The 72,089-nt window shown below is 46.7% G+C and overlaps 1 protein-coding gene across 2 annotated transcripts; it reads right to left on the bottom strand.

The window, feature by feature from the left end:
* Window positions 1-16,652: 16,652 nt before the first annotated feature.
* On the bottom strand, window positions 16,653-59,250 carry LOC138453128 (uncharacterized). 2 transcript variants are annotated; one of them, XM_069605686.1, is made up of 2 exons: window positions 53,334-59,250; window positions 16,653-19,911 (listed from the first exon to the last, which is right to left on the bottom strand). In XM_069605686.1, exon 2 carries the CDS (start codon window positions 19,733-19,735, stop codon window positions 17,882-17,884), a length of 1,854 nt encoding a protein of 617 aa, XP_069461787.1. In that variant the 5' UTR covers window positions 19,736-19,911; window positions 53,334-59,250; the 3' UTR covers window positions 16,653-17,881. The 2 variants fall into 2 exon arrangements, 1 of the variants encoding a protein (XP_069461787.1); XR_011260365.1 differs by lacking the exon at window positions 16,653-19,911 and adding an exon at window positions 42,032-42,864.
* Between the last annotated feature and the right edge of the window lie 12,839 nt (window positions 59,251-72,089).

The following is a 72,089-nucleotide window of genomic DNA, read 5'->3' as shown; positions in this document are numbered from 1 at the left end:
GGAGGATAGGACGTCAGGCGGCAGGGAACCCGTGCTTGTACCGGCAGTTCAAGCCCACGTTCCGAGGCCATCTGATTGGCTGACTCACCCTCGCCAGGGTGCTAATAATATTAACAGCAGTTTTGGAGCTGATGTCTTATACATTATTGAATTAATGTGACCCAGGAATACAAGACCTTAAATGCACTTCATGATGAAATTAAAGTCTGATTGCCCTCACTCTTGTGTAGTGTGATTAGCAGTTGCCAGCTTTAATATACACCCTGGAAAATATGTGTGCATTCAAACTCAACTGTCCACTGCAAAATACTGTTTTCAGCTGATAGCTCCCCCAAAATAAAAAAAATTGGGTAAAAGAGCAGAGGTTGATCGAAAGGTGTTGCACATTTTGGCTAATGATACCTCCTTTCGACAGTACGAGTCCCATACCAGCATCAAACATCTAGGAGGGATCAACTAGCAACACATATTAAAATGTTGAATTCCACCTAATGACATTTGTGAATCAACCGGTTCCCCTCAGCTAACCATGAACTGGTTGAATGTGCCCACCAGGTTTTAAGTACATACTGGCTAGTATTTGCTTATTGATGTGATGTTGGCTTCATGCAGCCAGAACCAGGTAGAAACAGAATAAAAATACAAATTAAAATATCTACTGTGAATATACAGAAGTGTATATAATCAGCAAAAATGTGAAGAATCAAAGACACTGCTAGAGAATTGCAGCTGAGGCTTCTGACCTCTCGTTCATCAACACTCTGGTAATGATTTATGCACAAATACTTATGTGCCTTAGACACTCATGATAGGGTCATTGCTGCCTCTATTCATCATGGCTTTTGCTGAGGCTGTTTAGGCTGTTGATCAACCCCCACTCCCCCCACTTGAAAAGTGCAAGCAACACAGTGTGGTGGAGGTGCCAGGTAGGAGTTTGGAGAGTTAATATATTCAAGTTACTTGCAGACATTGATTTGAACCATAACAAAGTCACCATCTGCTGTAGAAGTCTGTCTGGAAAAAGAGAAAGAACATTCTGAATGCCCTGAAGAACTAGGCTGAATCATTAACAATTAATGGTCAGTGTAAGAGTGTCGAAGAAGAAAGCTGACACAAAGGTGTCATGGTGGTTGGCAAAGATTTGTATTTACTAAGAAAAATAAACCCTCAATATCCCTGCCTCAAAGTAATACTAAAATGGGCCGTCAGAATGTCCATCAAAATCAAACTCCACCTTTCTATGTCAGAACTTACTTCTATCCCTTACACTACAACTAAAGAATACGTCAACAGAAAAGTTCCTTCTCCAGGAGAAAGACTCGCTTCTCCTGGTAGGTGGGCGGTATTCCCAGAAATGTTCTTTGTCAAAACAGATGCCAGGGCAAATTAATGCCTTCCCCTGAATGGTGGTTCCAACAAACCTATACATCAGTCAACTTTCAGAACCAGGTGCATGACTCCCTGCCCCTGGGATCTCAGGATCAAAAGGACTTTCACTTTTCTTCAACTTTCACAACCAGGGGAATGACTCCCTTCTCCTGGTATTGGAAAAGTCCCAAGTCCTTCTCAGGACCTCAGTAGACTCTTTCCATGTCACTGCCAGGGTGTTTTCCTCAGATACGTAATATATTGATGTTGGGGTTCTAGACACTTCTCTGATGATCAGTGGACTTGTTGCTGCTACTGTGATGAGAAAGTTCTCCTCTGATGCGGTGTTGGGGTCCACAACCCTTCTCATGTATTCAGTGGGCTTATTGCTGCATTGTGATGAGGTTCTCCTCTGATGCTTGATGTGCTTGTGTTGTGGGTCCCAGGCCCTTCTCTGGTGGTCAGTGGGCTTATTGTTGCCACTGTGACAAGGAAGTTCTCTTTGGATGCTCAGTAAAAGTAAAATCGCTGCTCCAAGGCTTACAGATGCTTCAAAATTCAGCAGCCCGCCTTGCCCTGAACGGCTCTAGACTGGCTCACTCCCAGGACCGTCTTTGCCAACTCTACTGCTCCCTGTGAAACCTGCATTAAGTGTAAAGCTCTCTGCCTCGTTTATTAATCTATCCACAATGCTGGGGCTGAGTTCCTGCAATCCAGACTTGGACCTTATGGACCAAGCAGAGTTCTCCCCTCTGCTAACCAATATCTGCTTAGAATTCCTTGATTCCAACGGACCCGAGCCGGAGAAAGGTCCTTCTCTGTGCTCGCCCCTACATTATGGAATGCCCTCCTTTCTGAGATTCGTAATATCCCTGAATTTCTCTCTTTCCGCAAACGTCTTAGAACTCTTCTGCTCTAATTTCTCTGGTTGCCTCTTCTCCTCTCCTCTCTTTAATGCCTTGATACCTACTGGTCTTGTTTGCGCTTTATTGGCAATGACCACGGTCTTTGTGATAGTTTAATTACATCTGCGGCTAGCAGTTCCTAGAACTCCTGGAGGACCACTGCCTTCCGTGACTCTTGAATTTGGTAAGGCCTCAGGTGAATCACTTTACTTGCTGGTGTGCAAATATAGTGTTTTATCCCTTTCACTCACCCTGGTTCACTATTGAAGACATTTGTGAATTGATCTATTAGATTTTGGATGGCCTGCTGTTGTTGCTCGGATAGATCAGAGGGGACCAAACTATGTTCAGACTCCTCTTTGGCTAGTATGGTGGCCATTAGGACAGAATAGGACTCCACTGGGTCTTCCTTCCACTCCTTTAAAAGGTTAATATCATATATTTGGGTTTAGCATCTTCTGTCAGGCTAGGCAGCGTTATTGGGACCTGTCCTCTCCAAGATCTCATAATTTCCATACCATTGTGAAAGCATTTTGTGCTCTGAGGTGGGTAAGAGGACTAATACTTCATGTCTAATGGAAAAGGACTGAGGTACTGCCTTTTTGTCATAGTGGGTGGTTTAGCTTTTTTGGGCCTGCCCTAGATGTTTCTAGACTAGGACTCGCATGATAGCCATGTGTTCTTTAAGCTGTTGGACTGGTTGAGACATGGGTAACACTTCCACTTCCCTTTCTTCCCAGTTCTCCTGGAGCATGTCCAATCCGTCTCAGGGGTGGCGTCCATAAAGGACCTCAAAAGGGGAATCCCTTATGAAAGACTGGGGGAATTTTTTGATGGCAAAAAGGGCCTAAGGGATCAGTGTGTCCCATTTGTGTCCATCTGCTTGCACTAGTTTTTAAGAACGTTCTTTAAGGTTTTATTAAAACTTTCAATTGAGCCCCGTCTGTCTGTCCTGCAATCCAGACTTGTACCTTAAAGACCAAGCAGAGTTTTCTGCTCAGCTAACCAATCTCTGCTTAGTATTCCTCGATTCCAACAGAGCCGAGCCGGAGGAAAGTCCTTCTCTGTGCTCGCCCCTATACTATGGAATGCCCTCCCTTCTGAGATTCGTAATATCTCTGATTTCCTCTCTTTCCACACACATCTTAAAACTCTTCTGTTCCAATTTCTGTAGATGCTGCCTTTCCTCTCTTCTCTTTAGCGCCTTGATACCTTCTGGTCTTGTTCATGCTCTATAAGTTTCAGTACAATACAATACATACAATATGCTTGCATTTGGGTCCCAGACGCTTCTCTGGTGGTCAGTGGGCTTATTGCTGCCACTGCAACGAGGACGTTCTCCTCTGATGCTCAATATGTTTGTGTTCAGGTCCCAGACCCTTCACTTGTGGTCAGTGGTCTTATTGCTGCCACTGCGATGAGGAATTTCTCCTTGGATGCTCGATGTGCCCTTCCCAGTAGCTTGACTGTTACTTCTGGGCCAGCAGAGAGACTCTCAAGCTTGCCTCTCTTCCACCCCTGTGTCCCCTCCGGGTCTCTCGTACCTCCTGCTACCTTTTTTGGGACTTTGGTACTCCACTGTGGCTTCTTGGGACTTGGGGAACGTCTCTCTGGCTCTTTGGGCTTCTCTCCTCTGCAGCAGCACAGTGGATCTCAAAACTCCTGGACTGCTCGGATTCCTCTTCCTGCTTCATTTATGGTCCAGCTGGACCCACAGAGAACTTCCTCAGCACCTCACCGTGTTTCTCTGCTATTCGGCTTCTCTGGTCAGCTGACAGGATTTGAAATTCCTCCTCCCACCTGCTGCCTCTCCCAGTTGGGCTTGACAAAGTCTTCAGTCCTTCTTCTCTTCTTCTACAATGTTGCCAGTCCCACCCTGGCAGATTGTCAAAGTCCTTTGTTGTTTTTGATGGACTGATCTTCATACATCCTCTTTGACAGCTTGTACCAGTACTAGCACAGTTGGTTGTCCTATGTGCTCTTCGTCCTGGTATTTTCTGTTGTGATTGTTTCTCCTACACTACAGATATACATGTATCTACTTTCAAGGAAGTTTCTTGCCATGGAGGGGGGGCTAGGGAATGTTGGGGTGTGGTGCTGACCAATGGGCTATACTGTAGGTGATCATCCTAATCCCCAGAGGGGGATTCACTCTCCATGAGGCCTCCCGCATTATACCACCCTTACGGAGACTTTAGGGTAGCAGCCGCACTGCCCTAGCCTCATGGGAAAGGGCTCCCCCCTGGGCAGTAGAGACGATACATTGTGAATCATCACACACCCTTCCCCTAATGCTGCTGGCTCCCCCATCTCCCTCTAAGGGAAATCGGGAAAGGAAATCGACATTTCCCTGTTCTTTGCCTTTTCTGTGTTCTACACTAAAACAGAAAGCTGGATATGAAGGAACCAATGCATTATTCTTGAGTTCGTATCGCTCCATAAACTGAGCCAGGTGAGAGGAGAGTGGGCAGTTACTAACTTAAATCTTCTCCCCGTTAGATAGTATTTCAAGTAACCAACCGCCCATTTCATAGCCAGGGCCTCAAGCTTGATGGATGCATGATTTTTCTCCCATGCAAAGAGCTTCTGACTGATGCATAAAACCAGATGCTCTATCCTATCATATTCCCACCTTAGAAGCATCTATATGAAGGATGAATTCTTTATTAAAATCGGCACCTTTAGAATGGACTCACTGCACAAGATCTGTTTAAGCATATTAATGCTGGCTTCCTTTTGCCAGCAAAGTGTTTGTGGCACAGTATTTTTCAATTTGTCAGTGAGCCAAATGTTATGACTGAACAATTAGAAATGAACCTCTGGTAATACCCGGTAAGCCCCAAAAAAGCCCTCAGGTCTCTCTTGGTCTTTGGGGGAGGTATTCCTTGCACAGCCCTGACTTTTTCCAATAGGAGTTGGACTAATCTTTTTCCCACCAAAGAAAATAGATATTGGACCGTCGACTATGATAGCTGACACTTTTTGGGATTAGTGCTAAGGCCGGTTAGTCTCAGAGCGCGAGTAATTTAATGTAAATGAAACAGGTGCTCCTCCCAGGTGTTTCTGTGGATCAAATTGTCATCCAGATATGTGCTGCAGAAGTGGGAAAGGGGTGTGAGTATCTGTCCATCAGCCGGTGAAAGGTTCCTGGGGCACCACGAAGTCCGAAGACAAGGGCTTTGAAGTGCAATAGTCCTCTGGGGTGGAGAAAGCCATCCTCTCTTTATCAGAGGGGTTCAGTGACACCTGCCAATAGCCATTTGTTAGACCAATCATGGAGATATAGACAGTCGATGCCAGTCTGTCGATGAGGTTGTCAATTCGAGGCATCGAATAGTTGTCAGACTGGGATATGGCACTGAACTTCCGGAAGTCTATACAAAACCTCCACGGCTGATCTTGCTTGGCCACTTGGGCTATTGGCAATGACCATGTACTCTGTGATGGTTCAATTACATCTGCGGCTACCATTTTCTAGAACTCCTAGAGAACCACCACCTTCCTTGCCTCTGGCATTCGGTAAGGCCTCAGGTGAATCACTTCACTTGGTGGTGTGCGAATGTAGTGTTTAATCCCTTTCACACACCCTGGTTCACTATTGAAGATATTCGAGAATTGATCTATTAGATCTTGGATGTCCTGCTGTTGTTGCTCGGGTAGATCAGAGGGGACCAAACTAAGTTGAGACTCCTCTTTGGCTAGTAAGGTAGCCATTAGGACAGAAGAGTACTCCACTGGGTCTTCCTTCCACTCCTTTAAATGGTTAATATGATATATTTCGGTTCAGCATCTTCTGTCAGGCTGGGCAGCTCTATAGGGACCTGTCCTCTCTAAGATTTCATAATTTCATAATTTCCACACCATTGTGAAAGCATTTTCTGCTGTGGGGTGGGTAAGAGGACTAATACTTTTTGTCTGATGGAAAAGGACTGAGGTACTGCCTTTTTGTTATAGTGGGTGTGTTTGGCTTTTTTGGGCCTGCCCTAGATGTTTCTAGACTAGATCATGCATGATAGCCATGTTTTCTTTAAGCCATTGGACTGTTTGAGAAAGGGGTAACACTGCCACTTCCCTTTCTTCCCAGTTCTCCCGAAGCATGTCCCATACGTCTCAGGGGTTGCGTCCATAAAGGAACTCAAAAAGGGAACCCCCTATGAAAGCCTGGGGGGGGGATTTTCTGATGGCAGAAAAGGGCCTAAGGGATAAATGTGTCCCAGTTGTGTCCAGCTGCTTCCACTAGTTTTTTAGAACATTCCTTAAGGTTTTATTAAAACTTTCAGTTAAGCCGTCTGTCTGAGGGTGGTAAATAGATGTGCATATGGTTTTGATCTGTACGATCTGTTTCACCTGTGCCATTAATTTTGACATAAAGGTACTTCCTTGATCAGTCAATAATTTTCTCAGAAAGCCCACCCATTATAGAAAAGGTATTAGGCATTTAAGAATATGTTGTGAGGTATTATTGCATAATCTAGAATTACTAGAATATACATATCCCCTAGTTTGGATGGTTCAAATGGTCCCACAATGTCCATACCAATTTTAGAGATGGGTACCTCTATTATAGGGAGAGGTTGTAATGGGGCTGTTGGAGGGGAGTGTGGAGCTGTTTTATAGCACAGGGGGCACATGGCTACAAGGTTCCTGATGTCAGCGCAAACCCCTAGCCAATAAAACCTATTGATAATCCCCTGTGTTCTTGCTGTTTTAAGTGTTCCAGAGTCAAATGGGAATGAGCTAGCTTCAGGACCACCCTCCTATGGCTCCTAGGAATGATAATCTGGGTCCTAGTTACCCCTTCTGGTCTGAGATCTCCCTGATAGAGGAGGCCTTGTTTAAAAAAAATGACACATCTTTAGACCTCCCCTCCTTTTCGGTTACTACCTTTAAGAAGGCTTCCGACAGAATAGGGTCATTTCGCAGAGTGAGAGTGAGCTGGTTGTTCCTCAGACAGCCCTTTAAGATGAGTAGCAATACCCTGCAGATGGATGGGGATGCAGATTTTATTCATACATCAACAATCAAGACGACACAGATAGCTTGGCAAAGTTTGTTTGTTTTAATATCAAGTATCTAAAACAGGCAGTACAACAAACATCAGCAATCGCTCGATACTCTGACTCTACTTACTTCATTAAAAAACTGGGCTCTTATACCCAAAAGTGGTCATCACTGACGTTTTGACCTACGTCATTATCAATGTCATCCTACGTGGTAAACTACACAAAACTAACGGGAGGTGGGATTGGTTCTAAGTGAATAACTAAGCATAGGTTCCATATCTGTATAGGGTAACGGAAAAAGGTAACTGGATAGTTAATATCAGGTGGGGCAACTAAGCCCTCCCTTCAAAATGGCCACTATGAACGTTACTAAGGGTTTGATGTTCCATTGGCTACACAAGCTATAGCACCCCCAACTACGTGGTCCCCTACAATTGGTCAGCTTCTAACCCCGTCAGTACTTTTCCACCTACTGTTACACCTTTCCGACATTGGTCTCTTTGGCAAAACAGACGGTTGTGTGGATCGGTACGACGGGAATCGTCCAAGATGGCCGCCAACTTTTTGTGCTATACGGGCAGCAGCAGTCTAGTTATTTCACGTTCTCAACGGACACTATCATCTGGTCACATGACTTCATTTAGGAACAGAAGGAACTCTCTTCGATGCGTCGCTTCTGCGTTATGTGGCGCTCCGTAAGTTAATTTCTAGGTTATTACCTATGCTCACTGTTGTGTGCTCATTTCCTCTTGTAACCCTTCTCATTTGACTATTACCATGACTAGAATTCCACAACAGCGCCTTCTTTCCGTCGTGCTCCCTGATGACTTTCTTTTCCTGCTTACATTCTACCCAGCAATTCGAAACCACCTTCCAAGCGAACAGCAACTAGTAGTGCTCCTACATTCTTCAAGAAAGTGAGTTTTCCTCTCTGCTATTGGAACCAGTGGAGACCCTTCTCCTCTCTCTCCCAGATATTAATCCTCTCTCTTTCCATAGGGATTCCTTGTGCCCCGCTTTCCAAAACATAGGTGCCTTGGCTTTCTACGAGTTGACTCCGCACGCATACTTACAATCAAACCTGTTTAGAATCTTCCGTAAATTGAAACTCGCTTTCCTTTCCTAATCCTTTGTCTTAACTTTTTTACTGCAGCATACTTACTTGTCCTGTCTTTCTTATGTAGAATACTCACCACTGCCATTCCTCGGTCCAATGCCCGAAAGATTAAGATAACGCTCAAGACCCATTTCTGAAGATTTCCATCGGCATCCACATAGGGTTTTTTCCCCCAGAGGGTTTCCCTGGGGGTTGTGCTCTCTCCCTCGCTGGTCATTCTGTCCTGGTGAGGGGAGGCAGGATCCTCCGGGAGATCTTTATCTTCTGCATTTGCTGTTTCACTAATTTGCTGTTTGACAAGGTTAGTGTTTGCAATTTGGTATGTAATGTCAATATTTTGTAGACTTCTTAAACTACAAAATACAGCTTAATATAGATAGCTTTAACACCTACGTTAGCAGTACGCAGACTAAACAACCAGGTGCGGGTGAGCTCGTCTTAGCACCAGCTTCCCACCAATTAGCATATCATCCATCATCACCTCAATGGTCCAGTGTCAATCAGTGCTTTGAAGTTGGCCTTGAGTTTGTACTGTTCTCTGAGAATTTTTAAGGAGTATTGGCACCAGCCGGCCTCCGTGTGTTGGTGTGATCATCTCGTTCGTCCAACTTCCTTCTGTCACGTGACTGGACACCATGAAATTGAGCCTTTTCGTGTATTTGATTTTATTCTTCAATAGTCCTCTGACGTCTTTTGTTTTTGCTTGACCTCTCTCACCAGGAGCTTCTGTTGTTGCACGTTAATTGTAGCCAATGTCATCCAATCCCAGTTTGATAAGACCTTGGCTTTCTTGACTCAGTCAACTCCTTAGCTGAGCTTTTATTCTGTTTAATTCAATTGCTTTTCTTAACTGCGACACTGAAATGAGGCCTCCTTGCTTTGTTCAGTACTGCTTATGTGCGTAGTGGAAACATCCATCCTTTACTTGTCCATATGTTTCTATATATATATATATATATTGGCGCTTGCTGTGGTCTAATCTAGTCAAAAGCATGTGGCTAGCATCATGGTTGCTTTGCTGCTTGCGATTCATTGCAGCTGTACATGTTTACACTAACTAAGTATCTTCACCAAGTTTGTGGCATAAGCCTCTTCATCTTGATCCCAAGATGTCACTTATCCTTGGTACTTCTTTGCTTTTGTAAATCGCCTGCCTCTCTGGTCTGATTATTTTTCTATATGGCTGTCGATTCAACTTTGTATGACGTCACCATTCATCTTTGCTATTTAGTTTCTCTACTTCATCAGGAATCTTGCTCAAATGGCCATTATATTGTCTTGTATGCAGGTATGGTTTCCTCAATGGGTACTTTACCTCCCATATTCTCTTAGGTATTGTCATACCGCCGAGCTTCTGGCGTCTATGGAGCCGCTGGCGACGCGGAACTTAACTCCGTTCGCTTCGGCCACGCCCCCTGTTTCCTGGTTTCCCTTCCTCTGATTCTTATTGGTTGGACGCTCCGCGGCTCGGTGTTTTAACCGGCCACTTCCGGTACACAGATGCGTCGCAACGCTTCCCGTTTCGTCCGTTGGCTGAGTTGCTTGTTGCTTGCTGCCTGTGACTTTCTTCCGAGTCTCTTGCTTGTCTGCTGGTCCGGTCCTCGTACCCTGTCCGGCCCCTTCTGTTCCTCGTTCCTCCTTCCGCTAGTCCTATCTTCCTTTCTCTCTCTCTCTTGGTTTTACTTTCTTTCACCCGTCTCCCTTGCCCTCCTTCCAACTTGCTTACCCTCCCTCCTTCCCATCTTCACTTACCGTCTTTTTCTCCTCTTGTCTGTTCAGCTCCTTCCGCTCTTCCTCGCCTACCTTCAGTATTGCTTGCTGTGATCTCCCGTGTACCAGACTCCGGCCTGTTCCCCTGGACTGCCTTTGCTTGCTGTTTTATTCTCTTCCAATCCTTGCCTGTGAACCAGATCCTCGGACCGCTTACTGGACTGCCTGAGTTCTGGAGTATTCACTTCTCGTGTTGCTTCCAGACACTTTCCACCAGCTCTTACCTTTCAAGTATTCCTGGTCCCATGCCTACAAGACACCCAACTATAATACAGGGGTTTTTTGTGCCTTAGGGCTTTTTCCCCTCTTGGTCGATCCCGGGGCTGGGGCCCCCTGGTCTCCCCTCTTGGGGGGGGTACGGTTGCTTCCTTCCGGGGTCGTCCCTATCTTCATTAAAAAAGGTGTCAGCCCGAAGAAAAGAAAAGAAGGGTTCTTGGAAGGAAGAAGAAGGTGAGGAGTCGGGGGAGGGGGAGATTTCAGAAACTACACTTTCGGACGAAGATATCACCGACCCCGGTGACAGGTATAGGTATTCTTATGGGTACTGCACAGAGTCCACGCTCTTCTCTTTGCTGGTTTAATTGTTCAGTATACGTCACATACTTTGGTTCATACTTTTCAGGTAATGTAGGTGGGGCAGTTGGAGTGGGGGTACTTGGCTCCTCCTCTAAAAAAGCTAGATCAGGAATTCATTTGCTTTCTTCATCAATGGCTCCCAGGGTTACTGGGGTCACACTAGATGGGGGTTCTTCATCAGCCTCTCCAAAATCCTTAGTACCTCTCTCTGTGAGTTCTTGTTCCTGAACCTCTACAGGTTTGGAAAGAGGGCTCCTTCTAAGATTCCATGGGTGATTTTCTTCCCAGTTTTCACATGGTAGGTTTGTTCTGAATTCATATTTTTACATCACCTCGGTAGTCTGTGTCTATTACTCCAGCCATTACTTCCAAACCATATCTCCAAGCTAGTCCGGACTTGATCACTAGGCGGATATAGGTGCCCTTGGGTGGTGACAGAATTAGTCCTGTGTGGATCTGGTGGCATTCCCCTGCCTCGATAGGGAAATCCTGAATACTGTGTAGGTCAAACCCTATAGGCTCACTAGTAGCTACAGTGGACCAGTGGCTTGGTTGCTCAGTTTGGAGTATTTCTGGGTACCCCAATTTATAAAAGTTGAGTGGGATCCCACTCCTGAAACCATAAGTAAGGGTGTCGAAGAAGGAAGCTGACACAACGGTGGCATGATGGTTGGAAAAGACATTTATTTACTAAGAAAAATAAAACCTCACTATCCCTATCGTCTAAGAGGGGTTTCCCTACCTCAAACCAATACTAAAATGGGGCTTTAGAATGTAAGAATGTCAGTTGAACTCAAACTCCACTGTCCTATGTCACAACCTACTTCTATCCCTTACGCTACAACTAAAGAATAAGTCAACAGAAAAGTTCCTTCTCCAAAGTGAAAGGCTCCCTTCTCCTGGTAGGTGGGTGGCATTCACAGAAACTTTCTTTGGCAAAACGGATGCTAAGAGAATGACTCCCTTCTCCTGCGATTGGTTCACACACTCCAATATAGTTCACACAAAAGTCAGAGGGATGACTCTCTTCAGCTAGCATCTCTTGATCAAAAGGAGTTTCAGGTTTCTTCAATTTTCAGAACCAGGAGAATGACTGCCTTCTCCTGGTATTGGCAAAGTCCCAAGTCCTTCTCTGGGCTTCAGTGTACTTTTCCCTGCCACTGCAAGGATGCTTTCCTCGGTTACTTAATATACCGATGTTGGGCTCCCATACCCTTCTCTGGTGGTCAGTGGGTTTGCTGCTGCCACTGCGATGAGTAGGTTCTCCTCTGATGCTCTATGTGCTTTTTTGGGGTCCCAGACCCTTCTCTGTTGGTCAGTGGGTTTTCTGCTGCCACTGCAATGAGCAAGTTATCCTCTGATGCATGATGTGCTTGTTTTGGGGTCCCAGACCCTTTTCTGGGGGCCAGTGGGCTTATTGCTGCCACTGCAATGAGGAAGTTCTCCTCTGATGCTGAATCTGCTTGTTTTCGGATCCCAGTCGCTTCTCTGGTGGTCAGTAGGTTTATTGCTGCCTCTGAGAAAAGGAAGTTCTCTTAGGATGCTCGATGCACCCTTCCCATTAGTTTGACTGTTACTATTCGGTTTGCAGAAAGCCTCTGATGCCTGCCTCTCTTCCACCCCATTGTTCCCTCTGGGTCTCGTACCTACCGTTACCTTTGTTGAGACTTCAGTATATCACTGGGTCTTCCTGGGACTGGGGTGTATCTATCCGGCTCTTCTGGCTTCTCTCCTCTGCCTCTGCAGCAGTGCAGCAGCGCAGCAGCTCCGCGCTGTTCTGGACTGCTCGGCTTCTTCCTGCTTAGTGTTCCGGCCTGCTCCCGCTTGTCCCACAGAAAATTCCCTCAGCACTGCGCCAGCGTCCTCCGCTCTTCGGTTTCTATGGTCAGCCAACAGGATTGGAAACTCACGCTCAGACCTGCTGCCTCTTCCAGCTGCGCTTGACAAATTATTCAGTCCGTCTTCTCTTCTTATGCAATGTTGCCAGTCCTTCCAGGGTGGATTGTTAAAGTCCTTTGTTGTTCTCGATGGATTGATATTCATGCATCCTTTGGACCAACTCGTACCAGTACTAGCACAGTTGATAATCTTCATGTTTTTTATGCTCTTCTTCATCCTGGTATTTTCTTTTGTGGCTATTTTTCCTACACTACAGAAATACATAGACATACTTTTAAGGAAGTTATTTGGTATGGAGGGGGGGGGTTAGGGAAGGTTGGGGTGTAACATTGGTCCTGGGCTATACCCTAGGTGTTCGTCCTTATACCCAGAGGGTGAGTCTCTCCCCATGTGTTTCTCCCACATTATACTTCCCTTAATGGGACTATTGGGTAGCGGGCGCACCTCTCTTGCCTCATGGGAATGGGCTCCCCCTTGGAGAGAATGACTGTACCTTGCGAATTATCACAGCAGATGTACAAAAACATGTCCTTTAATAATAGTACATTTTTATGTGGGGTGATTCAAACTTTTCTTTCCCAGGATCAAACTCTACAGCACCGATGCTCACATTTAATTAATTATTTTAGTAAGCTAGGACACTTGTTTCAGCCTGCACAAGCCATGCCAACATCATTTAACTTTTGCCTTTTTTAAGCCTTTATTAAATAGCCGAAATAAATCAAATAAAATTAGTATATCAGTGATGAGGCTCAAACACAACACTCTTGGCTGCTTGCTTTCTAGAGAGGAAGTGTTCAAACCGTTAGTGCACCATTGTTCTGGCTAAGATGTGCAGAGAAATCGAGTTGAGTATAAAATTCAAATAGTCAAAATGTCTCACTGGTTCTCTGACTTGTGCTTAATATTTAGTCTTTATTGATATTTAAGAAGGTTTCAGTTTTCCAATTGCCATTCACTAACACTGTAAATATCTCAAATGTATTCAGCTTGTTTCCGCCAAGTGTTAATGGTGCCGTGACTCTGATTACTGTCAGCTACAACTGGTATTTGTTCTGTGGGGAGTTATTTTCTTATTTTTATTTTAGTTGCTAGATGGTTCCAAAGCCAAAGCACCAAAAGATTTTTTTTATATAAAAGGCGCATTACAAAATGAATTGTCGGAAATGAGACTCAAGCCCAGCTTCTCTGGCTTCTTGACTCCCGAGCAGCAAACACTCACATCACTTCACCGTCATTATGGTGATGATGAAGCCTGGCAAGAGTAGATGGGCAGTAACCATGCTCTTAGGTCACTGTGCACTCCACTACAAAGTGACATCACACTGCACCATCCCATAGGCCTCAAGGCTCATTATTGCTCCAAGCATGTCTTTTCGCTTTCTGTTTCCATGCACACTTTTACACTGTCATGTAAGCAACAAAAACAAGCATTGGCAAAGCTAGTGTTGGCTTTTGTATGAGGGTCTGCAGCCTGCGACAAGCCCAATGTTTTGGTCAAGAACTACCATAATACTTCGGCATTATCAAATACCCCCTTTTTCCCGCTATTAAAATAGAAACATTTAAAGCCAGGCTAATGTTAGGGATGACTTTTTTTGGACTTGATTTGACTCCTTTGTTTCCTTTTTCGTTTCCCAGTTTCAATGTTGGGTTTGGGTTTCAATGGCGTGAGGGCAACATAATGCAGTATGTATCATAGAAAACCTAAGTAGGTTGTGTGGCTGCCTGGGTGCAAATTCCCTCGAAGTTTTCAATAAAACTCAATTACATTTCGTTGTTCCATCATCTTGTTTCCTGACCTGGTCCAAAAAACATGGGGATAGTTTCTCATTTTCTCAATATTATTTCAGCTTTGGAAATCCTCACTGTTTTAGTTGGATATTAAAGTCCTGAGTGTAAGATTTTGCAGCTGTTGTTAGAGGCTCCCTCGGCAGTTTCTTGTGCAATGCCTCTTAGTGGAACGGTGCCGATGAGGCCCTGCTTCTGCAGCCACGTGACCTCAGCTGCTGCTCATAAGAAAAATCACATTATAATAGCGTGGCAATACTTTAGCCCACATCCCTCCTAGCACAAGAGACAGAGAACGAGAGAGAGAGAAAGAAAGTGAGATAGCGAGAGAGAGAGGGAGAAAGAAAGGGGGAAGGGGAGAGAGAGAAGTATGAATCCCAGTGACCTAACATAACAAAACACATGCAGAGCACATTGCAGTACTTTACAAAAGAAAGAGTGAGATGAAAAAGACCTGACAGGACTGAGAGAGAGAGATGTGGTATCCATTCCAATGATATAACCAGAACATAACTTTATGAATGCAAACTGTACCGTGTGCAGTGCTAGCAAGCACATGGGGCAGAAGATGTCCTGCTAGTATGTTATAGTATTTTAGCACATCTGCCCATGGCAAAACACATTGAAATAAGCTATAGCACAAAGGGAGCTCACCAGAGAGAGAGAGAGGGGGGGGGGAGAGAGATAGAGAGAGAGAGGGTGAGAGAGAGAGAAAGGACAAAAGAGAGATAGAGAGACAGAGAGAACGAGAGAGGGAGATAAATAGAGAGAGGGCGGGGGGCAGGAGAGAGAAAGAAAGAGAGAGAGAAAGAATGAAAGAGAGCAGAGGAGAGAGAGAGAGAACGAAAGAGAGATAGAGAGGGGGCAGGAGAGAGAGAGAAAGAAAGATAGAGAGGGCAGAGGAGAGAGAGAGTGAGAGAGAGGGGGCAGGAGAGAGAGAAAGAGAGGGCAGAAGAGAAATAGAGAGAGGGCGAGGGCAGGAGAGGGAGAGAAAGAAAGAAAGAGAGAGCAGAGGAGAAAGAGAACGAAAGAGAGATAGAGAGAGGGTGCAGGAGAGGGAGAGAAAGAAAGATAGAGAGGGCAGAGGAGAGAGAGAGAGCGAGAGAGAGGGGGCAGGAGAGAGAGAGAAAGAGAGAGGGAGAAAGAGAGAGAGAGCAGGAGAGAGAGAAAGAAAGAGAGAGAGAGAGAAAGAGATATATGTATATATATATATAGAGAGAGAGGGGGCAGGAGAGAGAGAAAAGGAGAGGGGGCAAGAGAGAAAGAGAGGGATCATTTGTTTTTGGTATTGTCAGTGGTGCATAGTGTAACATATACAATGACGAGTAGATATACACAGAAAACACTGCAGATAGGTCAAGAGGAACGGAGAGGTTTTATGAACAGTACAGGGCATTGCCTATTGAACTGAGCCTCGAGCATCCTAGTTTACATGCCACCTTCTCAGGCCTGGCAGGATGCTTTTCAGCGTGATTTGGCATCAGGGCCGCTTGTGCTTCAGGGGTGGTAGTGGCCTTCCAAGCTCTGGGTGATGAAAGTGGAGTTTCTATGGAAGGGCATGGCTGAAAGAAAGATCAATGTCAAACACACTCAAAATGTATACGTTGAGGTATTTCTGGAAGCTGTCTTCTGTTATATTCTCAAAGTTATATCTATAAACCTGTCTAAATGTATTGTAGGCCGGGGCCTGTGTACACGGGATGATTAATGTGGGGCCTTGTACATACGATCTGGTTTATGTCAGAAAACCATGAGCCTCTACGATTTACTTCCTGTTTGTGTTCGGGGGCAGTGCATGCAGATGGCTCCTGTGCCACCCATGTGCAGGTTTTTGCTGAAGATGAGAATGTTCTGTTGCTTTCGTACCAGTATAAACTGAATTAATGAGAGAGAGGGACCTCTATAAACAATTTAATATAAAAAACAGTAAAAACAAAGAACACCTTTTTCTTTTCTTATCTATATGCTAGCCCCCTGGAAAGAGTTTGATACTGTCTCTGGCCACGTTTGCACGTGGCATCCTGTTGCTGTGTCAGGGGTCAACTGCTGGGGGAGGTGGAGTGAAAAAATCGAATGATGCCTATATATATATATATATATATATATCAGAAAGAATCCCCGTACCGAGGTGCAGGGAGAATGGATGGCACTCCAGGAAGAAGTTTGGATTTAAGCAGTCCTTTCCAAACACAGAGTCAGGAAGTCAGGATGTTTCAGGCACGAAATAACTTTAATAATTACGATGTACAGGAAAGAGAAAAAACCACGAAAACAACGACGCGTTTCACGGCAACAAGCCGCTTGTTCACGTTGGGGGTAAGGAACACAGAAAGAGGACTATAAGCTTAACAGTTTCTCTCTATGGTTTCAGGATAGAGAGTAGTAATGTGTGACACGTAATCTCCTAGTCAAAAGCGGCGGCCATATTTGAAAATGCATATGCTCTGCCGTTCATTGCATTTTAAGTCTGGAATGGAACAAGTATGCACATTGCTCTGATTATAATTGCTTTTTTAGGCAAACTAATGTGGCATCTAAGACTTAACTATAGTGTCTAGATTACTGTATAATACAAAATGTGCATGCTAATACATTTGCTAACGTCCCGCAATTGTATTATACTTTATAGTAAATACCCATTTTCAAATTATGTCCGTTTTCAATTAACCGCTTTCTGACCTTTATCTAATTTCTCCGGTTAGGATTTTTTGTGTGTATATAGATATGCTAAAATGTTAAAATGAAATGCTTAGTGCATCAATTAAAGTGCTAGTGCAATCGTAATAAATAACTGTGCAAATATGCAATGTTTAGCAGCCATTAATAAAGTGCCAGTGCCTTTTAACCGCCCACTAGGCCAACATATTATTGATAAAGTGCGATGTGCATTAGCAGCTTCAAAAGTCAACCTCCCAGTACAAAGATAAATAAAGTGATTAGTGCTTTGCATTACTATCGTAATTAATGCTCGCTAATTGAAAAATAGCATTTTAGCTTTAAAAACACAATATTAAGATCATACGTAACGAGACGGAATTATTGACTGTTAGCTATTCTGTGTTTACCCATTAAAGAACAAGGAAGAGAGTTTAAAGAGCTGTTAAAATTGAAAAGATAGCAAAAAAGAAATAGAAAAAGAGAAAAAAATATATTTTTGGTCTAAAATTCATTAGAGTTTTTATATAGTATAGAAAAGTTTCTTAAATTGATAGACCTTTTATCCTTAATGCTAGTAAAAAAACATCTCTCAATGACAACCACAAGTAAACTTATATACGTTAAACAAAACTTGTCTGTGTGTAAGAAGAGACAGGGGGAAGAAAAAAGGGAGGAAAAGAAGAGGAAGAATTAGGCATGCTATAATAATTATCATTCTTAAATTCTTATCGATGAACAAGGCTATCCATTACATCCGGAGAGATTGCAGTCCTCTTTGAATAAAATAATTATTATTATGTGCCTAGAAAGGTGTGCAATTCTTCATCTAGGTTGTGGCCTTTAGGTTTCTTGGTCTCGAGGTCTAAGATGTATCTCGTTTCGGATTGTCTGAGGGAGAGTTCACGATTACCACCTCTGGCGGTTTTTGGAACTGTATATATTCCAAAATATTCAAAACCTTCCAATCTGCCTCCATGCTTCTCTTGGAAATGTAAAGCCATAGGGTATGTGGGATCGACATTTTTGATGGCTCTTATGTGTTGCAATATTCGAAGTTTCAATTTGCCGATTGTACTCCCCACATACCATTTGTCACATGAGCATGTGAGCACATACACAACATATTCTGTTCCACATGTGATCCTGGATTTTATGGGCACATATCTTTGTAGAACTGGATGTAGATAGTTTTTGATGTTTCTGCCAAATTTACAGGCTTTACACTTTGCACAATTTTGGAAGCCTCTTAGGTTGGCATTTAACCAGCTCGAGGTGCTTTGTGGGGTTTTCGGACTCATATAACTGGATACTAGGTTATCCTTTAATGAAGTTGAGCGTCTGAATGTAATGTTGACATTTGGACCTAGAATACTCTTCAAATGTTCGTCTTGTTTGAGTACATGCCAATGTTTGTGTATAATATGGCGAATGTGTTTAGAAGCTTCACTGAATGTCAAAATGAGTCGGGTATCTGTTTCTTCCTTTACTGTCTCTTTCTGAGTTTCAGACATCAGTAAAGTGGAGCGATCCTTTTGTCGCGCTTTAATATACGCTCTTTCCAGTACTTTTTTGGGGTAACCTCTTTGTAGAAATTTCTGGGCCATATCTCTGCAGATCTTATCGTAAGTGTCTAATTGTGAACAATTCCTCCTAATACGGATAAATTCGCCATAGGGGATGCTCCACTTTAAGGCTGTGGGATGACTACTTTTTGCATGCAGAGGAGTGTTGGAGCTGGTCGGTTTGCGATAAAGTTCAGTAACTAGTCCATCTGCCGTCACAGTTACAAGAATGTCTAAATACACAATATCAGTCTTGCTGTGGCACTCAGTAAACTGCAGGTTGTATTCATTGACATTGAGTAATTTCACAAACTCCAACCATTCTTCAGTTGTTCCATCCCAAATTATAAATAGATCATCTATATAGCGCAACCAAAGCACAACTTTGTCCGTATGGTGGCTATTGGGGGGAGTCCAAACTATAAACTTCTCCCACCACCCCATTGTTAAGTTTGCATATGAGGGAGCAAATGTTGTGCCCATGGCTGTTCCTTGCAACTGTGTGTAGAATTTGTTGTTGAATAGAAAGCTGTTGTTGGTTAAGCAGATATTGATCATCTCTAAAATCATTTTAGTGTGTTCCAAATAATTCAGTGATCTTGTTTTCAGAAAGTACTCACATGACTTCAGGCCATCGGTGTGTTTTATTGATGTATATAGCGACACCACATCTAATGTTGCTAGCAGATCCGTGTTTTGCCATGGTATGCCGTCTATTTTATTAAGAAAATCTTTTGTGTCTCGTAAATATGACGGTAAACTGGTGACAAACTTGATTAGAGTTTCGTCTACTAGTTTGGACACATTCTCAAGTAGTGCCCCGCATAGTGTCACAATAGGTCTCCCAGGTGGTCTGATTTTGTTTTTATGGACCTTGGGCAGAAAGTAAATGGTAGGCATTACAGGAAACTTTGGATGTAAATATTTGCACATTTCGTCTTCCAGTAATCCTTTCTCTCGCCATTTCATCAATAAGTTAAATAGTTTATCATTTATGCCTGACGTGGGGTCTCTGTCCAATAGTTTGTAACATTTGGGATCTTTCAATTGTCTATTAGCTTCAGCAATATAGTCCTCCCGATTCATTATAACAATATTAGTGCCTTTATCCGCAGGTTTGAAGACATAATCTTCCAATGCACATATTTTAGACAGAGTTTCTTCTTCTCGATGGGTGAAATTCTTTTTGAAGTCACTTGTTGTTTTTCTGAATTTTTTGAGGTCATTGATAACCAAATCTTGGAAGGCTTCAATGCTGCCACCTGGATTAAACATGGGGTTGAAACGTGATTTTAGTTTAAGATATATACACACACACATATATACACATATATCACAATGGTGTGAATACCTGGGCATATGATGGCCAGGTATTGGCATCATATGCCCAGGTAGTCTGCCCAGGTAGTCACACCATTTGGCAGGTATTGGCATCATATGCCCAGGTAGTCACACCATTTGGCAGGTATTGGCATCATATGCCCAGGTATTCACACCATTTGGCAGGTATTGGCATCATATGCCCAGGTGTTCACACCATTTGGCAGGTATTGGCATCATATGCCCAGGTGTTCACACCATTTGGCAGGTATTGGCATCATATGCCCAGGTGTTCACACCATTGGCCAGGTATTGGCATCATATGCCCAGGTATTCACACCATTGGCCAGGTATTGGCATCATATGCCCAGGTAGTCACACCATTGGCCAGGTATTGGCATCATATGCCCAGGTATTCAAACCATTTGGCAGGTATTGGCATCATATGCCCAGGTATTCACACCATTCGGCAGGTATTGGCATCATATGCCCAGGTAGTCACACCATTGGCCAGGTATTGGCATCATATGCCCAGGTAGTCACACCATTCGGCAGGTATTGGCATCATATGCCCAGGTATTCACACCATTGGCCAGGTATTGGCATCATATGCCCAGGTAGTCACTCCATTGGCCAGGTATTGGCATCATATGCCCAGGTAGTCACACCATTGGCCAGGTATTGGCATCATATGCCCAGGTAGTCACACCATTGGCCAGGTATTGGCATCATATGCCCAGGTATTCACACCATTTGGCCAGGTATTGGCATCATATGCCCAGGTATTCACACCATTGGCCAGGTATTGGCATCATATGCCCAGGCAGTCACACCATTGGCCAGGTATTGGCATCATATGCCCAGGCAGTCACACCATTTGGCAGGTATTGGCATCATATGCCCAGGTAGTCACACCATTGGCCAGGTATTGGCATCATATGCCCAGGTAGTCACACCATTGGCCAGGCATTGGCATCATATGCCCAGGTATTCACACCATTGGCCAGGTATTGGCATCATATGCCCAGGTAGTCACACCATTGGCCAGGTATTGGCATCATATGCCCAGGTAGTCACACCATTTGGCAGGTATTGGCATCATATTCCCAGGTAGTCACACCATTGGCCAGGTATTGGCATCATATGCCCAGGTTTCACACCATTTGGCAGGTATTGGCATCATATGCCCAGGTAGTCACACCATTGGCCAGGTATTGGCATCATATGCCCAGGTAGTCACACCATTTGGCCAGGTATTGGCATCATATGCCCAGGTATTCACACCATTTGGCAGGTATTGGCATCATATGCCCAGGTATTCACACCATTTGGCAGGTATTGGCATCATATGCCTAGGTAGTCACACCATTGGCCAGGTATTGGCATCATATGCCAGGTAGTCACACCATTTGGCAGGTATTGGCATCATATGCCCAGGTATTCACACCATTTGGCAGGTATTGGCATCATATGCCCAGGTAGTCACACCATTGGCCAGGTATTGGCATCATATGCCCAGGTATTCACACCATTTGGCAGGTATTGGCAAACTATGCCCAGGTAGTCACACCATTGGCCAGGTATTGGCATCATATGCCCAGGTAGTCACACCATTGGCCAGGTATTGGCATCATATGCCCAGGTATTCACACCATTGGCCAGGTATTGGCATCATATGCCCAGGTAGTCACACCATTGGCCAGGTATTGGCATCATATGCCCAGGTAGTCACACCATTGGCCAGGTATAGGCATCATATGCCCAGGTAGTCACACCATTGGCCAGGTATTGGCATCATATGCCCAGGTATTCACACCTTTTGCCAGGTATTGGCATCATATGCCCAGGTATTCACACCATTTGGCAGATATTGGCATCATATGCCCAGGTATTCACACCATTGGCCAGGTATTGGCATCATATGCCCAGGTAGTCACACCATTGGCCAGGTATTGGCATCATATGCCCAGGTATTCACACCATTTGGCAGGTATTGGCATCATATGCCCAGGTATTCACACCATTGGCCAGGTATTGGCATCAGATGCCCAAGTAGTCACACCATTTGGCAGGTATTGGCATCATATGCCCAGGTAGTCACACCATTTGGCAGGTATTGGCATCATATGCCCAGGTATTCACACCATTTGGCAGGCATTGGCATCATATGCCCAGGTATTCACACCATTGGCCAGGTATTGGCATCAGATGCCCAGGTATTCACACCATTTGGCAGGTATTGGCATCATATGCCCAGGTAGTCACACCATTTGGCAGGTATTGGCATCATATGCCCAGGTATTCACACCATTGGCCAGGTATTGGCATCATATGCCCAGGTAGTCACACCATTGGCCAGGTATTGGCATCATATGCCCAAGTATTCACACCATTGGCCAGGTATTGGCATCATATGCCCAGGTATTCACACCATTGACCAGGTATTGGCATCATATGCCCAGGTATTCACACCATTGGCCAGGTATTGGCATCATATGCCCAGGTATTCACACCATTGGCCAGGTATAGGCATCATATGCCCAGGTAGTCACACCATTGGCCAGGTATTGGCATCATATGCCCAGGTATTCACACCTTTGGCCAGGTATTGGCATCATATGCCCAGGTATTCACACCATTTGGCAGGTATTGGCATCATATGCCCAGGTATTCACACCATTGGCCAGGTATTGACATCAGATGCCCAGGTATTCACACCATTTGACAGGTATTGGCATCATATGCCCAGGTAGTCACACCATTTGGCAGGTATTGGCATCATATGCCCAGGTAGTCACACCATTTGGCAGGTATTGGCATCATATGCCCAGGTATTCACACCATTTGGCAGGTATTGGCACCATATGCCCAGGTATTCACACCATTGGCCAGGTATTGGCATCAGATGCCCAGGTATTCACACCATTTGGCAGGTATTGGCATCAGATGCCCAGGTAGTCACAACATTTGGCAGGTATTGGCATCATATGCCCAGGTAGTCACACCATTGGCCAGGTATTGGCATCATATGCCCAGGTATTCACACCATTGGCCAGGTATTGGCATCATATGCCCAGGTATTCACACCATTGGCCAGGTATTGGCATCATATGCCCAGGTAGTCACACCATTTGGCAGGTATTGGCATCATATGCCCAGGTATTCACACCATTGGCCAGGTATTGGCATCATATGCCCAGGTATTCACACCATTTGGCAGGTATTGGCATCATATGCCCAGGTAGTCACACCATTTGGCAGGTATTGGCATCATATGACCAGGTATTCACACCATTGGCCAGGTATTGGCATCATATGCCCAGGTAGTCACACCATTGGCCAGGTATTGGCATCATATGCCCAAGTATTCACACCATTGGCCAGGTATTGGCATCATATGCCCAAGTATTCACACCATTGGCCAGGTATTGGCATCATATGCCCAGGTATTCACACCATTGGCCAGGTATTGGCATCATATGCCCAGGTAGTCACACCATTGGCCAGGTATTAGCATCATATGCCCAGGTATTCACACCTTTGGCCAGGTATTGGCATCATATGCCCAGGTATTAACACCATTTGGCAGGTATTGGCATCATATGCCCAGGTATTCACACCATTGGCATTGGCATCATATGCCCAGGTAGTCACACCATTGGCCAGGTATTGGCATCATATGCCCAGGTATTCACACCATTTGGCAGGTATTGGCATCATATGCCCAGGTATTCACACCATTAGCCAGGTATTGGCATCAGATGCCCAGGTATTCACACCATTTGACAGGTATTGGCATCATATGCCCAGGTAGTCACACCATTTGGCAGGTATTGGCATCATATGCCCAGGTAGTCACACCATTTGGCAGGTATTGGCATCATATGCCCAGGTATTCACACCATTTGGCAGGTATTGGCACCATATGCCCAGGTATTCACACCATTGGCCAGGTATTGGCATCAGATGCCCAGGTATTCACACCATTTGGCAGGTATTGGCATCATATGCCCAGGTAGTCACAACATTTGGCAGGTATTGCCATCATATGCCCAGGTATTCACACCATTGGCCAGGTATTTTCATCATATGCCCAGGTATTCACACCATTGGCCAGGTATTGGCATCATATGCCCAGGTATTCACACCATTGGCCAGGTATTGGCATCATATGCCCAGGTAGCCACACCATTTGGCAGGTATTGGCATCATATGCCCAGGTATTCACACCATTGGCCAGGTATTGGCATCATATGCCAAGGTAGTCACACCATTGGCCAGGTATTGGCATCATATGCCCAGGTAGTCACGCCATTGCCCAGGTATTGGCATCGTATGCCCAGGTAGTCACACCATTTGGCAGGTATTGGCATCATATGCCCAGGTATTCACATCATTGGCCAGGTATTGGCATCATAGGCCCAGGTAGTCACGCCATTTGGCAGGTATTGGCATCATATGCCCAGGTAGTCACACCATTGGCCAGGTATTGGCATCAAATGCCCAGGTAGTCACACCATTGGCCAGGTATTGGCATCATATGCCCAGGTATTCACACCATTTGGCAGGTATTGGCATCATATGCCCAGGTAGTCACACCATTGGGCAGGTATTGGCATCATATGCCCAGGTAGTCACGCCATTGGCCAGGTATTGGCATCATATGCCCAGGTAGTCACACCATTTGGCAGGTATTGGCATCATATGCCCAGGTATTCACACCATTGGCCAGGTATTGGCATCATATGCCCAGGTAGTCACGCCATTGGCCAGGTATTGGCATCATATGCCCAGGTAGTCGCACCATTGGCCAGGTATTGGCATCATATGCCCAGGTAGTCACACCATTGGGCAGGTATTGGCATCATATGCCCAGATATTCACACCATTGGCCAGGTATTGGCATCATATGCCCAGGTAGTCACGCCATTGGCCAGGTATTGGCATCATATGCCCAGGTAGTCACACCATTTGGCAGGTATTGGCATCATATGCCCAGGTATTCACACCATTGGCCAGGTATTGGCATCATATGCCCAGGTAGTCACGCCATTGGCCAGGTATTGGCATCATATGCCCAGGTAGTCACACCATTTGGCAGGTATTGGCATCATATGCCCAGGTATTCACACCATTGGCCAGGTATTGGGATCATATGCCCAGGTAGTCACGCCATTGGCCAGGTATTGGCATCAGATGCCCAGGTATTCACACCATTTGGCAGGTATTGGCATCATATGCCCAGGTAGTCACACCATTTGGCAGGTATTGGCATCATATGCCCAGGTATTCACACCATTGGCCAGGTATTGGCATCATATGCCCAGGTAGTCACACCATTGGCCAGGTATTGGCATCATATGCCCAAGTATTCACACCATTGGCCAGGTATTGGCATCATATGCCCAAGTATTCACATCATTGGCCAGGTATTGACATCATATGCCCAGGTATTCACACCATTGGCCAGGTATTGGCATCATATGCCCAGGTAGTCACACCATTGGCCAGGTATTAGCATCATATGCCCAGGTATTCACGCCTTTGGCCAGGTATTGGCATCATATGCCCAGGTATTAACACCATTTGGCAGGTATTGGCATCATATGCCCAGGTATTCACACCATTGGCATTGGCATCATATGCCCAGGTAGTCACACCATTGGCCAGGTATTGGCATCATATGCCCAGGTATTCACACCATTTGGCAGGTATTGGCATCATATGCCCAGGTATTCACACCATTGGCCAGGTATTGGCATCAGATGCCCAGGTATTCACACCATTTGACAGGTATTGGCATCATATGCCCAGGTAGTCACACCATTTGGCAGGTATTGGCATCATATGCCCAGGTAGTCACACCATTTGGCAGGTATTGGCATCATATGCCCAGTTATTCACACCATTTGGCAGGTATTGGCACCATATGCCCAGGTATTCACACCATTGGCCAGGTATTGGCATCAGATGCCCAGGTATTCACACCATTTGGCAGGTATTGCCATCATATGCCCAGGTAGTCACAACATTTGGCAGGTATTGCCATCATATGCCCAGGTATTCACACCATTGGCCAGGTATTTTCATCATATGCCCAGGTATTCACACCATTGGCCAGGTATTGGCATCATATGCCCAGGTAGTCACACCATTGGCCAGGTATTGGCATCATATGCCCAGGTATTCACACCATTGGCCAGGTATTGGCATCATATGCCCAGGTAGTCACACCATTTGGCAGGTATTGGCATCATATGCCCAGGTAGTCACACCATTTGGCAGGTATTGGCATCATATGCCCAGGTATTCACACCATTTGGCAGGTATTGGCACCATATGCCCAGGTATTCACACCATTGGCCAGGTATTGGCATCAGATGCCCAGGTATTCACACCATTTGGCAGGTATTGGCATCAGATGCCCAGGTAGTCACAACATTTGGCAGGTATTGGCATCATATGCCCAGGTAGTCACACCATTGGCCAGGTATTGGCATCATATGCCCAGGTATTCACACCATTGGCCAGGTATTGGCATCATATGCCCAGGTATTCACACCATTGGCCAGGTATTGGCATCATATGCCCAGGTAGTCACACCATTTGGCAGGTATTGGCATCATATGCCCAGGTATTCACACCATTGGCCAGGTATTGGCATCATATGCCCAGGTATTCACACCATTTGGCAGGTATTGGCATCATATGCCCAGGTAGTCACACCATTTGGCAGGTATTGGCATCATATGCCCAGGTATTCACACCATTGGCCAGGTATTGGCATCATATGCCCAGGTAGTCACACCATTGGCCAGGTATTGGCATCATATGCCCAAGTATTCACACCATTGGCCAGGTATTGGCATCATATGCCCAAGTATTCACACCATTGGCCAGGTATTGGCATCATATGCCCAGGTATTCACACCATTGGCCAGGTATTGGCATCATATGCCCAGGTAGTCACACCATTGGCCAGGTATTAGCATCATATGCCCAGGTATTCACACCTTTGGCCAGGTATTGGCATCATATGCCCAGGTATTAACACCATTTGGCAGGTATTGGCATCATATGCCCAGGTATTCACACCATTGGCATTGGCATCATATGCCCAGGTAGTCACACCATTGGCCAGGTATTGGCATCATATGCCCAGGTAGTCACACCATTTGGCAGGTATTGGCATCATATTCCCAGGTAGTCACACCATTGGCCAGGTATTGGCATCATATGCCCAGGTTTCACACCATTTGGCAGGTATTGGCATCATATGCCCAGGTAGTCACACCATTGGCCAGGTATTGGCATCATATGCCCAGGTAGTCACACCATTTGGCCAGGTATTGGCATCATATGCCCAGGTATTCACACCATTTGGCAGGTATTGGCATCATATGCCCAGGTATTCACACCATTTGGCAGGTATTGGCATCATATGCCTAGGTAGTCACACCATTGGCCAGGTATTGGCATCATATGCCAGGTAGTCACACCATTTGGCAGGTATTGGCATCATATGCCCAGGTATTCACACCATTTGGCAGGTATTGGCATCATATGCCCAGGTAGTCACACCATTGGCCAGGTATTGGCATCATATGCCCAGGTATTCACACCATTTGGCAGGTATTGGCAAACTATGCCCAGGTAGTCACACCATTGGCCAGGTATTGGCATCATATGCCTAGGTAGTCACACCATTGGCCAGGTATTGGCATCATATGCCAGGTAGTCACACCATTTGGCAGGTATTGGCATCATATGCCCAGGTATTCACACCATTTGGCAGGTATTGGCATCATATGCCCAGGTAGTCACACCATTGGCCAGGTATTGGCATCATATGCCCAGGTATTCACACCATTTGGCAGGTATTGGCAAACTATGCCCAGGTAGTCACACCATTGGCCAGGTATTGGCATCATATGCCCAGGTATTCACACCATTGGCCAGGTATTGGCATCATATGCCCAGGTAGTCACACCATTGGCCAGGTATTGGCATCATATGCCCAGGTAGTCACACCATTGGCCAGGTATAGGCATCATATGCCCAGGTAGTCACACCATTGGCCAGGTATTGGCATCATATGCCCAGGTATTCACACCTTTTGCCAGGTATTGGCATCATATGCCCAGGTATTCACACCATTTGGCAGATATTGGCATCATATGCCCAGGTATTCACACCATTGGCCAGGTATTGGCATCATATGCCCAGGTAGTCACACCATTGGCCAGGTATTGGCATCATATGCCCAGGTATTCACACCATTTGGCAGGTATTGGCATCATATGCCCAGGTATTCACACCATTGGCCAGGTATTGGCATCAGATGCCCAAGTAGTCACACCATTTGGCAGGTATTGGCATCATATGCCCAGGTAGTCACACCATTTGGCAGGTATTGGCATCATATGCCCAGGTATTCACACCATTTGGCAGGCATTGGCATCATATGCCCAGGTATTCACACCATTGGCCAGGTATTGGCATCAGATGCCCAGGTATTCACACCATTTGGCAGGTATTGGCATCATATGCCCAGGTAGTCACACCATTTGGCAGGTATTGGCATCATATGCCCAGGTATTCACACCATTGGCCAGGTATTGGCATCATATGCCCAGGTAGTCACACCATTGGCCAGGTATTGGCATCATATGCCCAAGTATTCACACCATTGGCCAGGTATTGGCATCATATGCCCAGGTATTCACACCATTGACCAGGTATTGGCATCATATGCCCAGGTATTCACACCATTGGCCAGGTATTGGCATCATATGCCCAGGTATTCACACCATTGGCCAGGTATAGGCATCATATGCCCAGGTAGTCACACCATTGGCCAGGTATTGGCATCATATGCCCAGGTATTCACACCTTTGGCCAGGTATTGGCATCATATGCCCAGGTATTCACACCATTTGGCAGGTATTGGCATCATATGCCCAGGTATTCACACCATTGGCCAGGTATTGACATCAGATGCCCAGGTATTCACACCATTTGACAGGTATTGGCATCATATGCCCAGGTAGTCACACCATTTGGCAGGTATTGGCATCATATGCCCAGGTAGTCACACCATTTGGCAGGTATTGGCATCATATGCCCAGGTATTCACACCATTTGGCAGGTATTGGCACCATATGCCCAGGTATTCACACCATTGGCCAGGTATTGGCATCAGATGCCCAGGTATTCACACCATTTGGCAGGTATTGGCATCAGATGCCCAGGTAGTCACAACATTTGGCAGGTATTGGCATCATATGCCCAGGTAGTCACACCATTGGCCAGGTATTGGCATCATATGCCCAGGTATTCACACCATTGGCCAGGTATTGGCATCATATGCCCAGGTATTCACACCATTGGCCAGGTATTGGCATCATATGCCCAGGTAGTCACACCATTTGGCAGGTATTGGCATCATATGCCCAGGTATTCACACCATTGGCCAGGTATTGGCATCATATGCCCAGGTATTCACACCATTTGGCAGGTATTGGCATCATATGCCCAGGTAGTCACACCATTTGGCAGGTATTGGCATCATATGACCAGGTATTCACACCATTGGCCAGGTATTGGCATCATATGCCCAGGTAGTCACACCATTGGCCAGGTATTGGCATCATATGCCCAAGTATTCACACCATTGGCCAGGTATTGGCATCATATGCCCAAGTATTCACACCATTGGCCAGGTATTGGCATCATATGCCCAGGTATTCACACCATTGGCCAGGTATTGGCATCATATGCCCAGGTAGTCACACCATTGGCCAGGTATTAGCATCATATGCCCAGGTATTCACACCTTTGGCCAGGTATTGGCATCATATGCCCAGGTATTAACACCATTTGGCAGGTATTGGCATCATATGCCCAGGTATTCACACCATTGGCATTGGCATCATATGCCCAGGTAGTCACACCATTGGCCAGGTATTGGCATCATATGCCCAGGTATTCACACCATTTGGCAGGTATTGGCATCATATGCCCAGGTATTCACACCATTAGCCAGGTATTGGCATCAGATGCCCAGGTATTCACACCATTTGACAGGTATTGGCATCATATGCCCAGGTAGTCACACCATTTGGCAGGTATTGGCATCATATGCCCAGGTAGTCACACCATTTGGCAGGTATTGGCATCATATGCCCAGGTATTCACACCATTTGGCAGGTATTGGCACCATATGCCCAGGTATTCACACCATTGGCCAGGTATTGGCATCAGATGCCCAGGTATTCACACCATTTGGCAGGTATTGGCATCATATGCCCAGGTAGTCACAACATTTGGCAGGTATTGCCATCATATGCCCAGGTATTCACACCATTGGCCAGGTATTTTCATCATATGCCCAGGTATTCACACCATTGGCCAGGTATTGGCATCATATGCCCAGGTATTCACACCATTGGCCAGGTATTGGCATCATATGCCCAGGTAGCCACACCATTTGGCAGGTATTGGCATCATATGCCCAGGTATTCACACCATTGGCCAGGTATTGGCATCATATGCCAAGGTAGTCACACCATTGGCCAGGTATTGGCATCATATGCCCAGGTAGTCACGCCATTGCCCAGGTATTGGCATCGTATGCCCAGGTAGTCACACCATTTGGCAGGTATTGGCATCATATGCCCAGGTATTCACATCATTGGCCAGGTATTGGCATCATAGGCCCAGGTAGTCACGCCATTTGGCAGGTATTGGCATCATATGCCCAGGTAGTCACACCATTGGCCAGGTATTGGCATCAAATGCCCAGGTAGTCACACCATTGGCCAGGTATTGGCATCATATGCCCAGGTATTCACACCATTTGGCAGGTATTGGCATCATATGCCCAGGTAGTCACACCATTGGGCAGGTATTGGCATCATATGCCCAGGTAGTCACGCCATTGGCCAGGTATTGGCATCATATGCCCAGGTAGTCACACCATTTGGCAGGTATTGGCATCATATGCCCAGGTATTCACACCATTGGCCAGGTATTGGCATCATATGCCCAGGTAGTCACGCCATTGGCCAGGTATTGGCATCATATGCCCAGGTAGTCGCACCATTGGCCAGGTATTGGCATCATATGCCCAGGTAGTCACACCATTGGGCAGGTATTGGCATCATATGCCCAGATATTCACACCATTGGCCAGGTATTGGCATCATATGCCCAGGTAGTCACGCCATTGGCCAGGTATTGGCATCATATGCCCAGGTAGTCACACCATTTGGCAGGTATTGGCATCATATGCCCAGGTATTCACACCATTGGCCAGGTATTGGCATCATATGCCCAGGTAGTCACACCATTTGGCAGGTATTGGCATCATATGCCCAGGTAGTCACACCATTTGGCAGGTATTGGCATCATATGCCCAGGTATTCACACCATTTGGCAGGTATTGGCACCATATGCCCAGGTATTCACACCATTGGCCAGGTATTGGCATCAGATGCCCAGGTATTCACACCATTTGGCAGGTATTGGCATCATATGCCCAGGTAGTCACAACATTTGGCAGGTATTGCCATCATATGCCCAGGTATTCACACCATTGGCCAGGTATTTTCATCATATGCCCAGGTATTCACACCATTGGCCAGGTATTGGCATCATATGCCCAGGTATTCACACCATTGGCCAGGTATTGGCATCATATGCCCAGGTAGCCACACCATTTGGCAGGTATTGGCATCATATGCCCAGGTATTCACACCATTGGCCAGGTATTGGCATCATATGCCAAGGTAGTCACACCATTGGCCAGGTATTGGCATCATATGCCCAGGTAGTCACGCCATTGCCCAGGTATTGGCATCGTATGCCCAGGTAGTCACACCATTTGGCAGGTATTGGCATCATATGCCCAGGTATTCACATCATTGGCCAGGTATTGGCATCATAGGCCCAGGTAGTCACGCCATTTGGCAGGTATTGGCATCATATGCCCAGGTAGTCACACCATTGGCCAGGTATTGGCATCAAATGCCCAGGTAGTCACACCATTGGCCAGGTATTGGCATCATATGCCCAGGTATTCACACCATTTGGCAGGTATTGGCATCATATGCCCAGGTAGTCACACCATTGGGCAGGTATTGGCATCATATGCCCAGGTAGTCACGCCATTGGCCAGGTATTGGCATCATATGCCCAGGTAGTCACACCATTTGGCAGGTATTGGCATCATATGCCCAGGTATTCACACCATTGGCCAGGTATTGGCATCATATGCCCAGGTAGTCACGCCATTGGCCAGGTATTGGCATCATATGCCCAGGTAGTCGCACCATTGGCCAGGTATTGGCATCATATGCCCAGGTAGTCACACCATTGGGCAGGTATTGGCATCATATGCCCAGATATTCACACCATTGGCCAGGTATTGGCATCATATGCCCAGGTAGTCACGCCATTGGCCAGGTATTGGCATCATATGCCCAGGTAGTCACACCATTTGGCAGGTATTGGCATCATATGCCCAGGTATTCACACCATTGGCCAGGTATTGGCATCATATGCCCAGGTAGTCACGCCATTGGCCAGGTATTGGCATCATATGCCCAGGTAGTCACACCATTTGGCAGGTATTGGCATCATATGCCCAGGTATTCACACCATTGGCCAGGTATTGGGATCATATGCCCAGGTAGTCACGCCATTGGCCAGGTATTGGCATCAGATGCCCAGGTATTCACACCATTTGGCAGGTATTGGCATCATATGCCCAGGTAGTCACACCATTTGGCAGGTATTGGCATCATATGCCCAGGTATTCACACCATTGGCCAGGTATTGGCATCATATGCCCAGGTAGTCACACCATTGGCCAGGTATTGGCATCATATGCCCAAGTATTCACACCATTGGCCAGGTATTGGCATCATATGCCCAAGTATTCACACCATTGGCCAGGTATTGACATCATATGCCCAGGTATTCACACCATTGGCCAGGTATTGGCATCATATGCCCAGGTAGTCACACCATTGGCCAGGTATTAGCATCATATGCCCAGGTATTCACGCCTTTGGCCAGGTATTGGCATCATATGCCCAGGTATTAACACCATTTGGCAGGTATTGGCATCATATGCCCAGGTATTCACACCATTGGCATTGGCATCATATGCACAGGTAGTCACACCATTGGCCAGGTATTGGCATCATATGCCCAGGTATTCACACCATTTGGCAGGTATTGGCATCATATGCCCAGGTATTCACACCATTGGCCAGGTATTGGCATCAGATGCCCAGGTATTCACACCATTTGACAGGTATTGGCATCATATGCCCAGGTAGTCACACCATTTGGCAGGTATTGGCATCATATGCCCAGGTAGTCACACCATTTGGCAGGTATTGGCATCATATGCCCAGTTATTCACACCATTTGGCAGGTATTGGCACCATATGCCCAGGTATTCACACCATTGGCCAGGTATTGGCATCAGATGCCCAGGTATTCACACCATTTGGCAGGTATTGGCATCATATGCCCAGGTAGTCACAACATTTGGCAGGTATTGCCATCATATGCCCAGGTATTCACACCATTGGCCAGGTATTTTCATCATATGCCCAGGTATTCACACCATTGGCCAGGTATTGGCATCATATGCCCAGGTAGTCACACCATTGGCCAGGTATTGGCATCATATGCCCAGGTATTCACACCATTGGCCAGGTATTGGCATCATATGCCCAGGTAGTCACACCATTTGGCAGGTATTGGCATCATATGCCCAGGTAGTCACACCATTTGGCAGGTATTGGCATCATATGCCCAGGTATTCACACCATTTGGCAGGTATTGGCACCATATGCCCAGGTATTCACACCATTGGCCAGGTATTGGCATCAGATGCCCAGGTATTCACACCATTTGGCAGGTATTGGCATCAGATGCCCAGGTAGTCACAACATTTGGCAGGTATTGGCATCATATGCCCAGGTAGTCACACCATTGGCCAGGTATTGGCATCATATGCCCAGGTATTCACACCATTGGCCAGGTATTGGCATCATATGCCCAGGTATTCACACCATTGGCCAGGTATTGGCATCATATGCCCAGGTAGTCACACCATTTGGCAGGTATTGGCATCATATGCCCAGGTATTCACACCATTGGCCAGGTATTGGCATCATATGCCCAGGTATTCACACCATTTGGCAGGTATTGGCATCATATGCCCAGGTAGTCACACCATTTGGCAGGTATTGGCATCATATGCCCAGGTATTCACACCATTGGCCAGGTATTGGCATCATATGCCCAGGTAGTCACACCATTGGCCAGGTATTGGCATCATATGCCCAAGTATTCACACCATTGGCCAGGTATTGGCATCATATGCCCAAGTATTCACACCATTGGCCAGGTATTGGCATCATATGCCCAGGTATTCACACCATTGGCCAGGTATTGGCATCATATGCCCAGGTAGTCACACCATTGGCCAGGTATTAGCATCATATGCCCAGGTATTCACACCTTTGGCCAGGTATTGGCATCATATGCCCAGGTATTAACACCATTTGGCAGGTATTGGCATCATATGCCCAGGTATTCACACCATTGGCATTGGCATCATATGCCCAGGTAGTCACACCATTGGCCAGGTATTGGCATCATATGCCCAGGTATTCACACCATTTGGCAGGTATTGGCATCATATGCCCAGGTATTCACACCATTAGCCAGGTATTGGCATCAGATGCCCAGGTATTCACACCATTTGACAGGTATTGGCATCATATGCCCAGGTAGTCACACCATTTGGCAGGTATTGGCATCATATGCCCAGGTAGTCACACCATTTGGCAGGTATTGGCATCATATGCCCAGGTATTCACACCATTTGGCAGGTATTGGCACCATATGCCCAGGTATTCACACCATTGGCCAGGTATTGGCATCAGATGCCCAGGTATTCACACCATTTGGCAGGTATTGGCATCATATGCCCAGGTAGTCACAACATTTGGCAGGTATTGCCATCATATGCCCAGGTATTCACACCATTGGCCAGGTATTTTCATCATATGCCCAGGTATTCACACCATTGGCCAGGTATTGGCATCATATGCCCAGGTATTCACACCATTGGCCAGGTATTGGCATCATATGCCCAGGTAGCCACACCATTTGGCAGGTATTGGCATCATATGCCCAGGTATTCACACCATTGGCCAGGTATTGGCATCATATGCCAAGGTAGTCACACCATTGGCCAGGTATTGGCATCATATGCCCAGGTAGTCACGCCATTGCCCAGGTATTGGCATCGTATGCCCAGGTAGTCACACCATTTGGCAGGTATTGGCATCATATGCCCAGGTATTCACATCATTGGCCAGGTATTGGCATCATAGGCCCAGGTAGTCACGCCATTTGGCAGGTATTGGCATCATATGCCCAGGTAGTCACACCATTGGCCAGGTATTGGCATCAAATGCCCAGGTAGTCACACCATTGGCCAGGTATTGGCATCATATGCCCAGGTATTCACACCATTTGGCAGGTATTGGCATCATATGCCCAGGTAGTCACACCATTGGGCAGGTATTGGCATCATATGCCCAGGTAGTCACGCCATTGGCCAGGTATTGGCATCATATGCCCAGGTAGTCACACCATTTGGCAGGTATTGGCATCATATGCCCAGGTATTCACACCATTGGCCAGGTATTGGCATCATATGCCCAGGTAGTCACGCCATTGGCCAGGTATTGGCATCATATGCCCAGGTAGTCGCACCATTGGCCAGGTATTGGCATCATATGCCCAGGTAGTCACACCATTGGGCAGGTATTGGCATCATATGCCCAGATATTCACACCATTGGCCAGGTATTGGCATCATATGCCCAGGTAGTCACGCCATTGGCCAGGTATTGGCATCATATGCCCAGGTAGTCACACCATTTGGCAGGTATTGGCATCATATGCCCAGGTATTCACACCATTGGCCAGGTATTGGCATCATATGCCCAGGTAGTCACGCCATTGGCCAGGTATTGGCATCATATGCCCAGGTAGTCACACCATTTGGCAGGTATTGGCATCATATGCCCAGGTATTCACACCATTGGCCAGGTATTGGGATCATATGCCCAGGTAGTCACGCCATTGGCCAGGTATTGGCATCAGATGCCCAGGTATTCACACCATTTGGCAGGTATTGGCATCATATGCCCAGGTAGTCACACCATTTGGCAGGTATTGGCATCATATGCCCAGGTATTCACACCATTGGCCAGGTATTGGCATCATATGCCCAGGTAGTCACACCATTGGCCAGGTATTGGCATCATATGCCCAAGTATTCACACCATTGGCCAGGTATTGGCATCATATGCCCAAGTATTCACACCATTGGCCAGGTATTGACATCATATGCCCAGGTATTCACACCATTGGCCAGGTATTGGCATCATATGCCCAGGTAGTCACACCATTGGCCAGGTATTAGCATCATATGCCCAGGTATTCACACCTTTGGCCAGGTATTGGCATCATATGCCCAGGTATTAACACCATTTGGCAGGTATTGGCATCATATGCCCAGGTATTCACACCATTGGCATTGGCATCATATGCCCAGGTAGTCACACCATTGGCCAGGTATTGGCATCATATGCCCAGGTATTCACACCATTTGGCAGGTATTGGCATCATATGCCCAGGTATTCACACCATTGGCCAGGTATTGGCATCAGATGCCCAGGTATTCACACCATTTGACAGGTATTGGCATCATATGCCCAGGTAGTCACACCATTTGGCAGGTATTGGCATCATATGCCCAGGTAGTCACACCATTTGGCAGGTATTGGCATCATATGCCCAGTTATTCACACCATTTGGCAGGTATTGGCACCATATGCCCAGGTATTCACACCATTGGCCAGGTATTGGCATCAGATGCCCAGGTATTCACACCATTTGGCAGGTATTGGCATCATATGCCCAGGTAGTCACAACATTTGGCAGGTATTGCCATCATATGCCCAGGTATTCACACCATTGGGCAGGTATTTTCATCATATGCCCAGGTATTCACACCATTGGCCAGGTATTGGCATCATATGCCCAGGTAGTCACACCATTGGCCAGGTATTGGCATCATATGCCCAGGTAGTCACACCATTGGCCAGGTATTGGCATCATATGCCCAGGTAGCCACACCATTTGGCAGGTATTGGCATCATATGCCCAGGTATTCACACCATTGGCCAGGTATTGGCATCATATGCCAAGGTAGTCACACCATTGGCCAGGTATTGGCATCATATGCCCAGGTAGTCACGCCATTGGCCAGGTATTGGCATCGTATGCCCAGGTAGTCACACCATTTGGCAGGTATTGGCATCATATGCCCAGGTATTCACATCATTGGCCAGGTATTGGCATCATATGCCCAGGTAGTCACGCCATTTGGCAGGTATTGGCATCATATGCCCAGGTAGTCACACCATTGGCCAGGTATTGGCATCATATGCCCAGGTAGTCACACCATTGGCCAGGTATTGGCATCATATGCCCAGGTATTCACACCATTGGGCAGGTATTGGCATCATATGCCCAGGTATTCACACCATTGGCCAGGTATTGGCATCATATGCCCAGGTAGTCACGCCATTGGCCAGGTATTGGCATCATATGCCCAGGTAGTCACACCATTTGGCAGGTATTGGCATCATATGCCCAGGTATTCACACCATTGGCCAGGTATTGGCATCATATGCCCAGGTAGTCACGCCATTGGCCAGGTATTGGCATCATATGCCCAGGTATTCACACCATTTGGCAGGTATTGGCATCATATGCCCAGGTAGTCGCACCATTGGCCAGGTATTGGCATCATATGCCCAGGTAGTCACACCATTGGCCAGGTATTGGCATCATATGCCCAGGTAGTCACACCATTGGCCAGGTACTGAATCATAGGCTAAGGTACAGCATTTTTCATGTGTTGCAATGAACTGAAATGGTAGATTACTTACACCATACGCTGGGTTATATCCACATGTGCCCAGATACTTGCAGCCTTTGCCCAGTGCTTATTTTAGCTTCCCAGTGGCACACACCATTTGCCTGATATTGTAATCCAATACCTAATTAATAGACTTGTGTTTCCAGTGTTATTATGGAATGATCAGGAACAGAATCCATTGTCTGGTTAGTGGCATGACATCCTCATGTACTGATACTAATTGCCAAGTAATGCTTTCAAATGCCCAGGTAGTCGCATGATTTCACAGACAATGCCATCATGTTCTCCTACAATTTACCACCTATTACCATCATACGCAAAGTGCACTATTTCAGGTCATTAACAGAGAGCAGTGCAGCACCCCTGCTTCCTCCTCTGCATGGTTACAGCTGCCAGGCTCGCTAGACCCTTTGCAGAGGGCCCTTGGCAAAATATGGCAGTCCTTGTCTCTGGAGGCCTAAGTGAATGCAGTATGTGGGCAGGGTTACGCCAAACTCAAGCTATTAAAGAAAGTTCTTCCCCTTGTACCTGAGATGTTTCATGCTCAGATTGTGACAGCATGTATCAGCGTTAGCAATGATTATTGCAATGCGATCTATTTGGCTCAGCCATCTTAGCTCCTCCATCGCTTGCAAGTGCTGCAAAACGCAGCAGTGCGCCTGGCGAAACATGTCCATTTTGGAAGAGGAGTAACCAGTGCGCGGCAATCATTACACTGGTTGCCTATTGAAGCAAGGTTCAAGTTCAAGTCATTGTGCATGATTCATCGCGCCCGAAATGGCAAAGGATGCCTAGCCATTCAAGAGAAACTTCATAGTTATAATCCTAGTCGAACTTTAAGATCCACAATTACCCCTCTTTTGTGTGTGCCTAGGTACAAAAGAGAACGGCTGGGTGGAAGAGCCTTCTCTGTGGCTGGGCCCAGGCCAGTCTATGGAACTCTCTGCCTGTACATTTGAGAAATAATGATGACTTTGCATCATTCAGGAAGGAGCTCAAGACCTTTCTTTTTACATAGAGGGTTCCCTTCCTTCTGGTATCTCTGTTCTACTTGTTCCCTCGGTGTAAATGCCATCATGCCTTTGGCGAAAGCGCGCTCTAGAACAAACAAATTGATTGATTGTGAGTGGCACTGCTTGGTGTCGCAGCAGCGCGGCATCACCAATATTGTGTTCCACTCCTGTACAACAACAGTGTAGGTGCGTGCAAAAGCAGCGTTCCTTCTCTACACTGGCTCTTCCCTGCCACAACCATTTCTACTACCCACACACAAGCAATACGACAAGAAGATTGATGGCAGAGGGGGATAGAGCAGGGATCCAGCAGTCCGATCCTGCACCTCTCTACCAGAATCAAGTGTAGAACCTGCCATCCCTGCTCTCTCCAAAGTCCCACCACCCCAGCATGGAGAGGCAGGCACGGCAGGTGGTAGCAGAGACTATGCTCACCTTTCTCATTGCCTTATTGAGGCCCCGAGGTTCCTTTACAGTGCAGCGCTGCACAGCGCTTGCATTACGCCAGTGGCAATGACATGTCGGTCGACTGCTCCACACAGGGAATTGGGGAAACTCTAGGAATAAAATCACTCTGGCTTTGCAGCTCCAACTGTATTTGTCTGTGTGTTGCAGTGCTAGAGGACAGGGCAGATTACCTGGCACTGCAGATGTGGCATATATTGGCCAAAAGCACTGGACTGTGACAGCTACATTTTAGGGTAATTTGCCTGCATTTTACTGGCACTATATAAAGGTACAAGGAAGTGAACCAGTTGATGAGCTTAAAAAAAATATATATTATTTTAGTTTGGGAGGGTTGGCTTCCCTCAGATGTTTTTCTTGGTTCATAAACATTGATTTTTCAACAGACATTACTGTAGTGTAGCATATTTCTAGGGAGAGACTTTTATTCTGTGTCTGCTTTCTATGTGAGGAGGAGTAGAGGCATCGAAGCACAAGTCAAAGTGTTATGATCATGTCAACTTTAGTAGATGAGGTCTTATTGCATGAATTACAATTATGTGGGTATATGGCAAATCAAACACCCTCTGCTGCCAAGGCAGCAGAAATCTTTACATAAATACTTGGAGATATCACTACTAGGAGGCCTATATAAAGAATTCCCATGAAGATGATACAAACTCTGTATGCATGCACTGGGAAGAGGTCAAAGGTCAATGAAGCAAAGGTCTCGTGAGCTGTCAGTAATGACGTTTTCCACAAAGAAGTACACAGTGGTAGGCAAAAGGGGTAACCATTGTTTGTTACATGCACAGGGCCTGTGGAAAGGTTGCTGTGTAACCTCTTTAGATTACACCCTATCTAGTGACACACATTCTTTTCGCAGAGGTAAACAAGTCTTCCTGGAGGTTCTGATGCTGCAGTAGCCATCATAGAAATCGTGCATTATTAAACATTGAGACTCTAAGGATGGGCAGAAGGGTGCTGATGAACTAGAATGCCTTTCCTTAGTACCTCCTACGAACATCCATAACAATAGTTTTGTGAGTCTCCTTGAATCTAGAGAAACTTAGGTAATAGTGTGTGTTTCCTCTACGAGAAAGAATGCAGGTCTAATCTCTTTACACAAGCACAAATATCTCCTGTGATAGATTAATAAGCACGTTTAACATTAAAATATGACACAATATTTACATACACTTTGTACTTTCTATAGACTTGAGAAAACTGCACCTAATGTGTTTTTATAATTGATTAAAAAATGTAAGCAACTTACTTCTTCAACCCCAATGATTTCTCTAGGTTGAAAATCCATAATTGTATTATTGTTATCAAAATGTCCCAATTATCATTGATTTTGCATATATGCTTACATGTGCTAAATAAGTTCAATTAGTTCTTTATTCGGAGATAGCACAGATATTCTGCCTGCTTGCAGTTGTTATGGTAACGATAGTAACCAATTTCGGTTGGGTGATATTGTATGTAAATATGTGCTCTGTAAGGCGCTTTGGATTAAGGTGCTATATAAATAACACATCATTATCATTAAAACCAATACTACTGCCGCCTGCGCAATGCAAAATCCTAAAGATCAATAATGCATAAAATTATCCAGAGGAGAAATTATGAAGTAAATAGGTCATGACACCTGAGAATCAAAATAAATCCAGAGGCCTGAGGTTCCAGGGCACCAGACTTTCAGGAGCACAGAGTGCAAAAGGTTTAGTGATCATAGAATTCAGCTTTCAGGGATCCAAGCAAAGACTCAAGTATGATGCTTAATAGAAAGCCTGATTGCTACATCAGAGAAATATGGCATAAGTGTCCTTGGCAACGAAGCCCATGTGATCTTCTCAACTCAATCGTGGACAGCTGGGAATAACAATAAACATTATAAGCCTTGTGAGCCAGTACGAAAGTATGAGGCCACAGTATCTCAGGGAACCAAGCCTGCGTTTTCCTGAAGTGGCTTCACACTGACATGGGCGGCCTCCAGGTCTAGGTGAGGCTCCAGTGAGCTCTCAGTCGCTCTTACTGAGGGTATGAAGCAGGGGTGGGTGGGAGATGACCCCAAACCAAGCATTGATCCAGACTACTTACATAGACATTTCCAGATAGAATGATGAGGTCAGGTCAAATCAGAAGTGCTGAATACAAGAGTTCTTTGCAAGCGTATATTGTGGGTGTAATACTGCCTTTAGATACAAGAGGGTGCTCCTGTATCACTGATGTCATTATATAACATCAAGACTTTAGAGGAGTGTAGTGCCCACTTATGAACACATGGAGGCGATCAAGGAGCAGAAACTGAGGTAGCATTTCTGACAACCTTAGTTCAGTAATGCACCATGGGAGATATCTAAACTGGGATTGGGGCCCCACCTTCTCATCAAATGCGATATAAACTACTGGACGTAATTTACACCAAAACAAAAAAAGAATATATACGATGCTTTGTGCCCAACTCCTTTCCTATTTGGTACACATTCACCCCTCGTTTTTATTGTTACGCATGATCCAAAGGAGCATCTTTTTCTCTATGGGAAAATGAATAGCAGTAGGCTGATAACAGCTTTATTTCATTTCTTAATAACGTTTGAACTGTTTAACAAATTCTCCCCAAAAGGTCCAGTTTAGAGGTCCATATCAGACATTGTTGGTGAAAGTTTCATCCAGCTAGTCAAAACCTATTTGCAATAGAATTTTCGGAAAAGTCAACGCACATGGGTTTTATCTCAACTATTGTATCTTGAAAGCTGTCTTATAATATACATGTATGCATTCATATTATTTTATGTGTGTACTAGCAAACCTGTACTCATACTCCACACTGGTTCTGTAGAAAGACATGATAACACTCTGACCAATTGTTGAACATCAATGCTCCTGTAGGTCGCTGTTCTGAGTCACTTATCGCTTGATGTGCTTTGCACTCGGAGGTAAAATGCACTGAGAATGGGCGTGTGTGGCTGGCTGACATATCCCGGAGCAGAGGATGAGGGAAGGCAAGAGTTAGAGTGTTGCAGCATACCAGGACCTTCTGTGCGCTCTCCCCACCTGTCGCCTCATTCTGGTGCGGTGCAGTGCTTCGCGCTGCAAATATCTCTAAAACAGTGCCTCCTAAGGCTTTGGAATGTGGTTTTCAAGACCCATAGGGCCCTCTGAGTTGTGTTCCTCGCGTGGAGACACTTAGGGCCTGATTCACAGAAGTGATTTATAATGGTGCCGTCCCATAGGAAAGGGCTCTGTGAATTAGGCTCTTAGAATGAGCTCGGCACAAACCTTCTACGACCACATTGATGTTTTTCCGATTTCAGGCCACCGTCTCATGTGTGAAGGGGCTGAAGTGGTGGTGTCTAAATTTCACGTAGCCAGTAATGTCCGGAGGGTCCTAAAAGGTAAAAAAGCAAACTTTGGTGAAGATTGGTGGAACGGCGTGCAATTGTATAAGGAACAAACTAACAGATTTTCTGTGCTTTATATTTATAGATAGATTTATTAATTTATTTATTTATTGCTTAGAAAGTGAAGGGACATCTGGGGAGCAGCGGAAGCAGGGAGTGGGTGAAGATACCAGTCAGCTACCTCAGAGCGTGCGCTTTCACTATGCCTATGTTGCGAGCTTGCTGATTGGCTGACATTCCTTTTTAAGGTTTTGATGCAGGTTAGTAGAATTTGTTGGCTTAAAAGTGTTGCAAATACAAGAAACAACAGAACTGTAGGTAACACTACTATCCAAATAAAGACCTGAATGTTCTATGTTGGGTCACGCATTGGCTAACACCAGCCCAAAAAGCCATTTGTCCAACATACTCCAAACCCTCATAGAGCCTTATATTGTGAATAATGAACCAAAACTAAAAGGGTTTTAAATTAGAAAAATTATATTCATATCATGGGGTTGCAGAAAGATGAATTACGAACTAAACGTGTACATGTCTAAGCATGATTCTGTGGAAGTGAAGGAACAGCCTGCAGGCAGCGCTTGCATACAATAGGCCATATTAAAAGTATTCTTTTTTTTCTGTTTTAATCGTATTCATGCAGCAGGAGTAAGGGTGAAGTAGCTGTGCACTGTGCTTTAATTACAGGCTCCATGGTCCTTAAACACTCGTGCCTCAATGGGACATATTTGCTTAACCATTTCATTAAGAAGAATAAACAGCAGTGTGAATTATTCTTATTGAATTATGTTTCAAAGAGTAATTGATAGGTTGTCCCCGGATCTTGAAAAAGGGGCAGCATAAGGCGCGCGCAGTACGCGCCAACTGGCTGATGGGTCACAATCCAGGATTGTCTTTGGCAAGCAGGCGTATATGTATTTTTTTAATGATTTGTGAAGGGCTTGGATAAAGAAAAACTATGTGCATATGGTAAGAGAGCAGTCCATGAGTCGGGGTGCCTGGCATCATAGAAAGGTGGTATGTAGCTTGAAGCAGGCGAAAGGAGAGGCGGGCATCACATAGTCCATTAGATTCTAATATATTCTCATTTAAATAATCCTCTGTACATTTTGTAGGAGCTACCCGGCGTTGGCCGATCCTATGACAAAAGGATCCACAAATAAGTAGCAGATAGAGAAACCCAGGTGTAACTACCCAGTAATGCCAGAAGCATCTGGCAATACTGGGTAGTTACATCTGGCTTTTCTGTATGTAGCTTGAAGCAGCCACCAGTTGAGGAAACAAGTTGTGGTAAGAGGTGGCATGCACAGGTGTATCACATCAAAATGTAGGTGGGGAGTTGAGGAGGGGTGTATGTACAAGTGGGACAGACAGTAGATAGCAATGGTGGTACCGTAGATTGAAGGCAGTGAGTAAAGCTAAGGGGTGTAACTTCAAGGGCGAGTAGGTGTGAAAGCTGCCGCAGTGGGGATGGACCTGATGCCCATCAGCAGAGAGTTTCACTGGTGAGGAGCAAGTAACGCAAAGGCCCAAAGATTGAGAATGGCTGAGGAATGGTCTGTGCAGGTGGAAATGGGATGGGAAAGGGTAGCACAAAGCTAGGGAGAGGCCAGGCAACGGATGGGTGTGTACATGAGGATGAGGAGTCTGAAGATGGAGTGGTTGTGGACACTGGGATAGCTTGGGTCACAGCGCTCAAGGTGTGTGGGGAGCCCCACGGCTGAATGTTCAAGGGGGCCCTGCCTCGGCCATCAGTCTGACTAAAGTCAGAGTGAGGGCTGGGCTGGGGCCGACTGCTGCTGGTGTGGCTGGTTGCATTGGAAGAAGTTGCTCCGCCTCTGGCTCCCCAGCGCACGTCAGAGCGCTCCCTGCTTCCTGGTTCCTGTCTACATGGAGCGCAGGAGCCGGAAGGCGTGTAAAGATGGAGCATCGGCGGCCGGAAGATGGGCAGGAAACAGGTAAGAAAGCATTTTTTTCTTTATGTATGTTTGTATGGGTTTATTCTGCATACATGCATGTCAGATATGTATGTATGTATGTATATGACGCTTTGAAACATTAAAACATAATGTTATGTAAGTATGTATACATATTTATACGTATAAAGCGCGACATTCGGCCAGAGTCATCTCTGCGCTAGGCCGCACAAGCAAAGGAATACCAAAGACAGCTCGAGAGCAAAACAGATCAGTTTTCAAAGAACACCTAAAGAACAGCTAGTCCTCAGTGGCGCGGAGTGGCATGGGAAGGGAATTCCACATGTTAGCGGTGGTGATGGAGAACGCGCGCCAACCAATGCGTTCATACTTAGCATGACGAATAATAACCAAACAGGCCTGGGCTGAACGGAATGCAGGGACCGGGAGGGACTGTAATGATGGAACCTTTCATGCATAGATTCTGCGCCCCTTCCATAGTAAGCTCGGTGAGCCAGGCAAAGAGATTTAAAAGAAATCCGCTTGGTCACCGGAAGCCAACAAAGGCAGTTTAGGATTTATAAAGACAGGAGAGTAGCTCAGGGCCAAAGTAGCCACCCTTGCAGACGAGTTCTGAAGAACCTGGAGTCGATGGATATGGTAGGCTGTTGGCCCAGGGACAGCACGTTACAATAATCAAGGGCTGAGAGCACCAGAGAGGCCACCACTGGGGCCCGAGAATGCGCTGATAGAAAGGGCAGGACCTTCCTTTTGAACTTTTAGCTGAAAATTGCTTTGTTGGCACACTGCGCTAATCTGCTTATCCACAGAGAGGGTAGCAGAGATTTTGACACAGATCCTTCGCAACAGAAACCGGAATGGGAAGAGCACCAGTGAAAGGGGGCCAGAAACCAGAACATAGGGGTCCACAGGGCAGCCACAGAGGGAGGCCCACTGCCTATATCCTAGTTTTGTCACCATTCAGTATGTGCCAATTTCTACTCATCCAATCGCCCATAACTGACAAACAAGCCCTAAAGCGAGATGCAGTCTCCGCCGCGGAAATATCTAGATGCACTACAATGTGCGTGTCATCGGCGTAAGAATAGCAATGGAAGTCGTGGGAGGATATGAGTTTGGCCAGAGGCTGAATGCAGATATTGAACAAAATGGGTGAGATGGCAGACCCTTGAGGAACACCACAAGTCAAAGGGTAAGGGACAGATCGAAAAGGAGGAAGTTAGAGTGACTGTGTCCAGTCAGACAAGAAGGATCCGAACCAGGCTATAACGGCACCGGAGATGCCGGTCCCCGCAAGATGTTCGAAAAAGACCGAGTGATTTATAGTATCAAAGGCGGCAGAGAGATCAAGAAGAATGTCCTGAAGGCGCGCCAGATCATCCACAGCAGAGGTAAGCACTCCCTCTAGACCATGACCTGTCCGGAAACGGGACTGTGAAGCATCAAAGAACAAAGAACTTTTCAATTAAGAGCTTAGACAATGACAAAAAAGAAGGAGAGAGATAGAGAGGAAATTAGATAGAACTGAAGAATCTAAGGAGGGTTTTTTAAGTAGAGGTATAACCAAAGTGTGCTTCACTCTAGCTGGCATAAAACCTGATGAAAAAGAAAGGTTAACGACCTGAGTAACCAAAGGGGCAACATGGGGCACAATGGGCCTCATTACGAGTAGGGCGGTAAGGGATACCGGGCACCATTAAGGAGACCGGTGCCGGTAATCCCTTACCGCCCTACTACGAGTTCCCATATATATATATATATATATATATATATATATATATATATATAAATGTTCTGCAGTTCTGGGTGCACATGTGAGAGAAGATATATGGGTGAGTGACTGGTAGGTGAATGGGTAGGAATGTGATTGTGTGTGAAAACTCTGGGTGGGTGCCAGTGTGGAGAATGCAGTGTGAATGTTTTGGGTGCATGTGTGGTGTGAGTGAATATGAGAGAAGGTGTAAGGGTGAGGAACTGGTGGATGGATGGGTATCAATGTGATTGTGTGTGAATGTTCTGGACAGGTGGCCGTGTGGAGAATGCAGTGTGAAATTTCTGGGTGCACATGTGATATCTAAGTGAATGTGAGGGAAGGTGTAGGGTGAGTGACTGGTGGGTAAATGGGTATGCATCTGATTGTGTGTGAATGTTCTGGGTGGGTGCCTGTGTGGAGAATGCAGTGTGAATGCTCTGGGTACCCATGTGGTGTGAGTGAATGTGAGAGGTATATAGGTGAGTGTCTGGTGGGTGAATGGGTATGAATGTGATTATGTGTTTGGGCAAGGTGCTAAGGAACCGAGGAGCACTGTAGCATTATTGAGTTTTCATTAAAGTCACATAGTAGCTTTACTAGCATTATTGGGAATAGCCAGTAGCTTCAGGATTGTTGTTATGTAGCTAGACTGGCATGTTAATGCAGCCAGTCTGGCAATTGCTTACTGTGGCATGACATTTTTGATAAAGCAAGCATGATAAGTGTTATGATATGATATGGCATTTGTAACGCGCCTATATACAAGTGTTTCAAGGTGCGATGATGCAAGGAAGGGGAACAGAAAGAGGGAAGACAGAGACAATAATCTTATTAGGCCAAGTGACATTTAGATCACACAAGTGTAGGGGAGGGGGAGGTGAAAAGTGCCAGAGAAATGCGGAGGGGGCAATGCTGTACATGGGATCAAACCGATAACAGGAAATAAGGCCCGTAGGTGGCAATTGCATGGGTAAGTGCAGACAGCTGGTGTCCAAAAGTGTAGGCAGGGGGACTGTAGGGTCACTGATACATACCCAAGCGCAAGGGTTGCCATGAGGCAGTGCGGGTGTGCAAATGGGCGGGCAGGGACCTGGGCCCGAAATCAGAGGGTAGCCAGGTGACCAGTGCAGTACAGGAAATCAGCAGGGGAGAGGAAGAGAGAAGGCAGGAGTAAAGAGGAAGGTCTTGAGGTGCTTCCGGAACCGAAGCTGATTCTCCTCAAGTTTCAGAGAGGCAGGGAGGCTGTTCCAGAGGGAGGCCCCAGCCGAAGAAAGAGATCTACCACCAACTCGTTGCTTGGAGAAGCGACTGACCCTGAGGGAGTTGGAGCTGGAGGAGCGAAGAGCTTGAGCAGGAAAATATTTACAAAGTGAGAGTTGGAGGTATTGAGGACCCAGGCCCCAGAAGGCCTTGTGGACAATGCAGAGGGTCTTGAACTTAATCCTTTCAGCCACTAGGAGCCAATGCAGAGATTTCAGTGCTGGATAGATACGATCCCTGGGCTTGAGTCCAAGGACAAGTCTTGCAGTCCTGTTCTGGATGATTTGCAGAGGGCAGAGAGTAGAAGCAGCTAGATTTAGAAAGAGGCTGTTGGAGTAGTCCAGCCTAGAGAGAACCAGAGCTCTAGAGACAGTGAGCTTCTGGAGGAAGGAGAGGAAAGGACAAATACCTCTGAGGAGGTGCAGTTGGTAGTTTGACTTCTTAGAGACGTCAAAAATGTGAGGAGAAAAGGAGAGTGTGGAGTTGAAGATGACCCCGAAGTTCTTAGCCTAACAGGTGGGAGCAGGAAGAGGGCCAAGAGAGGACAGCCAGAGTGTGACAGGAAAGGAGGGTGCAGGTGTGCCGATGAGGAGCATCTCTGTCTTACTGACATTAAGGAAGAGATTGTTCACAGCACACCACTCCTGGAGAGCAGACAGACATTAAGAAATGAGAGAAGGAGAAGAGGTGGCAGAGGGGAGCCTAAAACGAGCTGAGTGTCATCCTCATAGCACTGAAAGTTGGAGCAGAGAGCGACAATGGGGTGGGCGAGAGGTGGCAGGTATTGTTTGAACAGCTAGGGAGAGAGGTTCGACCCTGGGGAACACCACAGGTATAGAGTGAGATAGAGGAAAGGAAGGACCCAAGTTGGACCTGGGAGGGTCGATCTGAGAGGAACAAGTTAAGCCAACCCAGGGCCTGATCAGTGATACCCAGGTTATCACAGAGACGGTTGAGCAGGATGGTATGGTTGACCGTGTCAAAGACAGAAGAGAGATCAAGTAAGATGAGCACACAGTTGATATTGGAATTGAAGTTGGAGAGCAGGTCTTCACGGATGTTCAGGAGAGCAGTTTCCATGCTTCTGGCAGCTCTCAAGCCAGACTGATGGTCATGGAGACAACCAACAGATTCAGTGTGGAAATTAAGCTGGGAGATTGCCCCGAAAAGGAGTGATGGAGATCGGGCGATAGTTAGCCAGGCAGGAGGGGTGAACTGAACGTTTCTTAAGAAGAGGGTGCACAAGGGAGTGCTCTAGGGGGGAGGGAAGACTCCAGTGGTGAATAAGTGGTTTCAGAAGTCAGCCAGACCAGGAGCCGGGGTGTCAATGTGGTCCTTGATGGTTTTGGAGGAACAGGGAAGAACATGTTTTGACGAGACTTTCATAGATCAGACTTGTCTAGAAAACTTGTCTGGGGAGAACAGGGGAAAGGCAGAGAAGGAGGGAGGAGAGGTGGCCATAGAGGGGCCAGAGGAAGAGAGGCGAGTAGAGGGAGGAGGGGGGGGAGGAAGAGAGAGAGGACAGGATGTCCTGAGTTTTGGAAATAAAATGAGATGCCAGGGCCGTGAAGAGGGCCTGGGAGGGGACAGGAGAGGTAAAGACTGCAGCAGGATTTCGGCTGAGTTGTTGGATGCTGCAAAGACACAGGCTTGGATGTGGGCTCTCTTCTTGGTGCGGACAGAGAGCCGGTATTGCCATTGGAGCAGGCGGCAGGCCAGTTTGTCAGAGGATGTACCGGAAGCACACCATTTCCTCTCAGCCACCCTGCACTTGCGTTTGAGGGTGACAAGGTCTGAGTCGTACCAGGAGTTGCACTTGGCTTCGGGCTTCAAGCGGATCCTCATGACAGGGGCAAGAACATCAAGAGTGTCAAAAATAGCAGAGTGGAGTATGTAAAGGGCTGTGTCAGGGTATGGGGGTAGTGAGAAAACAGGAGGTAGTGGCCCAGGGACAGCGCGTTACAATAATCAAGGGCTGAGAGCACCAGAGAGGCCACCACTGGGGCCTGAGAATGCGCTGATAGAAAAGGCAGGACCTTCCTTCTGAACTTTTAGCTGAAATTTGCTTTGTTGGCACACTGCGCTAATCTGCTTATCCGCATAGAGGGTAGCAGAGATTTTGACTCTCTGCTACCAGTGAGGTACAGGCGGTAGTGAGAAAATTGAAGCAAAAGCCTCAACTGACATATGCTTCATGGGTCGTGTTGGTCTGAGGGGTAGAGAGGGTGAGCTGGGAGGAAAGGAGAAACTGATCACTCCAGGAGAGAGAAGCGGTGAGAGGGATAGAAAGGGGAAGGTCTGAAGATATCAGGACATCCAGAGTGTACCCTGCAGAGTGCGTTTGGCCAGAGGGGAGGATAGAGAAAGAGAGAGAGTCGCAGAGGTCGTGAAAGAGTCCCAAAGAAGGACAGGAAGCATCCAGGTGGACGTTAAAGTCTCCAAGGAGGAGGAGTTGAGTGGTCGAGGCCAGAAGGGAGGAGGAGAGGTCCGGCCACTCAGAGAGAAAGGAGGAGACCTGACCAGGTGGCCGATAGATGGTAGCCAAAGTAAGGGAATTGCCAGGAGAGACGGGGAGAGCCTCCAGACGAGGCATTCGAAAGAGGAGTAGGCCTGCGTAGGAATGACAGAGGCAGGAATCCACTCTGGGAAGGACAGGGCTACACCCCCTCAGGAACGGTTGGATCTGGGCACAGAGAGGATCTTGTAGCCATCAGGAAGGAGAGTGTCAATGCTTGTAACAGAGCTGGCCGTGAACCATGTCTCAGTGAGACCGAGGACATGAAGGTCAAGTTCTTCCAGGAGGCGGCAGCTGTCAGAGCAGTGTTTGACAGCTGAGCAAGAGTTAAGAGTGGCAATATGGACAAGGTTGCCGTCCTTGAAAGACTTCCGGGGAGGGGTACAAATCAGAGGTACACCCAGCAGGGGTGTAGAAGAAGAAGCCTGAGGTGAATACAAAAACCACAAAAAACAAACACAGGAAGAATCGGCGAAAGCAGACCTAAATGAGGGAGGAATATGAGGAGAAATACAGGCAGTGTAAGAAAACAGTGCAGTCAGTGAGGGAAAAAAAACAATAGCAGTGAAGAATGATGACCTAGTTAGGCAAAGATACAGCAGAAAACAGGACAGTAGGACAAACAATTATCAGGGCAGTCCAGGCAGAACGGAGGGCACTTGGGACCAGAGGAGTGATGACGCAGTCACGAGCATGAAGAAGTTGCGAGACATGCAGTAGGGGAGTTGCGAGGAACCACGCAGTCATTGGATTGCGAGGGACTACAACTACGCAGGCAGTGCAAGGCAATGCGTGGGGACTGCAGTCAGGGAACGCAAGGAAGTAGTGAGGACACGCGAAAAGGGAGTTGCGAAGAACCATGAAGTCAAGGATTGCGAGGGACTAAGCAGCGAACCGTGACACAGGGAGTCACAAGGAAGTTGCGGGGGACACGCGAAAAGGGAGTTGCGAGGGACAACGCAATCAGGGATTGTGAAGGGACCACACAGGCCAGGGCGCAGAGCAAGCGTGGGGCACGCGGTCAGGGGATTGTGGGAGGATGCAAGGACACATGATCAGGGGGATGCTAGGAAACACACAATCAAGGATTGCGAGGAACCATGCGGTGTAGGGAGCGCAGGACCATTGGGCACAAGGTCAGTCGATCGCAAGGAGGATGCGAGAGCCCGCGATCAGGGAGTTGCGAGGAGCCACACAATCAAGGATTGCGAAGAACCACGTGGGCTAGGGAGTGGGGCAAGAGTTGGGCACGTGGTCGGGGGATCGCGAGCAGGATGCGAGGGCCCATGAGCAGGGAATTGCGAGGTACCACACAATCAAGGATTGCGAAGGACCACACAGGCTGGGAGTGAGGCAAGTGCGGAGCATGCAGTCAGGGGCGCGAGGAGGAAGTGAGGACACGTGAACAGGGGGGATGAGGGACCACGCAATCAGGGATTGCGAGGGACCATGTCAGCTAGAGCGTGTGTGCAGGGCAGAAGGTGGCACAAGGGAGGAGAGCGAGAGGCTGCGCAGGTAAGGGGGGCAAGAATGCACACAAAGCGAGGGTGGAGAGTGTGGGAGGAGGGCAAGGAAGTGCAGAGCAGCAAACAAAGTCCAAACTTCTTACCCGGCGGCCACAGACATGAGAGTGAAATGTCCACACTCCAGTCTACGCTGCAGACCCCTTCATCTCCAAACACCTGCGTTGCTCAACACCGCAGCCTTGTCCGGCAAGGGCTTTGCCGCAGAGAGTTCTGAACCTCAGATTATATAGGCTTGGTAGCGTTGACGTAACAAACGTGTTATGTGGAAAGTCGGGCAGCGTCTCCTGCGAACCTGCGTTGCTCAACACCATGGCCTTGTCCTGTGAGGGCTTTGCGCAGAGGGTCCCGAACCTCTGATTATATTGGCTCGGTAGCGTGGACGTAACAAACGTGTTATGTAGAAAGTCGGGCAGCGTCTCCTGCGTACCTGCGTTGCTCAACACCACGGCCTTGTCCTGCGAGGGCTTTGCCGCAGAGGGCCGCGAACCTCGGATTATATAGGCTCAGTAGCCTGGACATAACAAAAGTGTTACGTGGAAAGTCGGGCAGCGTCTCCTGCGAACCTGCGTTGCTCAACACCGTGGCCTTGTCCTGTGAGGGCTTTGCGCAGAGGGTCCCGAACCTCTGATTATATAGGCTCGGTAGCGTGGAGGTAACAAACGTGTTACATGGAAAGTCAGGCAGTGTCTTCTGCGGACCTGCGTTGCTCAACACCGCAGCCTTGTCCTGCGAGGGCTTTAGATAAAAAGATAAGCTAATGGACAGAGCAATGGGGTGGGTATCTCTTGACTGTTAGTTCAGTAGCCACTCTCTCTTTGTTGATGCGGTTAGGGGGCACATTTGTGATTCCTTCCAGGTGTTGCTCCAGGTTACTCATACCACTGTGTGTTAAGAGGGGTATTGATATACTTTTTGTCTTTTATAGGTGTTGGTGGGATCATGATTCTCCTTCACATCTTAGAACACATGCACAATTATTGTTACGGGCCTGGTTGGGGTAGCAGCATTTGGGTAGTGGTGCATGGTGGCAGGGGTGGGTTTGGCTGGGTATTGGTAACTAAACTATGGTTCAACCGGCTGTTGGCTGATACGTGCTTTCAAGATGCTAAAAGTTGTACAATGAGCGGTGTGATGGAGTGTTGTCTCCTTTTTTTTATAAAACAAAGGTATTACACATTTGCAAAAAGCATCTACAACTTGCCCCAACATTCTTATAGCCTGAAAAATTCCTTACAGGTGATGTTTTATCTCTAGCCAAAAAACCTCTATGCATAAGTATGGATAATTGTGACTTTGAAAAAAGCAAATGTCCATCGTGCTTAGCAGGGGATGCATATACATTGAATAAACATAATTCTTTTGCAAGAAAAACACTTTTTTTAAAACCCTGCCTTTCTATAAAGAAATATATTTTGATACAATGATATTCTTATTTTTCACTAATTTCACTACTAGAGCAACTAACCTTTTCCTATTCATATTTAATCCAGACCATTACCATGGATCCATTTAATCTTGGTAATTCTCAGAGTATGGAATCCCACATTCCTAGAGACAAAATAGATTAGATTAAACACTTTTCAGATATCATAATACTAAATCACATTGAACTGACTCTGTATACACCTTACAGTTAAATACACTATCACAGGGTGCAAAGCATAAAAGCTATTTGTCAAAAAACACACATCTGCGACCATTCCTTCTATCTAAATGAACCGGTTAATTTTTGCACCTGCTGCTAGAGTCAGAGCGTTTGGGCTTCATTTCGTTAGGGGCCTTTCATAAACTCAAAAATGATATTTCTTTGAATTCAACAAAAACCCTTCTCGGTACTAGTCTCTTGTCATTGGGGCCATAATAAGGTCTCGGAGTCTCCAAAAGGCAAACAGGTCGCTCTGACCATCGGTTGTGATCTAGGCATGGCCCGGCAATGGAAAACATTCTGCTTGCGAACTTTGGTTTAACACAAAGAAATCAAAACGAGCCCATCTCTTCTAGCTGGTTTGCAAAGGTGTCAATAAAATGGCGCCGGTTTTCATTACCTCCAGAAGGAGAGCAGGGACTATTTGTGTTGCAATGGCCCTCATTACGACCCTGGCGGAGGTCCATGGTGCAATTTGCACCATGGACCATGGCGCAGAGCTGCCAACTCCGCCATGGCGGTTGGCGGACTTACCGCCCCATTCCGACCTTGGCGGGGCGGTAAGTCCCCAATCCCCATTTACCCTTCCCCATTCCCATTTTTGCCCCATAGGGTATAATGGGAGTGGGGAAGGCGTTAATTACGCCACCGTAGAGTACGGTGGCGTAATTAACGAGGCGACCCGTAGCGCCATGGATTTTTCCGCCCGGAAAATCCAGGCGTAAAAATCACCATGGCGCTACGGAAAGTCCTAATCTGGCGGAGAGGTACGCCATGCATTACGCTGGCGTAAACCCCTCTCCGCCAGGGTCGTAATGAGGGCCAATGTCTTTTGCAGGAGTGGTGATGGTGTGTGCACAAACGTATTGCTCATTAAGAAATATTCTATACAGCATGTAAGTATGCTGGGCTGTATATAGAGCAAAGCTGTAATTAGCAACAGAGCGCTGTAGAACAAGGATCTACAGTAATAGAGCGCGATGAAACATGGTGCCGAAAAGTGTTTGCAAAATATTACAAAGATTTTGGGCTGGGCTTTAATCACATGAATAGCTAATGAGATGCACCGGTGTGTGTTTGTATTTACCTTGATTTATTTTAGTTGCACTATGTCATAATATGTGCATGCACTCATGGGTGTGGAGGAGCGCTGCGCAGCTGCTCCCTACCAGTTCCCTTTCTACCAATCCTCCTGCATTGACCGTGCCACTGTGTGCCCTCCCATGCGATCCTTTCCTGTGAGGCGGAGAGCTCTGCACTCATCACTAAATCCCTACCTACGTTTTGTGACTCATGGGTGCTCATTTTCGGGGGCGTAGTGGACCCATAAAATCTGGGGGGGAACATGGAGACACCTTGGGGACTTAGTTTTTTAAAATTTATTTGTTGTGTTTTAGTCAAAGAACTCAACTTTTCACAAAATTAAAACAGTAATACGTATTAAAAAACATATATCATCACTGTATAAAACAAGAGAAAAGAAGGAAAGAAAACCGAAGAAAATTAAGAAAAAGAAAATCAGTTCAGAGTATAAAATCCTCCCAGCGATGGACCTTTAGGGAGATCTTTTATAATGCTCTCACCTGCGCTGTAAGTGCAGGTGCTTTATGGAGTTTTGCCAGCCCTTCCTGTCCTATTCCACTTGAGCCCCTTTACAGCCATGTATGGGCTGCAATCAGACCTCAGGACCAGGGTATTCACCGGATTTACATGGATAGCGGAACAAGTGCTGTTGTGAATCTCGAGGCTTTGCTTTATTCTTTTCTGGGTCACCCACATGGCTTATGGTGGCCTCTATTCAAAAGCTTGTCTATAACTCATTATTCAGCTGGTGGTGGATACCAAAAATGCAGTTGCATCCCTATTTTAAAACAAGCGTTGGCAACGCCAACCGTTTGGTCTTTAATGTAGGCATGGAAAAGGCACTTGCCAAGCAAGGCCATAGTTGTATTAGGTACCCACTGATGGCAGCAGCTGCAAAATGGTGCAAGTGCCTGGACATTTAATAGCAGTGCCTGGCAAATGCTCAATGGGTATACACAAGCAAACACTTGCCATTGCTGGTTTTTCCCAGGACTTCAGTGAAGGAAATGCATAGTGCTAATAGAGTGATTGATTGATTGTTTATTTGTATAGCGCCTATGCACAATGTGTTTCAAAGTGCTTCAAGGGGGGGGGGGAGCATGGGAGAAATACAGTTACATTCCTACAGGTCCTTGAAACAATTAAGAATGTGAAGGGTAACTATCATAATCAGCCTGACGACATTTCAGATAGTATAAGTGCAATGAACAATTAAGGAGAAAAGGAGTGGATGAAGGCATCCCTGGATAAGACATTTGTATTACACCAGTAGTATGTTCCCAGCTCCAATTAAGTTAACTAAACAGGGCTTTGTAGTAAACATCCCTAAATCATTGGCTTTATCTAAACCAGAACTGGCACTTTACGTGCCCTTTATAGATCATTCTAGTGTTTTTTCAAAGGAATAGGTTATGGCTTAGAATCGGTCTGTGGCCCGCGTGGCATCCATCCACCAAAAACCCATGAAAGTTGCTAAGATAGCCCAAATAACATGAAGCTGTGTCGCAAGGCAAGATGCGACGCACCCTGGCACCAGCTCCCACTACAGGACAGGTCAGAGGTGGATATATACCTCATTTAAGGTTAGTCCTGACTTCAGACCTAGGCTGTAGGTAGGATTGAGTGAAAAGGGAGTTGATGCAGGAACAGCTTGCTGTGACTGTCTCTTCCTAGAGAGGAACCAGACAGCAGCGCAAATGATACTGTGGGAGAGCGCCAAGGCCCATGTTCCCTCTAATAAATCCTCCCCATGCCGGCCTGCACCTGGGAGAGGGGGGCCACTGTGTGTATTATCAGGCCCAATCAATGTCCAGATAGATATGGTGTAGTGTATATATCTGCAATTATTTCAATAAACGACTTCTAATCGTCCTCCTGCAGGCCTCGTGAGCATGGATCAAGCGTTAGAAGAAGACGCATTCGTGACTGCACCCTTTATCTGGGAACAGGTGGCGAGACACCATTCTTCCTTGTACAAATGCCCCCTCTGTACCCTTCTCTATTCCACATTCTCGTCTCCTGTACAGCCCTTTCTCCCATGTCTCTTCCCTGCACCCCACACCAAGTCACTCCTCTGACACACTGCCCTCTGCACTTTCTCACTTGTCTGTACTTCTCTCTCATTTGCAAAGCCCAAAGCACCTCCTATGCCATTTCTGCCCAACACCACTCTACCTGTGTTCTGGTCTTTCCTGCACCCCTCTCTCCCCTGCATAATCTGGCCACCCTGTGCTGCAAACCATCCCTATCTTTCATCTGCACTCCGTTCTTGTTCCCATCTCTCTCCTCCCTTGCTCCTCTCTTTTTCTGTCCTCTGCATCTTTTCTACCCCTTTTCACTTTGCAGTCCCACACTCTACTGCACCCCAGTCCCTTGCTTCCCATTCCCTCATGGCTAGCACCCCACAACTCTCATCTGCACTTACTCAGCACTTTCTCCTCAGTCTTCAGAGCACCCTCAATATCCTGGTTTACATTTCACAGGTTTTCTCTTGCACGCCTTGCATGACCAACCACTCCATATAGCTGCTCAGAATAAGCTGAAACAGGCATGCCAGATCCATGACCTTAAAAAGGCCCATTGATACCTGCAAGCATTAACTCTTAAGAAATAGTCAGAAGCATGGATATTTGGAAGGGGGACAGACACAGAAGTCACTAAATCCACGTACTGCCGAGGCTCTACCCCAAAATCTGATTGCACTGCGACCACTCAAGTACGCTGACAGAAACAGCCAGGCTGAATAAAACAGGGTGAAGCTTAGCCAAGACCTACAGAAGATTAGCACTTGATTTCTTTTAAGAGATGCGCACGATAGTCTCCAACAAATGGTTTATTTTGGGCAGGGACAGAGTTCAGGTCTGTGCTGGTAATAGTTTGCTTTATTGAATATAATAACACTTTGGTCATAGCGCTTCATGCTAGATGCTTTCATCTTCTAGGCAAGGTATTATTACCCTCATTTGAACAACACTGAATTTATGAAAGGTTAAGTGGACCCTGCTGCTGGGTTTGAAATAGCGAAATACAGGTAGCCCTCATGTCAGACAGACCAAGCTTTAGGTGTGGTACCATCCAAAATTCAAGCAGGTGTGAGTTGGTGGGAAGATGTGGAGGGGTGTGCCTTACGTGAGGCCTACTGATATTAGAGTATACATCAAGTGTTTTCCCTTGCCTACCTTAGACATTACTATGGAAAAGAGCACACATCCCACGTAGCGGCCCTTCTTGAGATTGGCTCATCCTCATTTTACTTTATATGGTTTCATGAGGATTTCGTATACAATGTCATGCTGATATCTCAGGCAGTGTCTGCACTTTGCAAGCCAGGCCTGGGGTATAGGGACATCTGGGAGAAAATTCAGTCTTCACCAGATTGTGTGATCCTTAAATGCCTCAATCGTATATGTTCTAACAGAGTTTCTTGTGGCTCCATGTATGCTAAGCATGTTGAGTGAGTGTGAAGAAGGACAAAGTGTCACAGCAATAGATATCACCTCCAGCTGGGGGACCGGGTCTCATTTTGGGAAGCAGTTATAGATACAAAGAAATTGTAATGTTTTTTACAGAGAAACGTATCAGGTGCAGTCAGCGTGATCCAACTCTAAGGAAATAAACTAGAAACAATCTCAAAGTAACCTGACGGCTTAGGGGCACTAGTATAGTGTAAGCAGCAAAAATAATTATCACACCCTTCTCCTTAAAAAAGGCAATACGTAATATATTAAACTGTGTTGTGGCATTTGTATAGAAACTGCATGTACATGTCAATATATACCGGCTCCTATTGTGCACCCTTGATCCTCTGCTGTATAGGTGAATAGCCTCTGTTATTTTTTGTGCAGCCTTGCAAGCCTGTGTTGGCCAATGCTTAGAGCTTCAATGTGAGCCCTGGCTGTCTATCAGTAAGGAACGAACAAAGAGCCATTCCGAATGCATACTTGCCAACCCTACAGATTTAGGCAGTAGGCTACTTTTTTCTTTTTAATCAGCCCTACCACCTACAGATTTCAGTGACAGATTCTATTGCTTTTTACAGTGGCAAGTAGTTTATGTGATTCTAAGGCAGACTGCTTGAGACCAGCTCCGGACAAAGCATGCAACGCATTAATTTGTCTGTACAGTGGGCTAGTAGGAGATTACTTTGATTGGGCTCAGACCAATCCACTGATCTGTCAGCTACGTGACTCTCTCCTGCACTCTTGCCAGTACAACCCTTAGGTGAACAAGTAGGGAAAGCAAGTGGCAGAGCATAACACCATCATACAACACCTGCAGACAATTTGGTGTTAGCATTCAAAATTATACATTTTTAACATTTCAACATCTTTCCATGTTGTGCTGTTTATATGTTTTTTATTTTCCTGTGATGTCATTGTTATGGGAGTTATTATTTTTCAAACTTGAAAAATCTTACATCTTTTTGGCCACAGAATGTTGGCAAGTATGCAAATGTGATGTTCCTCTTTGGCAGGGGCTTTGGCACACTTTCATGAATTGAAAAACATGAGGGCGGCACTGGCAGGTCCCCAGGTTTTCAATTCATGAAAGTGTGCCACTGCTATCATTAGATATACAGTTTATAAACATGCGTGGGACGTTGCAAACTGATCAGGGAATCCTGGCCTCTTAATGTTTCATTGAAACATTAAGAAGCCGGGATTTACTGATGAGTTTTGCAATGCACCGCACGTGTTTAGAAACTGTATATCTGACATTGGCACATTGAATTCACCCCAAATAAATCCACTGCCAATGTCAGATATCCAGTTTATAAACATGTGTGGCACGTTGCAAACTAATCAGGGAATCCTGGCCTCTTAATGTTTCATTGAAACATTAAGAGGCCAGGATTCCCTGGTTACTTTTGCAATGCACTGTGCGTGTTTAGAAACAATATCTGACATTGGCACAGCCGCACATTCCCTCCAATAAATCCTCCCCATGCCGCCCTGCACCTCGGAGAGGAGGGGGGGGGCACTTGACTGATTTACCTTACAGTAGCTGCTGCCTGCTCAGCCTGTTCTCACTCTGTCTCCCTCGATAACACACATGCTGTCATGGGCCAAGAGTCACTAAGGCACGCGTCGCTGCCTGGCTTCTCTTTAGTTCTGAAAAACGAAGGCTGAGGCTGCACAGCAGTGCACTGCGCAGGCAGGCCACGTGCAGTTTGTTTGTTCCTCAGCCTGGGCACGTTCATTATGCGCAGGGCATTAACAGAAGTTGTAGTCAGTCAGTCTACTGTAAGCTTGCAAAAGTAAAAGTAGACTCTACTTTAACGTTTGCAAGCTTACATGCAGTGGCGTAACACTACCTTTGGGGGCCCCCTTGCAAGCCATGCTGAGGGGGCCCCCTCCAGTTCGGCACAAATCATGGGTCACGCCACACTCTGGGCTGGCCTAGATTACCACGTTTGCCCAATACGCACAAGTGTGCTGCTTCAAGGGTACGCTGCACACTGTGCTTGGAGCAGTATACATATGTGTGTGTTTTAATGCATTAAACAGCACATTTCTGAGAAAAATTGGCTAAAAAGCCAAAGTGTTTGCAATTGTTTTGTAGGGTAGCACCAGTCCAAAAATCCAATACATGCATGTCACCAACAGTGCGCAGGAACATTAATGCTTTCATTAATGGAATGCTTTGCTATTAAAAATGACATGCCACAATGAAAACATGTCCAACTGGCTGTACAATGCAGACCAGTCTAGACATGTAATAACATATTACAGTAAAGCATGGCAGGCAACATTTAGACATACCTAGACTGGTTGCACCAAAAAGGCAGTCAAAGCAATAACACTTATTATGGTTATTTTATCACAGATGCGCAGAAAAATATACAATGCCACAGTAAGAAACGACTAGACTGGCAGCAACCAAAATCCAGTCTAGCTAGGTAATTACACTTAGCAGAACTGCTTAATCAGCAATGCCCAGTTAAAGAAAGTCAAGCCAAACTAAGAAATGACTAGAATGGCTGCACCAAAATGCCCCTCTAGCCACTAATACTACATATCATGCCTGCTTAGCCTGGAGATGGATGCCATTAGGATTTATCCCACAATCCCTGCCCCCACACATTCCCCCTCCCTCCAACCACCTCCTCCAACCCCCAAAATCAGCACATCGGCCCAGAATTACCTCCACGTCCCTCTTCCTGGTCCCAGTGCTGACATATGAGGCACCTTCCCTCATAAATAAGTACAAGGATGAGGTAGAGTGGGGCTAGAAGTAATGAAGATTACATGAACTAAGCCAGGCATTACCTCCATGTCCCGCTACTTTATCCCAGTACTTGTGTATGGGGCAAAGTGCCTCATATACAAGTACTGGGATGAGGAAGAATGGGGCTATTAGTAATATAGATTACCAATAAGTAATCATGGCATTAAGCACAAGCAGTGGCACAGCACCATTGATCTGACTGGGCTTTAGTCCTCCTCCCCAACCCCTGACATTTTGGGCTATGTTAACTAGACCTGGCTGACCTACAAATCCGTTGCTGGACAGAACAGGACACAGATGTTAAACAGTGCCAGTGTTTGTTCCTAAAGGCCCAGCAAATACTAACCTAAAGCATTTCACTTTGCGTTTTTAGGCAGTTGAAATCATGATATGGGTTTAGTACATGCATGCCAGGGGAGTGATTAGAAGGGAAGAGAGGGGACAGGAGACAGCTCATTCTCACAGCAGTCCATAAGTGGGTGCTTTCAGACTTAAAGGAGAGACGTAACCGCTTGTAACATTGAAGCTGCACTGGAATAGTCTTATTAGAATGCGAAAAGAAGTTAGATGCCCAAACACAAATAAATGTGGCACTCCCCCAAGGCTCGTGAAGTAAGCGCCTCTCCCAACATTTGAAGGGTTAGCAGTCTCCCGAAATCTAGGTTTTGTTGAGCCCCTGAACACAAGCACACACACCATTCACTATACACATACACGCGCACACACACGCACACCCAGCCACCCATACATTTAAGTGTGTACCCTTTCACCATACAGGCAGACCCAGGCAGCCACCCGTACATTTAAGTGTGCACCCTTTCACCATACAGGCACTCCCAGGCAGCCACACATATAGTTAAGTGTGTACCTTTTCACCATACACTCACACACGCACACCCAGCCCCCCATACATTTCAGTGTGCACACTTTCACCATACACTCACACAGGCATATCCAGGCCGCATCATGCACTCACTCATTAATGCACATTATATTATATACATACATATACACACACTTACATGCACGCACACACATTTAAAGAAAATACATTTTCTTACCTGTAACCCGTTGGTCCAGGGAACAAGACCTTTAGCTCCCTGCAGTAGCCAAGAATGCTTGTTCCCGTCATCTGCAGAGGATCGGAAGGCCCCTGTGTCATGGGGTGTAGGGGAGTCCCATTATTTCAAAATGAAAGGAGGGCCCCGGGGGGAACGCAAAGTGTTTCTTGCTGGGGTATTTTTGGCGCTGCACAGGCCAGCGAGCTGGCCAGCGCATAGAGCACCCAAAGGGGTATTTAACGGGGTGGGGAAGGTTCTGGAGCAGGCGACGGTAAGGACTTGCATTTGTCCAGGTCGCCTGCTCCCGAGCCTTCCGGTGTATATGGGCCTAGTGTGTTGGAGGTTAGTGAAGGTGAGGTAGGGTTTTATTGACAGGTAGGGGGGGGGAGGTTAGGTTTAGTACCAGGAATTTTATTGTATTTAATTAACAATTTATCATATAGCCGGGGGTACTGTAGATAAGGTACCCCCCTTACCTTAACCGACGTCGGTCTCCCCCAGTATCCGTTAGTCTGGGGGCCAGGGTTTTCAGTATTTTGGCCCAGCACATTGTTTATGCTTTTGGGCAGGAAGGAAACTGCCGGTCCACGCGGCTCCGTTGGTGGGGCTTTGCCCTTGTTTGTGGGGAAAGCTGTTTCGGGGCCATCTCACCCTCAGTGTCACACTCTTGGTTCTGGGGGGAGGAAGGCGTTCTTCGCCGCATTCCCAGTACCTGCTATGCGGCGCATTTGCGCGCGGTAGCAGCTGCAGGACAGAGGTGGCAGTGTGGATCCCTTAAATGAAACCGCACCGCATTATTTGGTTCAGGGAGGGAGAGGCACAACATCTTCTGTGCGGTTCTTCCCACGCGCCTCCAGGGGGCATTGTTTTCTGCTACTTTCAAGCCCCCCTTTTCATTTTGGGGGGGCATTTTATATTTCAATTTACAAGTTTGTAGCTAGGGAGGAGGGCCACTAGGGACAGTTGTATGGAAGAGTCGTAGGTTTCTAAAAAAAAAATCTCTATATATTTTTTCAATAATTTCAGGATTAAAATAATAAATTAATACATTTTTTCGTAAGATAATTATATGTTAGGGTGCTGTCCCTTTCCAGGGTATTCCAGTTAAGTGGTAGCCACCGCCCACCTCTCCACATGTGTATTTTTTCCCGGTTAGGTTTTGGCTCGGGGGTTTAGTGCAGTTAGGGTATAGCATCAGGGAGATTATTTTGGAGCCCAGCTATATTATATTGGTTTGCCATGGTGGGACAAGAGGCCAACAAGAAGGGACTAGTGGATGCCAAGTGCCTGAGGGAAGCCTTGGAGATCATTAGCACGGCTTCCAATGCCCAGCTTGAGGGGGCTGTGGGTGAGGTTAAGGGTGAAGCGGAGTACAGCAGAGGAAGGCCGCAGCGGAGAGCAGGGGCAGATGGGGCGCTCGCAGCAGTGGTGGCTTGTAGCCCTGCGCCAGGCAGAGGGGAGGTCTGGGAATCAAGGGGAAGGAAGAGGAGGAGGGAGATTGACAGGAGAGCGTCCAGGGGGGAAGTGCAGTTGGGAGAGGGGTCAGAAAGGGGTTTGGGGGATAATGAACTGGTGGATGAAGGGGACGTTAGGAGTGCCCAGAAAGGTGCAGGTCGCGGGGGGTCGGGAAGGTGGAGGGGACTGGGTGCAGAGAGGAATGACAGGGCAGAGGGGCAAGGGTGGAAAATACCTGCAGCAGAGTGCAGGTGGGAGGAAAAGAGAGCGGTCCCCATCAAATAGTGATGTTAGGGAGGGGCACGGAACGCCCCCCCCCCAGACTAGGAGGATTTCGGGCAGAGGGCACAGAGCAGCCCCTACTGTTGCAGAGGAGGAATATGGAGAGGGTTTAGGAACGGCCCCTCCTCGAACTGCGCGGAGACAGTCTAGAGGGCACAGTGCGGCCCCTAGCGAGGAAGACCACAGGGTGGAGGAGAGGACACCTCGCCCGAGAGAAGAGGACCAGGAAGGGGTTACTGCTGCCCCGACGAGAAGACGCCAAAGGAGTGGTAGGGCGGATGCCCCAGGCTCACAAGAGGAAGATCTACTCGGCCCGAGCAGGTGCTTGCAGCAGCAATGGTATTTTATGGGTGATGATGAAGGGATGGAAGAATATGTGGGGCAGTGAGAGGATGAAGGATATAGTTTGGTGAGGGGGAGGGCGAGAAGGGGCCTTAGGTGGGATTGTGAATGACAGGAGCAAGCGGCTTGGGGGTACAGGGGTTGGGGGAATAATTTGCTGGGTGAGACTGCTGACATGTTTTGTACCTGCAGCAGGAGTTCATTAAGGAAAAGAGATGAGGAGCATCGGAGTGGAGGCCAGGCTGCAGACGGGCGATGGCAGGACGGAAAGAGGTGAGCGGGAAGGGGTCTGGTCAACTGCATGGCAGATGGGGGACACAAGAACGGGGGCAAGAAGGGAAGGGTCAGGTTTGCAAGGGGTGAGGAGAGAGATTGGTGTACAGGCTATTGGAGCCTTGGTGGGAGACAGGGGAAATTGCTCGGTGGAGGTACAAACAGACAAGGTGATGGAGCCATTGGCGCTCGAGGTACAGGTTTCAAAAGAAAAAGAGGTAGAGGTGAAGGGCAAGGAGAAAAAGCTACCATACATGGGCATCACGAAACCTTTGGGTGTGCACTTGATGACAACAATTAAGGATAAAATACAGGCAGGGGAATTTGTGGATGTGTTTAAATTGCTTCATAGGGAAGTGAGAGCAAAAGAGGGTTCTAAGGAGGAGGAGAGGGAGTTGGCCACGCATCCAAGTGTACCGGTGACGATCAAAAATTGGACGTCAGCATTTATCATCTACGCGAGTGTCTACTGCGGGAAATTTACAGAGAGATGTGTGGCCCTGCTAAAATACATGGATGTAATTAGAAAGGCATTTACAAGTTTTGGGGGCTTTGCGTGGGTGCATTACGATGAAGAGTTTAGGGCAAGGATGGCAGAGGAAAGCCAGGCGTTCTGGGGTGAAATAGATATGGATCTATGGATGCAGTGGATGGCACCGACGAGGCCTGCCCTGACATGCAAGTGGTTTGCCTGTGACTTTCCTGCCCTTTCTTGGTCGCCCCGCCCATGAGGGGGCGGAGGCAGAGGGCAACCCTGAGCAGCATGCTGGTCCTTTGATAAGGACGGCTGCACAAGGAATGTGTGTAGGTTCAGACATGCATGTAGCAAGTGTGAAGGGAAGCACCCACTTACTCAGTGTTTACAACAAGGAGACAGGGGGACAGGGAGAGGATCCGGCAGAGGGGTTGTGGGGAAATGCTTTTACTCCAATTAAATTTGAGGTCTTGGAGAAGTGGTTGGAATTTTATCCGGACAGGGAGGGGGCTGAGATTTTGGGAGACGGTTTTCGTCATGGTTTCAAGCTGGGTTACAAGGGGCCAAGGGTACGTCATTGGGCAGAGAATTTGAAGTCCGCTAAGGAAAATGTTGAGGTGGTGAGGGAGAAATTGGGCAAGGAGATAGCGGTGGGAAGGGTGGTAGGGCCATTTGATGATCTGCCAGGAGATTTAGTGGTATCCCCACTGGGTGTTGTACCCAAGAAGGTATCGGGGGAATTTAGATTGATACACCACTTATCATGGCCTGAGGACATGTCGGTCAATGATTTTATTGCTCCGGAAGAGTGCAGGGTTGTATACGCAAGTGTGGATCACAGGCGGTGGGTTTGGTGAGGAAAGCGGGGTGTGGGGCCTTCATGGCCAAGTGCGATATTAAGGCGGCTTTTGGATTTTTGGCTCCTGGGAATGCAATTTAAGGACTGTATCTACATTGACAAAGCTTTGCCAATGTGGTGCGCAATTTCTTGTGCCTTGTTCGAGCTTTTCAGTTCCTTTTTTCAGTGGGTTTTCTCATATAGTTCTGGTTGGGAAGGTGTAGTGCATTACCTAGATGATTTCCTGTTCATTAGCGGGGCGGACGGAGAGAGGGAGTGCGGGGAGATGCTAAAGATGTTTCAGGACCTGATGGGAGAGTTGGGGTGCCTATGGCAGAAGCCAAAACGGAGGGACCGGCAGTGGTGTTAACCTTTGTACGGATTGAATTAGATTGGCCATGACCTCACGCTTGCCGCACGACAAGGTGAGCAAACTGGTAGGATTGCTGGAGAAAGCGGTGGGGGCTCAGAAGATGACGCTAGTGGAAATGCAGAGACTGGTGAGGCATTTGAATTTTGCCTGGAAGGTGGTGGCCCCAGGGCAGACTTTTTGTAGAAACATGGCGCGGTCTATGGCGGGAGCAAAGTGCCCACATCAACGGGTAAGGGTATCAGGTGCAGTTCGGGAAGACTGTAGGATTTGGCTGCGTTTTCTGGAGAGTTTTAACAGGGTGTCCCTGTGGTTGCAAGGGGATCTTGTGTCATGGGAAGTGCAGATATTTTCAGATGCAGCAGGTGTGGGAGGATTTGCAGTGTTTTGGGGGGGGGGAAATGGTGCGCGAAGTGGCCATCGCGTTGGTTGAAGGAAGGGAGGAGCATAGCATTTCTTGAATTTTTTCCTTTGTTGGTTGCAATGGAGTTGTGGGGAAAGGAGTTGCAGAACAGGAAAGTGAATTTCAACATGGACAACGAATGCGTGGTTCATGTAGTGAACAGGCAGTTGGCAAGGGATCAGAGGATGGCGAAACTGATGAGAGTTTGTTCTGCGTTGCATGGAATGGAATGTGGTGTTTAAGGCAACACATGTTCCGGGGAAGGATAATGGTATCGCTGATGAATTATCTCGTTTTCAATGGCAGAGAGTCTGTGGATTGGCTCCAGGAGCGGAACAGGAGGGGCAGCGGATTCCGGAGGAGCTGTGGAAGATAGGAAGCTGAGAGCGCTTTCCTTGGTGGAGGGTTTTCTTGCCCCTACATCTAGGGAGGCATACAGGAGAGCATGGGAGGATTTCATAAAAGGGGGAGCTCGTAGTTGGAAGGGTAGGGGGAATGCAGAAGAGCGGAGAAGGGATGATGTCACTGACTTCCTCTTGAGGTACATGGATAAGGGTCGGTCTAAGGCAACTATAACGGAGAAGATGGCAGGGATCGCTTTCTATGGGAAATGGTTTTGGGGTTTTCAGCCGAGCGGTGCAGAAATGGCGAGCAGGATGTTGGAAGGATGGGCAAGGAAGAGTAGGAAGGAAAAGGACAAGAGGAGACCGGTATCAGTGGACCTACTAGCCAGGTTTTGTCGGGCTGTTGGAGGGGGGTTTTCTGGTCGGCCTGGAGAGGAGAGTTGTTTGCGGCTTGCTTTACATGGCTGTTCTTTGGGGCCTTTAGGATTTCTGAGCTGGTGGGAGGAAAGAGTGGGGTAAGTGGACTGCGTTGGGAAGATGTTTATATTACGGAGTCCAAGCTGGACATCAGGATTAAGAGGTCTAAGACAGATCAAAAAGGAAAGGGTTCTTGGGTTTTGCTGGATCGGTAGAGCAGGGAGTTGTGCCTGGTGCGGACAGGTTTGGCGTGGAAGGAGCTATATGGGGGAAGGATGGGTTTGGTTTTTCAGCATGAGGAATGGGCAGCAGTATCAGCGGCGCAAGTTGTGGCGGTGATACGAAAGGTGTTGGTAGCGGTAGGGGAAAAGGCGGAGGAGTTTGGAACTCATTCATTTAGGATGGGTGTTGCATTTGAAGGTAGTCGATTGGGCTTATCGGAGGATAAGGTGAAAAGTTTGGGACGGTGGAAGTCCGGGAAATACAAAGGGTACGTCAGGGACTTGGGTAAAGGTGACATTTGAAATAAGGTTTTGGGGATTTCAGGAGTGTCGAATGTGGTAGGATGGTTGTGATTTGAAAGTGATATTGTAATTTCTTTTTCAGATGCTGCTCGGAGGCCGGGGGAGATGCCGCAGATTTGGATTGTGGGTCACTCTATTGTTAAGTGGGCGGGGAAGGAGGCAGAGAAGAGAGTTTTTGGCAATTGGGTTGCAGCTACAAGGTGACACTGGTAAGGTGGTCTGGTTTAGTGGGGCTTCGCTGGGATCAGCTGCTGACTATGTTGGCGGGGCTGATGGAACGTTATGGGTCTCCAGAAGGGGTGATAATTCATGCAGGGGAAAATGATCTGGTAAGATATACAGGTGTGGCTCTTCTTAGGAAAATCAAAAGGGATTTGGTATGGATCCGGGAGATGTGGCCCAAAGTACATGTAGTTTGGTCTAAGCTGTTGCCGCGGAGAGTGTGGAGGGGAGCGAGAAGTGAGGGAGCAATAGAGCGTGCTAGGAAGGGAATAAATAGAGAAATGGAAAAATGTTTTGCCCCGGCGGCGTTGAAGGTTTTAGAGCACAAGGAAATAGTTTATGAAGGTTTTAAGATTTTCATGGAGGATGGAGTTCACCTGTCCATTTACGGGAATAGTTATTACTTGGCGGACTTGACATTGTAGGTGGAAGAGATAGTAAGGAGTTGGAGGTAGAAAGAAAGGGTAGGGGTGGGGCAGAAAGAACACCTTGGTGGAGGGTTTTTCTGTTGCCGGGGGCATGGCCCCTTTAGATGAGGGGGGAGTGAAACACAATGGGGTAATAGCACGGGAAAGGATGGGGGTGGTGCTGTTTGCACAAACGGGCTACCCCAGGGGAACAGGTTTTGAAGATGGAGGGCCATGGCCCGAGGGAGAAAGTGGGACGCCTTGAGAAGATGGTAAGGAGACAGTAGGGACCAAGGGATAGTTAGGGAGGAAGTGGATCTGATTAATTATTTATTTGTTGGGGGAAATTAAAGTGTTAAATTATTAAATTGGTTGTTAAAACATTTTGTGTTAGTCTGTAAGGCCAGGGAGCCAGGTTAGCGGTTAATTGTGAGCTTTGGCCTGCCACATTAAAGCGACCTTTTCCACTACAAGCGAGTCTGGGTATTTTGTGCAGTAAGCCAAAATGGTTTCTTTTTTAAGTCACTCTGACTTCATAAAGAAAATATTTCCGTTAAAGGACCAAACCAGAACAGAAATAATTTTGTTGAGTTACTGCAAACATAAACTATGGGCCTCATTAGTGTGGCGGTCCGGAAACAAGGGTGCTGATAAACTTTCCAGCACCCTTGTTTCCGGACCGCCACACTCAGAGTATGCCTGATGGGGCTGCTGCACCCGACAGGTCTGACCCTGGCGGGCGCAGCGGCCTCAGTTGGCAGACTCATCACAGAAGCACAGGCACCATCAGTGGCAGTGTCGGTGCTTCCGTGAACCCATGGGGACTAACATTTTACGGCACCTAACTTCCCAGACCGCCAAGACTTGTAATGTCCTGGTAGCACCGGGAAGCTAGGTGCCGGAAATGGTATTACGAGGTGGCGGTAACCGGTTTACCACCGACCTCGTAATGAGACTCTATTTCTTTTTGAAGTCATAGGGTTCCCTGCCCCATGCCTTGAAAGCCACTAGTTTTTAGGCTTCCACATCGTGAGGTGGGGGAGCCCTCGGACTTCATAAAGAAATATAATCTTGTTTTAGTCATTCTGCCTTCATAAAGAAGTTATTTCTGTAAAATAATCTTTATGAAGGCAGAGTGACTTCAAAAAGAAACTTTTTATTTTCAGTTTTTAAAATTGTTTTGTAAAAAGAATTAAAAAAATATATATATATATTTGTTTTGTCTGAGGGGCCCCTACCAGGACATGGACAGGGCTCCGCACACCGCAGGGGGTGCAGGCCCCAGTTACACCAGTGCTTTCATGACAACTGCAGCCTGCAGTGCAGGCTACGGTCATATTTTAGAGCAGTGACACAAATAATCTTGGGGGGATAAAGGCTATTATATCCCCTCCACTTACAATTGTGGGGGGATTTGTCCCCCCCATGTCCTACGCCCATGCTCATTTTGCATGGTGGCGTAATGTGAATAAAAGGCGTAAAAGCCAGCATAAAGCAGAAGGACCAGGTAAGGATCAATTGTACTGGCTGCCATGCTTGCATGGCTGGCAGCGTGTACAATTACAATTAAACATTGCCCGACATCCTTGCATGTCAAACAGCGTTTATTTGTAATTGTGAAAACTGCTTATCATGTGTAGCAGTGTTCACAATGAAAATGAAACGCTGCCCGACATGCGAGCATATCATGCATGTCAGGCAGTGCTTCATTGTAATTGTAAGCGCCGCTTTCCATGCAACATGGAAAGTGGTGCTCACAATTAAAAGTAAAGACTGCCTGGCATGCCAGCATGCCAGGTAGCATGTACTCAATTTGCATGGCAGAGTGCAAAATTAGCTCCTTTGTGTTAGTCAGTCCCTGATGATTTTTTGGGTAGGAAAAGCTGTTCTGTTTACATCTTACATTCCTACTAATGCCTCTGGAGCAGATCCACACCAATAGTGCCAGAAAGGCTTCCTCGGCTGAGTCTTCCAGGCCTGGAATCGTTGAATTGAAAAAAATCATAATACTTCTGCCTTCAAGACCTCCTTACTCGGCCTAAAATTACCAGTTTGCAGGAGTCAAAATTAGGGGTTCAAATAGAATTATGGCCAAGGAGCCTTTTTTGTAGCAGCAGCGTGTCAGGCTGGTGCTTTAAGTGTCACCAGCAGGTGATAAAGCATGACCACCTGCCGATGAAGAAGAGAGGAAGTAATGTTCCCCATTGGCAGTGCAAATCGACTGCCATGCATCCAGTCGGAGGGATTTCCTTTTGTGAGGTGGTGGCACGTGCTGAAAGCCTCCCTGCGGTGAACTCCAGGGTGATTTGTCAACAGGAGCTGCTTCTCCCGGTCTCTTTTTCATTACCTTTTTCAGGCTGTCTTTCTCTCATGAAGTGGAAGCATGGCTTTTATTTCATTTTGTGAAAGGAGCGGCTCTTATTTTTGAGGCCTCTGACATCCAGCAGGCCTTGCACCGCAGAGAATTGCACACAGCTAATCTTTTCTTGGAAATAATACATTTTCAACATCAATATGGAAGTGGCCAGGAATAACATGCTGGGTGCCATTTTCGACCATCGGGCCTGCTTATAAAAACATGCGTCACGTTCAAGTGCGTGAGCAAGCTGCACACACACGCAGGGGTCAAGTCCTGAAAAAAAAGTCGGGGGGGCTCATTAACATACCAATTGAATGTGGTGTCACCAAAAATTAGCCTATCAAGTTGCCCGCTGAAAAAAGTGGGGGGCTGCTGAAAAAAGTGGAGGACTCTGTCCACCCGTGGTTACCCTCGACTTGAGCCCTGCACACATTTATGACGTATTGTATGGTGTGACAGCCATCACGTGTTAAGCATTGCGAGTGTGGTGGAGGGGACAAAGCGTCACCACCCAAATGAGTATGTCCGTTGGACCTTGCTAGGGGTTTTGAGCACCAGCAGTACTGAGGCCTGGCTTAATCGTGCAGCCAACACACAACAGAATGACTGCAAGCCACGCCATTTGGGGGTTGACTAACTGCTGAGCGGGAGATCGCTCAGCCCTTTTATTAGGCAGTTACACTTTGATCACAGCCATCACCATGGGTGACGTGCTGTGATCACTTTTGACCACAATGACTAATCCCCCTCACTATCGTGAGAGGGGGTTTAGATTCTATTAAAGACAAGGAGGCGTGTATTATGCAAAACAATTTTTACTACTGGCACATAATAGCAAAGAAAAAATACTTTGTAAAAATCTTTACAAGAAAACAAGAAAACTTACAGTATTCCATTAGAGTAATCGGGGAGCAATCCAAGATGGGGCACAGGTCAGGCCCCCCCAGTAACCAATCAGCAGGGACCCACCCCCATAAATGTCCCTTTCTCTAACAGAAACTCCTCTTCTGAAGCTGCACTCTGACGCCATCCTTAAGAAACATTAAGCAGCACAGTCGAATGGAGGACCAACTTTGGGATCCTTACACACCCAACCATCCTGGACCTGGCAAGACTCTTACCTGGAGCTCCTCAACCCGAAGCTGCAAATAAGAGAAACATAACAGGGTGGGTGGGTGGGATAATACTCGCCTCCTTGTCTTTAATAGAATCCAAATCCCCTCTCACGATAGTGAGGGGGATTAGTCATTCTATGACACGACAAGGAGGCTTCATATTATGCAAGTTCAAAGCCCTTGCATTACATCAATGGCAACCTTAACAATACGTTATGATAAAAATGTCATCAATGTAAACCTCCTCAACCTGTCAGTTGCTTTCAACATTTTGACCAACCTCCCTCCAGAAGAAACTATGACAACTCAAGGCCTTCCCTTTGGCTCAGAAAGCCCAAAGGAAGCAATATGAATCCCCGGAAGTTAATAAAACCCCCA

The sequence above is a fragment of the Ambystoma mexicanum genome, chromosome 4p (assembly GCF_040938575.1).
Source record: "Ambystoma mexicanum isolate Mex_15411 chromosome 4p, UKY_AmexF1_1, whole genome shotgun sequence".
NCBI classification, from domain to species: Eukaryota; Metazoa; Chordata; class Amphibia; order Caudata; family Ambystomatidae; genus Ambystoma; species Ambystoma mexicanum.
This window is presented reverse-complemented; position numbering and strand designations above follow the sequence as displayed.

Coding starts and splice junctions, on each gene's coding strand:
- LOC138453128 (XM_069605686.1), bottom strand. CDS start 19,735: ATGAATCGGGAGGACTATATTGCTGAAGCTAATAGACAATTGAAAGAT.